The 72089-nt window shown below is 38.8% G+C and overlaps 1 protein-coding gene, 2 long non-coding RNA genes and 1 pseudogene across 9 annotated transcripts; 3 read left to right on the top strand and 1 right to left on the bottom strand.

Annotated features, from left to right (window-relative positions):
• Positions 1-7735: 7735 nt before the first annotated feature.
• LOC110907982 (protein MLO) lies at positions 7736-54650 on the bottom strand. Of its 4 annotated transcripts, XM_035982730.1 has the most exons (13): positions 54255-54301; positions 54056-54113; positions 36601-36646; positions 27000-27060; positions 10659-10744; positions 10431-10505; positions 9756-9844; positions 9609-9658; positions 9490-9530; positions 8715-8888; positions 8596-8631; positions 8356-8484; positions 7736-8268 (listed from the first exon to the last, which is right to left on the bottom strand). In XM_035982730.1, the coding sequence occupies exons 4-13, from the start codon at positions 27058-27060 to the stop codon at positions 7906-7908; spliced, it is 1104 nt and encodes a 367-aa protein (XP_035838623.1). In that variant the 5' UTR covers positions 36601-36646; positions 54056-54113; positions 54255-54301; the 3' UTR covers positions 7736-7905. The 4 variants fall into 4 exon arrangements, 3 of the variants coding, with proteins under 3 accessions (XP_035838623.1, XP_035838622.1, XP_022008584.1); XM_035982729.1 differs by lacking the exon at positions 36601-36646 and having other exon boundaries at positions 54255-54329; XM_022152892.2 differs by lacking the exons at positions 27000-27060; positions 36601-36646 and having other exon boundaries at positions 7737-8268; positions 54255-54646.
• LOC110907984 lies at positions 31396-39403 on the top strand. Its single transcript, XR_002574078.2, has 3 exons — positions 31396-31520; positions 38310-38377; positions 39165-39403. It is a non-coding gene; the product is annotated as an uncharacterized LOC110907984 (long non-coding RNA).
• LOC118479388 lies at positions 47547-49499 on the top strand (annotated as a pseudogene).
• Positions 49899-53136, top strand: LOC110907983. Of its 4 annotated transcripts, none has more exons than XR_004878607.1 (6): positions 49899-50787; positions 51038-51345; positions 51428-51729; positions 51825-51923; positions 52164-52272; positions 52521-53136. It is a non-coding gene; the product is annotated as an uncharacterized LOC110907983 (long non-coding RNA). The 4 variants fall into 4 exon arrangements; XR_004878608.1 differs by having other exon boundaries at positions 51072-51345; XR_004878606.1 differs by having other exon boundaries at positions 49899-50751.
• Positions 54651-72089: the final 17439 nt, after the last annotated feature.

Raw genomic sequence — 72089 nt, forward strand, 5'->3', positions numbered from 1 at the left:
TCGAAGGATTCTCTAAGATCGCTGTGCCGCTTACCTCTCTTACTCATAAGGACAAGCCTTTCGTGTGGGGAACCGCACAAGAGACTGCCTTCCAAACCCTCAAACACATGCTGTGCCATGCACCGATTCTTGCACTGCCCGACGGAAGCAATGACTTCGTTGTCTATTGTGATGCTTCGAACCTTGGTCTTGGCTGTGTACTCATGCAACGAGACAAGGTTATAGCCTACGCTTCTCGACAGCTCAAGATCCACGAGAAGAACTATACAACCCATGACCTCGAGCTAGGCGCAGTTGTCTTTGCGTTAAAGATTTGGCGACACTACCTGTACGGTACAAAGTGTACGATCTTCACCGATCACAAGAGCTTACAACATATCTTTAATCAGAGAGAACTCAATATGCGTCAACGCCGATGGGTGGAACTCCTCAACGATTACGACTGCGAGATTCGTTATCACCCAGGCAAAGCGAATGTAGTTGCTGACGCACTCAGCAGGAAGAATTATGTGATAGGTGTTCGAAACATCCAAACGCAGTATAACCTCGAAGCTCTCATCCGTGAAGCACAACATGCTTGCTTCAACGAGCGTACGTTGAAGAGAGAAAGAATCTATCACGATGGAGCTCATCTCATAAGCAAAGCCAATGGGATATTCTACTATCTGGACCGAATCTGGGTTCCGAGGAGGACAGATTTGCGAAAGATTATCATGAATGAAGCCCACAAATCCCGATACTCCATTCATCCCGGTGCAGACAAGATGTACCAGGACCTACGCTACAAGTACTGGTGGCCTGGGATGAAACGAGATACCGCTCTATATGTTGGTAGCTGCTTAACTTGTGCAAGAGTTAAGGCTGAACACCAAAGACCTTCCGGGTTACTCGAACAACCGCCGATACCCGTATGGAAGTGGGAGAGCATAGCTATGGATTTCATAACTAAGCTTCCAACCACGCCATCAGGTCACGACAACATTTGGGTTATAGTCGACCGTCTAACCAAATCAGCCCACTTTCTGCCAATACGAGAAGACTACAAGGTGGCCAAACTAGCCCAAATCTACACCGACTAGATCATTAAAAACCATGGTACGCCTCGAGACATCATCTCTGACCGTGACGCTCGGTTTACTTCGAGATTGTGGGAAACATTTCAAGCGGCTCTTGGTACGACGCTGAATTTGAGTACCGCATTCCACCCACAAACCGACGGACAGACTGAAAGAACGATCCGTACTCTTGAAGACATGCTCCGTGCGTGTGTTATAGATTTTGGTGGTAGTTGGAGCAAACACCTGCCATTGGTCGAATTCTCGTACAATAATAGCTACCATTCCAGCATCCAAATGGCACCTTTCGAAGCCTTGTATGGTAGAAGATGTCGTTCGCCTATTGTGTGGCACGAGATCGGTCATTCCCAATTAACCGGTCCCGAGATTCTGCAAGAAACGACCGACAAAATCCACCAGATCAGGGAAAACTTGGTGAAAGCTCGGGATAGACAAAAGAGTTACGCCGATAAACGACGCAGGCCCCGCGAATTTGAAGTTGGTGACTACGTACTTTTGAAGGTATCCCCTTGGAAGGGTGTAGTCCGTTCGGCAAAAGAGGGAAACTTGCGCCTCGATTTGTTGGACCTTTTAAGATTCTGGAAAGAATCGGAAAAGTCGCCTACAGACTCGAATTACCGGAGGAACTCAGCAATGTTCACCCGACTTTCCATGTGTCAAACCTTCGGAAGTGTGTAGCCGATCCCGATACAGTCATACCACTTGACGATCTTCAGGTCAACGACACGCTACACTTCGTGGAAAAGCCTGTCGAAATCATGGACCGACAGACCAAGCAACTCAGACGCTCTCGCATTCCGATTGTGAAAGTCCGATGGGAAGGCAAACGAGGCGCGGAGTTCACTTGGGAACTCGAAAGCGACATGAAGGCCAAGTACCCGCAGTTGTTCAGTTAGATCTGAAGCATCAAATTGGTAAAATCACAGGCGATGTACGACTCTCAGCCTAATTTCGGGACGAAATTCCCTAAAGGAGGGGAGGCTGTAACACCCCGTGTTTTCCCAAAAGTCAAAGTCAAAGTCAAGTGTTGACTGTTATTGGAATTAAAGATGATTTAAAATTATTTTATTTAGTTTCATTTTGATTTTCATATTATGTGGAGTAAGTGTTGTATAATCTAAACAAATTGATCGATAATCTAACCATGAATCGACGAACGACTGTGAATAATAGGAAGTAACAATGCAATAAAGTTAATCAATCAATAATCAAACTAATCAAATCAAACATCGAGTTCAAGTGTGGGAATTTTAGTGCTTTTATACGTGTGTGTGTGCCTTACGTGTTACTTGTGCATGTTTATTTACGTTGTACTGTGTGGTGAATCAATCAAATCAAATCAAGACTCGAAGGATAATCAAACTCAATCGAAATCGAACTTGAATTAGGTTGTAAGGATGCTTGTATGTTAGATATAGTAGTTGGGACTAAAAGTAATTTGAATAGAAACTCTATTCTACTCAATTCCTCATCCATCGAAATCGGAATATCAAAAATCGTCGCGAAACACTCAAAAAGGGACATTCTGATCGAACAGGACATCCTGATCGAACAGGACTAGCCGATCGAACAGGCTGTTCGATCGAGCAGCCCATTCGACCAGGAATGCTGTTCGAACGAATGGGCCTTTCCTCTTTTGGAAGCCTATAAATAGGGCTGTCATTGTCATTCTTTCCACTTTTGGAAAAGCTCTGACCGACCAGCCTCTTCTCTTTACTATTTCTCAGATTTCTCTCAATCCGGTAAGTGTTTCACTCTAATTCTTGTACGTTTTGTTCATCTATCGATTCTACACCTTTCTATCTTTCAAAACTTGGATTTCAACCGTGAAATCACCAAGATCTAAGTGTTCTTGGGTGATGTCATCATGGTGTTCTTCAAGAACATCAAGTTTTGGCATCATTCCAATATGATTAGCTTAGATCTAACCGATCTCTACATAAACAACCTAAAATTTACCAAAGATCTTAACATTTCACGGTGGAAAAGGATTGGAAGATGGATTTTCACCTATCTTTCAACTCTTTTACACTCAAACCGGTGAAAACGAAACTTGAACCGACTTATAAATCATTCTAAACAAACACATGGTTCAAGATTCGGATTCTACCGCGAGATTTACCGATTTCGGGTTAAACGTTAAACTTAGGTTCTGAAACGCTCACTGACCGGACTTGGGGTGATTCCTGCCCGAGTCAGTGAACCAAGTAAAGACTTAGGTTTTGTGGTTCAACTCGTAATCAAACTATCTCCAAAATCACACCAAACAATCAAAATAACCAAGTGTTAGAAGATAGGCTAACCAGGTCAGAAACGCTGGCCGAACGGTTAGGCTGTCCGATCGGACAGCCCAACCGAACGGACTACACCAGCCAATCGACCGGGCCACCCGATCGACTAGCACCTGGGCCCACAAACTCACAAAGTGTAGTATTGACGAGGTAATGATTCGATCGACTACGTCACTCGATTGTAACATTGCTACTCGAATCATGAGATACTATGCTTCAACACTTAACCTTTTCGAAACATTGGAATGTCACCCGATCGAGTGACACGTTGCCAATTGATTACACTAAGATGTCTAACCGGTCGGTTGGGCTAACCGATCGGTTGGGCTAACCGATCGAACGACCCGTTCGATCGACCGACTTGAAAGGTAGGAACACTTTGATGTTCTCAAATGCTGCAACTAAACTTCAAAAGTTCAAACCATCATACACAAACACATCCTTTTCATTAAAGGAAGAAACAACCCACTCGAAAGGACCAGCCGATCGAGCCTGCCGGTCGATCGAGTGGGAATGTTCAAACGGACTTTCAAACCAGACGAACAGCCCGCCCGATCGAACCAGCTGTCCGATCGAACGGCCCAATCGATCCATTATCACTTGTTGCATTTTTCCGCGTTACTCATCGTTATGCTATCGAACTATTCAGGCTAACTCATTCTCAGTGCTCCCTTCAATCCATACCAAACCACTGTGAGTATACTCGACCCCTTTTTGCTTTTAGCACTTTTGGGTGTTACATACGTAAACTATCAAAATCACATACAACACAAACTATTTGAACGCTAACCTATCCGCATGTGCTACTTGACTAAATGATTGCTGTTTATTATGTTTACACGTGGAGTGCTATCTACCTGCTTTAGCAACATAGTACTATAGTTTGGACTCAGCACCCGTTCACACGGGGGTTGCTAAGGACAATTACTTGCATGGATTACGGTGGTAATCATGTATTGCGAACTGTCTCGGACAGTCAACCCGCAGTCGTTGGTACCGATGGTCCCATGTTGATAATTTACATGCATCGTTTTCCTCTGTGTACGTGCCTGGTTATGCGTAAACTATTCGAACTCTATATGCTATATCAAACTTGTGTACTCACCTTTACATTATATGTATTGACTTTATTTTAACGTATGTGACAGGTGTATAAGGTGTTAGCTTGCTAGGAAAGCGAGGCAATAATAAGCTTCTAGGAGCCCACAACCCATGGCCTCTGTCCACGAACCTGATCCGGGGCCATAGTTGTCTGTAGATCTTGCCACTGGCATTTGTAGCCAGAGGGGTCCACAAATAGGGGTCTTTGAAACATCAAACAATATTTTATTTGGTTTGTAATAATTAGAATCTGAGTTGTCGGAACAGTGTTTAGTTGCTTTCTATGATAACTTGTTATTTATTTGGGATACGGTATGGGACTTATCATTTAAACTGAATTTGTATGATAGTTGTTGTGGAAACTTCTGGACAATCTGTTTCGCTCAGTGCCGCGCCCCGATGATTCCGCCATCGGTTGGGGTGTGACATGACACGGTGACGGATGGTGGAGATGAGTTTTGGTTTTGGTGGGATTCCAATGAGGTCCGTATCGATCGGAACTCCTTGAAAAGGGTTTGCAACTGAGACTCGAGTTTCACAGAACTCGATTTCGGATAGAGTTTAAGCAGCCGTTGGTCCAGGGGGATCAAGGCAGCTCTGATACCAGTGATGTGGTTCCAACAATCAGTTGTTGGCCAAAGAAATTAAGAAGGAAGCCAGGTAGCAATTTAGAGAGAAACCAGAGAATTTAATTCATAATCTTCATGCATGTAACATTGGCACATATCAATTTAATACCCGGTTCTGAATATGAATCGAATTCGGGTATGACCAGGTGTTGAAAAATTGAATATTGAGAGAAACCGGATAGGGTTTATGTACATGTATAGAGGAGAAAAACATACCCTATGTAGCCGGGTAAGGTATGATCAAGTTCAGGTATAACCGGGTATTGGAACCAGATATGGGTCTGGATAACAATACCTGATTTAAAAAAAAATACTATTTACACAAAGTAAATTCGTTTAAGATTTGAATTTGGTATGTAATTTGTAAAAATAATTAAAAGAAATTACAATAACATATATTCACTCAAGTACAAATTATTTGCTTTATAATATGCATTTTTGGAAAACTTAAATATTAAATTTGTAAAGTAAACATAAAAATTACTTTAAAAATTCGGGTATTCTATCGAGTGTAAAAAAAAAACGGGTATCAAGTATAGGCTATAACCGATTCCGGGTATAGGGTATAACCGGTTCCGGATGTTTTTGGTTATAAGTTGTGTACGGTTTCGGATACGGATATTGAGCTATAAACGTATACCATATCCATACCCTATGGGTAGGGTCGGGTTTGGTTAGGTGTACACGATACACGAGTACAAAAATGACCGGTTTAGGTTTTTTTTCCTGGGTACCGGTTTTTTTCCCGAGTATGGTTTTTTTTTTGCACCTCTATTTCCAACTCTCACGAGTTAACGACCACTAAGTATAGTAACGGAACGACGTATTTGTATTCAAAGTTTCGTACCCGATTAAAATATCTCGTCTTATACCTGTTATCATACTTGCTACAATATTATAATAATTATAAGTTTTTAACATACTAGTTATCGTTTTCTTTAAAATTATACAATGTATTAATATAATTAGGTAAAAGGGTTTGGATAACTAGACAAATATCACCCAATCTAAGTTGGTAGAGACAACCTCACCACTTGTGGTTGTTAAAGAAACGAGACTGTCAATGTTTGAAGGTCTGATACTTGATTCAACCAACTCAATATCTGGGCCATACGTATAGAGGTAATCTTCAATGTACATGGTGTGTGTGATTTGATCGATCCACGACACAAAAAATAATAATGTTGCAACGACCTTGTTATTCTAATCAACTCCCAAAGAACAAATCCTTCAAATCGGACATCTAGACACGACTTAAGACATGTGGATGGTGATTAAAACCCGTCATCTAGGTGTTGATCGTGTGAAAGAGGCAAGGTTACAAACCTTGATGACTGAGTTCAATAGCTTGAAGATGATTGAAACCAACACCATAGATGAGTTCACTACAAAGTTGACAGGAATCTCATCCAAAGCCGCCTTCGTTAGTAAGACCTTTGAAGAAACAAAGACGGTCAAGAAGTTTCTTACGAGCCTCCCAGAAGGTTTATCACATCATAGCCTCAATAGAATATATCTTCAATCTTAAAAGTTTTGGGTTCGATGATGTTGTTGGACGGTTGAAGGCTTATGAGGAAAGAGTCAAGGAGGACAATCATCAATTAGAAACCCAAGGCAACTTATTGTTTTCTAATACAGAATCATCTTCTAATCGAAATCGTGAATCTAGCAGGGGGAACGTACGTGTTTCGAATTCCTCACAGGGTAATGGTTGTGGTTGTGGTGGAGATAACACTTAAGACCATGGTTACCTGGATTCCTCTAAAAAACGTGATGACCATGGTTACCCAACTCGATTCCCAAGAAATACTATAGACATAACCTGAAACCTCTAAAGGGCATCATAGATGTGCATGAGGGAAAACTGTTCTAAGAAGCAATGGTCCTTAAAGGGGGACTTCCAAAGAAGAAGAGGTGTTGGCTCGTGCTTGAATCGACATATCGCTTGAATCAATAAAATGTGAAGGGTTTTGGGAGAAGGTCACGAGAGCTGTATCACATTGTTGATACGTATAGCTTGGAATACCACGAAATGAAGACAAAAGTTGGTTGGTTTAGTAGTATTAAGAACAACAAATGGAATAACCGTAAAAGTGAAAAATGATACCAATATCCTGGCCATGATTAGTGTGAGACTTGCCTGGGGTGTTACAATGGTCCATGTTAATCCTATCGGTATGAGTATCGTAACAATCATCCCCTTGGGGACTCATTGTCCTCGTCCTCGATAAGGTTTGCCTCACCATCCCGAACAGCTCAGGAGTGGCTCTGAAACCATTTGTAGCATCCGACCCCTCTCACCACCAATATTGTCTGCTTTGCCCCCGATGGATTGCTATCCAGAAACTCACTCATGGATTTATTTTAGGTTGCTATGATGGAGACTTCCCAAGAGGCCACCCATCATAGTACTACTCCCACCTGAGCACGCTTTGGAGTTTTCATGTGCTCCATAACCAATTAAGCCCAAAACACGTTGGTGATCTAAGAGGTAGGGCATTCCTTATAAACCAAGATCTCTCCTGGTCATGACCGATGTAAGATGTGCCTAGGGTGTTACAATGGTCCATGTTAATCTTCTCGATACTGGTACCAGTATCAGCATCGCTACAAGTTAATAATGAGAAAAGGTACAAAACTTGTGTTATCCCTTTTATATAAACAATTAATGTAAGGCATTTATTAAAATACATATAAGGGAACACACATTCTTATCCTTCAACGTTGGGCGCTCTACTACTAAAATCAAGAAATGTAAGGACGTACTATTTATCGAAAATGCTACATGACGTTGTACGTAATAAAACCTTAGGGTCTAGAAAAGGAGAACTCATGATGTAGATTCTTCGGATGATTATCGTGGACATGATGTGAACCTTCGGTATCAGAGACTTCGGTTTCTGAAAGATATGCTCTTGGAGATGGTGGAATGTCAATTTCGCTCTCCAACATGGATGATCGGTGTTTATTGTTGTGGAGGAGATGCATCGGAGACGAACCACGACTTGGCGTATTTTCAGGGCTCCTTATGCCCGAATTTGATATATCCACCACTCGTCCGCCACCACCATGTTCTCGCAACCACTTTCTATCCTTTGCATTCTTTTGCCATTTCTTTAGAGCTTTAGAGGTTTTCTCATCAAATATGGACCTTTTCTTTTGAGAGCCCATCTTGAAATTAGAAACAGATGGTCCGAATGTTAGGTATCATTAAGTAAATAATAAGAATATGCATGTTTTGATAAGAGGGGAACTTACTTGTGTAACCAATGCATAAAGAGGGAATGTGATGTAGCTACACATGATATGAACAATCACTCCTAATCCAACTCTAAAACCAATTTCCACCATTCTCTCATGGTAACACGAATCTATCCCGAATTCATACTACAAACAAAAACCCAACCAACACATATGTTGTCAATTAAAATTGAACCATTTAGTAACATGTGCATTGCATATATAACATAGCTAAACTCTATACAAAGAACGCCTTACCACGGCCCACAAGAAGAACGCCATTTGAAAGGCATTCTGCAATTAATCAATATATAGAATAAAGTAACTATTTGAGTACCAACTTTGGATTGAATTGCAGATAGTGTTTAGTAAATTACCTGAAACAAAATGAAATGGATCAAGAAAAGTACCAACTGAGGGGTGTTGAACCAAAAGAACTTATTGGTGGGCTCTACCAATGGAGCCCCTCTAACAACTGTTGTCTTATCTTGAATTTGTTGAGCCATTTCCATGATCACTAGTTCAAGTTTTGTACCCACCAATAAAAGAATCTACAAAAACTTCACTTAATTTAAAACTAGGGGAATTGGCCTGTAATAATCCCACCTAGACCTTATTGGCTATTAATAATCCCACCTCAGAATATTCCCCCCACTAGTCCTACCTTTCACTTATTTTTCCTACAATGGTCCCCTGTTAAAAAAACTTAACGGAGTTAAGCTTTTTTCCAAATTACAAACAGATTTTTAGGGCTTTTGATCAGAATGATGATACGAGTCCATTGATGTAAAACTTACTTCGAAATGGTGCTCCAAGTGACTTGATTTTGGTTAACTGGAAATTTAAACACCCGAATTGAAGCGTTGTTTTCATCGTTTGGAGCACCGTTTCGAGGCAAGTTTACACCAATGGACTCGTATCGTCGTTCTAATCAAAAGCCCTAAAAAATTTGTTTGTAATTTGGAAAAAAGCTTAACTCCGTTAAGTTTTTTTAACGGGGGACCATTGTAGGAAAAATAGGTGAAAGGTGGGACTGGTGGGGGGAATATTCTGAGGTGGGATTATTAATGGCCAATAAGGTCTAGGTGGGATTATTACAGGCCAATTTCCCTTAAAACTAAAGTTAAATGCGTGAAGGCATGCATAATTTACCACAAGAGGAAGAAACGATAGATATGTAAGGACATGCCATCCTGCATATGATCAAAACGGGTTTTGTCACTTTCATAATATGTACATATATAGAGAGAGTGCAGAGGTAGAGAGTTAACCTTGAACATTTAGAAGTAGAAAAATGATGGAGAATATCCAAAGCGGGATACTATACGTTAAAACATATCAATCAAAATGACAATCTACATGAATGACACGACACAATATATATGACGAAAGAAAAGATTAGACAGGGAGAGTGTGACCTTATACCCAACACTTCCTTGAAGTCATCTTCCATGGATCTCTTAATATACTTATGGAAATCAAATTGGCTACTTGAACCACAATGTTTCTGTTTTTCCAAGAAACAACTTAAAATGAATTATGGTTCAAGCTAAATAAAAACATATGTTTTACGAAATCATTTTAAGTAAGTACACTAATACGAGAATAACATGAACAAACACTTGTGGATAGTTTAGTTCACATATAATGAAAGAGAGAAACAAAGGTGATTTTATAACAATCACATTGTTTATCATAGTTGCAACAATATGTCTACGTGTTTATGCGCTTTCATAAAGTTCTTTACTTAAATCAACTATGTATTAATTAAAATGGTTAAACAAAATAAGTACTTTTGTCACCTTTTCTTTTTGCTACAAAAATGAAATGCTTAAACGCATAATGTCATAAATTTTTGTTGAACAACAATATTTCACATCTAAATAACATCTAACATTTCACTTGCAAGAATTTAAACCCGCACCAGTTTATGAGGGGCAAACATCATACCACTAAACAACTAGGCTATGTGTGCATAATGCCATATATAATCGATGTTGTTAATCTGTCTTAACTGAAAACATTTAAAGATGCATCCTTCAGTTTCTAATAAAATAGAAAAATAGGGTTATGAGTTATGACTGTTGACTTACATTTATAAATCCATGGCGAATTGTCAAATAATCAATCTTTGATATCGATCCGAAGAACTGCCTGAAGAATGCCACCTATTTTGATATTTAATCTAATTAATCAAACCTTGACATAAATCACGAATATGAATGAAAGTACAATAAAAACATATATTGTATTATCTTAGGATTATAGTTAGACACTAGAGCTTTAGCCAAATTTATTTAATAGCTTATTTTTATACTTACCAACCATCTAATTCCGGGTTTAGTAGAAAGACCAGTGTGACGTTTGACGAAGGAGGTTTCATGAGCTAACCTAAATCTCGTAGGATCTGTATACAAAAAAAGAAAGAAAACAAAATTAATATATGTGATAGCACCCATAGTAGTAAGTCTAAAACAAACTGGAAACAGTGTAACCATCTTTCCATCGTGCTTGAGCTTTGCCACTCTTATAGCCACAACCGGCTCCAAAATAACTAACAATGCAACCTCTATCTCTAGCCACTTTGCCCTTATTCTTTTCCTCTTTCCTCCACATCATCACTCTATCCTTATAATTGATGCCCAAGATCATTTACTTGGTTCGGATGATTTTGGATGAATAAATTAAGACTAGTATGCCCAGATTATGTGAAGGGACTCTCGAACATGGACAAAAACCAATCACTACACACACACACACACTCTGAAATTTCATATTTAAATGTTGGTATAACATGGGTATTTATACCCTTGCATATGGCGGTTAAATAATTGCTTCTAACTAACTAACTAACTAATTGTGGGTAGCATTTATAAATGCCGTGCTCTAAATCTGGATACTTGACAGCAATTTGATTTATTAGTTTACCTATTTTGACTTTCTAAATTTTACCTATTTGACTTTCTAAATTGACTCCTAAATTACACAAAATTTATTGATTACATATTTCAAACAATCACTCCCCTAATCAAGAAATTTCTTAAGCTTGTTTGAATTCCTTTTGTACGTCCATTGTGGTCCATCTTCTTGTTCCTTCTTCGTTTTGAGTTCTAATGGCAATTTAGACTTTGACTCTCCAAATGCTATTGATCAAGATTGAAACGGGTTAGCATTGTCCCCATCGAATTGAGACCGGGTCTAATCTGTCTTGAAGGTAATTTTGATTTGGGTTTGGACTATGCCAACCGGTACCGAAGTGAACTCGGTTCGGTTTTTCAGCCTTTGATCAACACTTCTGACTCCATTGTTTTCCGATTTATTCTATGATTCCCGTGATTCATCATTGATTATCTTTCTTTCGTCCGATTTGTAAACCTTAGCTTATGTTTTCTTTATACAATCGACATGCTTTGATTCTTCCTTTAACCATGGAAATTTTCTAGCCAGTGAAACAACCATTTCATTGATTGACACTACAGTTTTTCTTCATGTCCTTTTATACTCCTTCTTGTCTTCGTACTCTCTTTCTTTGATGATCACTAGATGATACACAAGCCTTTTCTTTTCCTTTTGTTATAGATTTTAAATCACATTGACATCATCTGTTTTGTTCTATTCTTTGGTTTGATGGAGATTGCAATTTAATTGATCATCTTAGGATGAACAAAGATGAGTATGCACAAATTTTGTGCTGCGACTCTGGAACATGGATAAAAACCAATAAAAGACACGTTGATATTTCACATTTATATGTTGGTATAACATGGGAATTTATACCCTTGCCTATGACGGTTAAATAACCATTTCTAACTAACTCACTATCATCTCGGTACTAATATTAAACGTTGAGTCCTAAATCTGGATACTTTACAACAATTTAGATTTTTATTTTAGCAATTTTGACTTTCGACTAAATCTGGATACATTACAACAATTTTGATTTTACCTGTTTTCACTTTCTAAATTGAATCCTAAAATACGCTGAGGTGGTGTTTGTTTTTCTCAAAAAGGTCTGCGCAGGCTCTTCTATCTGCACCGCGCAGACCATGCACAGACATTGCCATCTACAGACTCTTTGTTTTTCCGAAGACGTTTCATTAAAAAAAATGTCTAAGCGAGCTCTTGTTGGTACATACTTGGCCTAGCCACTTTTAAGACATTCTAAGGTCTGCAGAGGGTTAAACACCACCACCCACCACCAGCGTCCACCACCCACCACCGTCTACCACCACCCACCATCCACGTCCACGTTCACCACCTACCACCACTGTCCTCCACCATCTATGTAACACCCTGTGTTACGAAATTCAAAGTCAAAGTCAAGATTGAAGTCAAAGGAAAAAAAAGATTGCTAATTGCGATCTGTCACTCCTTGCTCAACTCCTGTTTTGACTTCTTTGACTTGTAGTTAATCTATTTATTTTATCGCATTAGTTGTATTATGTGGAGTACTTGTCATTAATCGAGATTTAATCGCTAGTTATCGCATGTTTTACCGCTTTATCGCTTATCGCATCGCAATCGTATTCGCGCCTTGATTGATAGATTATGAATATTGTTTTACGTATGTGTGTTACTTATGTGTTACTTGTGCATGTTTACTTTATGTTTGTGGTGATTAATCGAAACGCAATCGCAACTCTATCGTATCGCAACGTAATCGCAAACGCTAAACACAAGTTATTTATAGTGATTGTATGTTAGATATAGTAGTTAGGTTATTTGTGTAACTAATGGGTAATTCTATTGCATCGCTCGCTCGAAACGCATCGCAACACTCAACACGCGAATCGAAACGGCAAAACTCAACACGTCGGACACCTGGATCGAGTGGCCAATGTGACAACCCTCACAATTCCAGGTATCCGTACAAATTAATTAATATTTAATTTGTGCTCAATTACTGTGCTTGATTTCAATTATGAATAAACTGCTTTCTGTTTTCTGATACATACATACTCATGCATCATACTTTATTACTGTCACTCCACTTATTATACACAAACAATAGTGACAAACTTGATGCACAAAGCATAGTTAGCCCAGTGAGCGTTATGGATTTAGGTGGAAGTTGGGATACTCACCTACCATTGGTCGAATTTTCATACAATAACAGCTATCACGCAAGTATTCAAGCCGCACCGTTCGAAGCTCTTTATGGACGCAAGTATCGATCACCGATTTGTTGGTCTGATGCAGGTGATAGACAGTTAGTTGGTCCGGAAGTGGTCCAGGAAACCACGGACAAGATTGCACAGATCCGAGATCGCATCAAGGCGGCTCGCGATCGACAAAAGTGTTATGCGGACCGAAGAAGAAAACCTCTGGAATTCGAGGTAGGAGACATGGTTTTGTTGAAGGTATCACCCTAGAAGGGTGTGGCACGCTTCGAAAAGCATGGAAAGTTGAATCCGCGCTATATTGGTCGATTCAATGAAATATTTTTGTGAATCTTGACTAGAAGTTGTGTAACTTCAAGTTCTTTAAAAATAAAGTTTACAAGAAACTAATCATGTTTTTGTGAATCTTGACTAGAAGTTGTGTAACTTCAAGTTCTTTAAAAATAAAGTTTACAAGAAACTAATCATGTTTTTAAAGTTAACAAGACCCACTAAATATGATGGTAATTTACTACATATTTTTACAAAACCTTCAAGTTCATGAGTTTATGATTTATCCTTATTTTGTCAAGACAGTGATTAAATATTGTTGATTGATGATTGTATATTGGTTTTTGAAAAGAAAATGATATGCTAAAAGCATGGACACCTCCATTTACAGAGGAAACTCTGGCGAAATTTTTCCAGAAATATTTTTCTAACAAATATTTACAAATATAATTTTTAACTTGTTTTCAAAAATAAACTTCGCCATAATTTTTATTACAAAACACCAAGTACCGGAGGTGGATTTTCGTAAATAAAACTTGTTAATTGTATATTCAGAATATATATTTTATAATAAGACGCTTGTGTGATTATGTGATTATTTTGTGAACTAGATATATATTATTTTTAGGGTAAAAATAATATAACTTGGAAATACCATGAAAATACTACTCCAAAATAATATCAACGCTCTCACAAAAAAATATTTAAGTTATATAAGTATCGTATACAACGCGAACTTTAAAAATGTAACTTATGTATTTTTCAGAAAAATACTCCTATTTGTATAATGTTGGTGAAATATTATTTTGGAAAAACTTATGGAATAAAATATAATATTTTTTGGAAAAATATATATATTTTGGGATTAAAAGCATTTTAGACAAAGTAATTAAACTATATTTTTGAAGTGAGACTTAAAAATATATTTTCGGAATTTTAAAACACACATGTGTTATTACCCCCATTCTTGGGAAGGAAAATACGAATATAAAATAATTTAGAAGTGCAAATATGAAATAGTTGTCTAACTATTTCCCAAAAACATTAAACCTTAAGCCAAGGCACGACCGTCCGTCTAATAGAAATTAGTACGTGTAGGTCATCACGCTGCAGATTGAGTTGGAGTTTGACGTTTCATGAGATTCACTTCTGTGAGTTCATGTTCCCCCTTTCTCTTAACTGTTTTCAGTTTTATAACTTCGGGGGTGAAATACGTGTTACAATTATTTAGAACATTTTTATATATGGTATAGTTAGCTTAAGGAGGGTTAGGACGTTCAGATCATGTGAGTGGTGGGTACAACACTTAAAGCCATTAATCCTCGTTGTTAGGACCGAGGGACACAAGAGTGATAGATCTATTTGGGTGTAGCGAGCCCACACCCGTGAGGCCGGGGAGGCCTATAGAGGTAACTGTGTTTTACACCCGAGGCCCGGTACAAATTTGCTAGGTTTGAGTTTTCCTGCATCACTTCACACATACCAGTGGCTTTGCAACCCAGTGGTGATCTCTTTTCCTTAATTGCTACATACCAGGAAAATTTATACTTTGGGACGTACTTTAACGATTTATAAACCTACTCACTTTTACATGAACTCGCTCAACTTTTGTTGATTTTTCAAATTACATGTATTTCAGGAAATTAGGGATCTGGCAAGGTATGTTATGTCATCAAGCTGCGTAGGAGAAATGATGTCATCCGAGTTTAGGGATTGTGACTTTTGCCTGGACGAGTCACAAGTCTTAAACTGTGTTTTTAATTCACGTCTTATGGTTGTGTCGTATGAACAAGATTTTTATTATGTCATGTTGTAATCCGTTGCATGTGTCGACTTTTGAAAACAATGTTGTCGTGTTTTATTTTTAAAACTTGAATTAATGGATGAACATCATGGTTTTATTTTCATATAGCATTGTTGTGATTATGCTATGGTATTAAGAAGTCACACCAAATAAACCCACGCTTTCGCAAAGCCAGGGTGTGACAGCTTGGTATCAGAGCATTGATCATAGCGAACTAGGATTCCTTCTCGAGTCTAGATTATGATCATTAGGGCTCTCATGAAAACATTTTTACATTGCATGCATTACGTCCAGATCCAGGATACAAAACATTTTTACAAACAAAAAAGTATGAGCACTTTTCCAAATTTATGGTTCAGTCTAGGAGACTGAGGGAGTTCAGCCCTAAAGGCTGGGGTGGTTCAGTCATGTAGACTGAGGGGCCAATCTTTGAGATTGGGGAGGTTTTGGTCTGTGAGGCCAGGGAGTTAGTCTGAGAGACTAGGAGGTTCAGTCTAAGAGGCTGGGAGGGTAGTCTAGTGAGACTAGGAGGATTACTTGTTGCTTTATGATGACTAACATGTTAATTTGATTATATGTTGATTGTTTGTGCATATGTGTGGTTGTGTTACAGACATCATGCATTCTTCATTAGACACTGGAGTTTCAGACACTTTAGACCCTTTGGCGATCTTATCAGATGACGAGATTCCATCCGAGCGAGAGGTCTATACTTCTGATACCACCAGTACCGATGACGACGATTTCCAGCCCTTTGCGCTGCCTGACGTCGGAGCCGAGCCTGCTGATGGCCATCCCGCCGGGGATTTACCTCTTGCGGTGATCCCTGCTCCTATACCTCTTGCTGCTTATCCAGCATTCGATTTGCCACTCGATGTTGTTTCTGTCGACGGTATCGATCTGTTGAGGAGGACCCACTTGAGGCTGACTATGAGGGCGGGGCCCCTATTGCTGCTGATGTTATCCTACCCATCGCTGGGGCCCCTGCAGAGGAGCTTCCAGCTGATTCACCTGTCCCAGATTCCTTCGAGTCTGTGGCATCTGCGTCCGTACACACTCAGGGAGTGCAGCATCACTCTGCAGACGCCGACCCAGACATGGCGTTATCAGCTGCACCTGCTCCCTCACCTTAGTTCGAGTTTGATCACGATGTTGATGATGATTTTGATCCTGTCTTTCCCCCTGGTTTTGATCCTGACCAGGATCGAGTTCATTCACTTAGACCAGCCCCTAGAGGAGCCTGTAGCCCTTATCGATCCTTTGTTTGATGATCCAGCTGATTTTGATATGGATTTTGTTGACCCGGAGCTTGCTGTGGCCCTAGAGCCTTTAGCTGCTCCTGACCCTGCATTAGCGCATGACCCTGTTCATGACGATGCACCAGCCATTGCACCCTTTGTTGATGATGTACCCGCTACTGACGCGCCTGCTGACGCTCCACTCTTGATAGAGGATCCTGTTGTTGCACCATTTCCTGATCCTGTGCCGGTGTTGTTCGACCGTGCACCTTTTGCTACTCATGTAGATCCACGTTACGCCGACACCCGTAACGGGTGGATCGATGACAATGACGATTACCCACCTTTTGTGCGACCTGTTACACCTCCAGTAGCCCCCGTTTCAGTACTCGTTTCAGCACCCATTTCTGCACCCATTGATATTCCGTTGTTCCCCCACACATCACAGATGCTCATCGCACAGATCGTCCTGTTCACGTTTCTTCAGGACATACCGCCACCACGTCCTGGAGAGGGGTCATCTAGGCAGCCGCCTGTTCCTGCTCCATCCATGCTGTCATCACCTTTTCCCTTCACATCACAGATTCCGTCTGTTACACCACCTACTGCACCGTCCTTCACTCCGTCGAGCGAGCCATTTCTATGGACTACACCCCCTATCATGCCACTTTCCGATCCGTATCACCCATACCATGTTGGGTATTCTACGGAGGATATACTCACATCGTTGATGATATATCTGGAGGCGTTGACACGTCGTATTCAGGAGCTGGAGAGAGCTCAGCGACCACCTTGCCATTGTCAGACCCCGTTTGCAGCATCACACCCTCCGCGTCCACTTTCACCCGACTCAGATGTTCGCTTCATGACTTCTAAGCAGCAGATAGCATATTTGTTGCGTGTCTGTCGTGCTTTAGAGCAGGACTGGTTACATATGCGTCGCCTGTATTACTCTCGTTTTCCTCCTCCTCCTCCACCATCAGCATAGGCGTTTTGATTCGACGCAGGTAGACTTTTGGTGAGAGGACCGCGATTGTGCAGACTATACAGCTTTTTGAAGACTGCATTTTGATGACATTACTTTTGATGTTTAGTTGTTGATGGTTGTTGTAGATGATTAGACAGTTCAGACGAGGACGATGTGGTCCTTAGTCAGTTTTGATGTATGATACAGTCACAAAACTTGTAAACATTATTGTGGTCTTGATTTATGATAGTGCAATCACAATATTCTCATTATATGTGATGTTGGATTGATTGTTTATATTCTATAACGTGTGATGTTATGTGCTTGATTAATTTGTAACATGAGATGTTATGTGCTTGATGATGTTGTTGTTACGTACGTATACCATTTACTTACTATGACCTGACCAACGTGAAACATCTTTTAGAAGATGCCACCGAGACGTGATCCACGCATGCCCATTAATGAGGCAGGACTTCAAGGAATCATTGCCGCTGCTATCGCGCAATACGCTGCTTCTCATGCAGAAACGAGTGGAAATATCTCGCATAACCACGGCAATATCAATCTACCTAATGGTAATGTTAAGTCGTTTGAGATATACTAAGATACATTTGGATATTTTTAGCACGTTCGCTAATACCATTTGTAAATTCAAACGTATGTACAGGGTGCACCTACAAGCAATTTCTCGATTGCAAGCCCGTGAATTTCGACGGCACAAGAGGTGCTGTTGCATTTGTAAGATGGGCTGAGAAGACTGAGTCTGTTCTTAGAATGAGCAAGTGTGCCTCCGAGCAACAAGTGACCTACATCTCAGGGCTATTTCTGGATGGAGCCCTATCTTGGTAGAACCTGCAAGTGCAAACTCTTGGTGAAGCTGCTGCTTATGCGATGTCATGGAATGAGCTGAAGGAGCTCATGAGAAGGAAGTACTGCTCACATGCTGAAATTCAGAAGCTGGAGACTGAGTTCTGGCACCTAAAAATGGATGGTCCCAAGATCGCATAGTATGTTCAGAGATTTCACGATTTGTCCCATGTAGTGCCGTACATGGTCACACCGGAGTTCAGACGAATTGAGCGCTTTATCTGGGGATTGGCACCTCAGATCATGAGTATGGTTGCTACTTCCAAGCCTGCGACAATCACAGAAGCCATTGATCTCAGTGTGGATCTTACTGAGGAAGCTATTCGATTGAACAAGTTTTCCGTTACTGAGCAGAAGAAGAAAGAGACTCACGTGGAGTCGTCTAGTGAAAATAAAAGGAAATTCTCAAACTTTAAGCAGGGTACAAGCAACGTGAACAAGGAAGGTGAAACAAGCACACCGGCCAGAGCTGCAACCGGTGTTGAGAATAAAGGAAAGGGTTACATGGGCACTCTGCCCAAGTGTGGATTATGCCAATATCATCATGCTGGTCAGTGCAGAAATAGAAAATGTGAAACTTGTGGAAGAATTGGCCACTTGAAGGATACTTGCTGGGTTGGTTCAGGCCAGGGTGGCCGAAGGGGTTTTGGTAACAACAACGGCGGTGGTAATGGAAACCAGCCACAAGGGAATAATGGAGGAAATGGAAACCGTGGTTGCAATGCGAATCAAGCTGGGAATGGGAATCGCAACCAGAACAACACTCAAGCTGGAAACAGAGGTGGTAATGGTCACGGACCGGGCTGTTTTAACTGTGGAGAAGTTGGGCACTTTTAGAAGGAATGCCCAAAGCTGAATCAAGCCCGTGGTAGAGTGTTTAACATTGGAGCAAGGGAAGCGCGCCAGGATCCCAACGTTGTCACTGGTACGTTCCCTATAAATCAACGCTTTGCATCTGTTCTGTTTGATACTGGTGCCGACTATAGCTTTGTATCGTTAGAATTTAAGAATATGCTTGGGTTAACTGCTAGTAAGTTAGATGTTCCGTACTCAATTGAACTGGCTAATGGAAAGCTAGTTGAAGCGAATGAAGTTGTCAGAGGTTGTGTAATTGAGCTGGGAGAACGCGAGTTCACTTTGGATCTACTACCAGTCGAGCTGGGAAGTTTTGACGTGGTAGTAGGGATGGATTGGTTGTCAAGCAACAAGGCCGAGATTGTTTGTCACGAAAAGACCATACGCATCCCAATAGAAGATGGAGAAACGATCGTGGTTCACGGAGAGAAGCGCGATACGCCCCTAAGAATCATCAGCTGTCTGAAAGCTCGAAAGTGTTTACAGAAGGGATGTGTTGCCTTTTTGGCACACATCGTGGATAAGGAAGCTGCTGAGCCGAAGATTGAAGACATCCCAGTAGTAAAGGAATATCCTGAAGTCTTTCCAGAAGACTTGCCACTATTGCCACCTCAAAGGCAAGTTGAGTTCCACATAGACTTAGTTCCAGGCGCCGCGCCTGTGGCTAAGGCACCCTACCGACTTGCGCCTTCGGAGATTCAGGAGTTGTCGACGCAACTCCAGGAGCTGTTAGACAAAGGATTCATCAGACCAAGCTTCTCACCTTGGGGAGCTCCAGTTTTGTTTGTTAAGAAGAAGGATGGTAGTTTTCGTATGTGTATTGACTATTGGGAGTTGAACAACTTGACAATCAAGAATAGATATCCTCTGCCAAGAATTGATGACCTATTCGATTAGCTTCAAGGTTCAAGTTACTACTCAAAGATCGATCTGCGATCAGGTTATCATCAGCTGAGAATTCAAGAGGAAAGTATTCCCAAGACCGCTTTTAGAACTCGATATGGACATTACGAGTTACTGGTGATGCCGTTTGGGTTGACAAACGCGCCAGCTGTTTTTATGGATTTAATGAACAGAGTTTGTAAGCCGTACCTCGACAAGTTCATAATTGTGTTCATTGACGATATCTTTATCTATTCGAAGACGAGGGATGAGCACGGACAACATTTAAGAGCTATCTTGGAGCTACTTAAAAAGGAAAAGTTGTATGCCAAGTTCTTGAAGTGCGAGTTTTGGCTACGTGAAGTCCAATTCCTTGGACATGTGGTTAATGGAGATGGAATCCATGTGGATCCCACCAAGATTGAAGCGATAAAGAATTGGGAGACTCCAAAGACGCCAACCGAGATTCGACAATTCTTAGATTTGGCTGGTTACTATCGAAGGTTCATTGAGGATTTTTCAAAGATCGCTCAACCTTTGACTTCCCTCACGGAGAAGGATAAGAAGTTTGATTGGGGAATCAAACAAGAAGAAGCGTTTCAGTTATTAAAGGACAAGCTTTGTAATGCACCGATTTTATCATTACCGGAAGGAACAGATGATTTTGTGGTATATTGTGACGCCTCGTGTCAAGGTTTGGGTTGCGTGTTGATGCAACGCCAAAAAGTCATAGCTTACGCGTCACGCCAGTTGAAGGTCCATGAAAAGAATTATACCACGCACGATTTGGAGCTAGGCGCAGTGGTATTTGCATTGAAAATTTGGAGACATTATTTATATGGTACGAAGTGTACAATCTTCACAGATCATAAGAGTCTGCAACACATATTCAACCAAAAGGAGCTTAACATGAGACAAAGACGCTGGGTCGAGTTATTGAACGATTACGACTGTGAGATCAAGTATCATCCAGGGAAGGCGAATGTGGTCGCCGATGCCCTAAGTCGAAAGGAAAGGATCAAGCCCATAAGGGTTAGGGCTCTTGAGATGATTATCCAGACAGATCTTTCCCTGCGCATTCGTGCCGCGCAGAAAGAAGCTCTTAAAGAAAGGAACATTGAAGAGGAATATCTTCGTGGGATGGAGAAGCAGTTAATACCAAACGAGGAAGGAACTTTATGCTTCTTGAGACGGATTTGGGTTCCTCTGTTTGGTGGTTTGAGAAAGGTTATTTTCGATGAAGCTCACGAGTCACGGTACTCTATCCATCAAGGAGCGGATAAGATGTACCAAGATCTTAAGGACTTCTATTGGTGGCCTAGGATGAAAGGAGATGTTGCAGTTTATGTTAGCAAGTGTTTAACGTGCGCTAAGGTGAAAGCCGAAACCAGAAGCCTTCAGGACTTCTGCAACAACCTGAAATACCCAAATGAAATGGGAATAGATTTCAATGGATTTCATAACAAAGTTGCCAAGAACGCCAAAAGGTCACGATACTATTTGGGTAATAGTAGACCGGTTAACGAAATCTGCACATTTCTTGCCAATCAGAGAGAAAGACAACACGAGCAAATTAGCTGAGATATACATGAGAGAGATCGTTGCACGTCATGGAGTGCCTCTCTCAATCATCTCTGATAGAGACGGAAGGTTTGTGTCAAGGATTTGGCAGTCCTTTCAGGAAGCATTCGGATCTCAGTTGAACCCGAGTACTACTTTTCACCCACAGACATATGGACAGGGCGAACGAACGATTCAGACTCTGGAAGATATGCTGCGAGCATGCGTTATGGATTTAGGTGGAAGTTGGGATACTCACCTACCATTGGTCGAATTTTCATACAATAACAGCTATCACGCAAGTATTCAAGCCGCACCGTTCGAAGCTCTTTATGGACGCAAGTGTCGATCACCGATTTGTTGGTCTGATGCAGGTAATAGACAGTTAGTTGGTCCGGAAGTGGTCCAGGAAACCACGGACAAGATTGCACAAATCCAAGATCGCATCAAGGCGGCTCGCGATCGACAAAAGTGTTATGCGGACCGAAGAAGAAAACCTCTGGAATTCGAGGTAGGAGACATGGTTTTGTTGAAGGTATCACCCTGGAAGGGTGTGGCACGCTTCGGAAAGCATGGAAAGTTGAATCCGCGCTATATTGGTCCATTCAAGATTCTGAAGAGGGTTGGTTTAGTAGCATACAAGTTGGACTTACCTGCCGAACTTAATGGTGTTCACGATACATTCCATGTATCAAACTTGAAGAAGAGTCCAACACAAGAAACTGTTGTCATTCCCGCTTACGAAATTCATATTGACGACACGCTCCACTTTGTCGAAGAACCCGTTGAGATTACGGATTGGAAGATAAACAAAGCACGCAGGAGTAGTGTCAAGCTCGTCAAAGTTCGTTGGAATGCAAGACATGGTCCAGAATACACATGGGAACGTGAGGATCGCATGAAAGAAAAGTACCCCCATCTATTTCCTAAGACCCCTACAACTAGAAGCAGAGCCTAAAATTTCGGGACGAAATTTTCTTAACGGGGGGAGAATGTGACAACCCTCACAATTCCAGGTATCCGTACAAATTAATTAATATTTAATTTGTGCTTAATTACTGTGCTTGATTTCAATTATGAATAAACTGCTTTCTGTTTTCTGATACATACATACTCATGCATCATACTTTATTACTGTCACTCCACTTATTATACACAAACAATAGTGACAAACTTGATGCACAAAGCACAGTGAGCGGATAACCCGGTAAACATGCTGACATTGCCAGCACTAGACAGACAATGTTTCTGAGGCCAGTATGAGCCGGGAATAGATTACTACACTAGTAGGGAGTATAGGGAGGTGAGGATCATAAAACTGCATCACTAGGTGATAGTTATAGTGACCGTAAGTGCCTAACACATACTTTAAGTGCAGAATTCTGCACTAAACACCAAAATTCAGCTTTTAACAAAGCTAGTAAAATGCAAAAACTTGGCAAAATAATTCTAGACACTTTCCAAAGTGTTAGTAATTTATTGTATCACTAAAAACAATACAAACGACACTTTATAGCTTTACTTAACACTTTAACGGATCAACATCCAACCGAAAAACCGGACTTTACCCGGAACATAAAAATATTGCCAAACACATAGTTTTTACTTTTCTGAGCTAGTTAGTGTCCCCAAACACCCTAACACCCTTTATATTATAACACACACACACACACTAATATGCTAACTTTATCATTCAAATCCAACTAAATGGTAACTAGTTCCCTTACCACCCAACCCCATACCCCCCTATGTTGATGGTCCCAAGGATGGGACGCACCCTTGTTTTCTTGGATTATTTTATTGTTAATGTTGGTTATCTAGAAGACACATTACATGTTGGACATTAGGGAATTGGTTTATAAGTATGCATAAGGGTTAACCCATCCCTTTCATCTAAACACAACATCAACAACTTACTCTCTCTTCTCCTCTCCCCACCTACGACCGCCAACATCAACCAACATCTCACCATCATCCAACTTCCATACAACTATTTCTCACACACACAAAGGTGCAAGGAGCTCTACAAACAAGCCCGGTGCTCTCGAAAGTTCAAGAACCACTCTCATTTCCTTTTATCCACCACTTTTACGCCTTGTTTCTTCCCTAGCCTTGTGCTAGTAGTAAGTGCTTCTAATCATCATCTTGATCTTGTTTATGGTGGTTAATAGTTGATTTAATGGTTAAAAATTAAGAAACACTAAAAAACTTACATTAAAGTCTTGAACATAAGGTGAATAGGGTGGATAAAGAGAAGATATGTGTGTAAATCATGTAAATCTTGTGTAGTTACGATTATTTGATGTTGTTTGTTACTAAAAGTAGGATGGATCATCATCTAGACATACTAGATCATGTTCAAGAACATGAACTAGTAAGATGTTAGTGTTAGAAATATGAAAGATGATGAAACCATCCAGCATGAACTTGAAACTTGAAAAAACATAATTTTTCTTGTAAAATGAAGTTGTAAACTTGTAGATCTTAGATCTACAAGTGGTTTTTCGGAAAAACCAAGCGGAAGATACTAGTTTTGTTAAAACCCGGATATTTTATGAACTAGAATCGTTTATAGTAACTAAACAAGTGTGTAAACACTTGTGTAACAATGAAATTGCATAAAGAAATATTTTTGTGAATCTTGACTAGAAGTTGTGTAACTTCGAGTTCTTTAAAAATAAAGTTTACGAGAAACTAATCATGTTTTTTAAAGTTAACAAGACCTACTAAATATGATGGTAATTTGCTACATATTTTTACAAAACCTTCATGTTCATGAGTTTATGATTTATCCTTATTTTGTCAAGATAGTGATTAAATATTGTTGATTGATGATTGTTGATTGGTTTTTGAAAAGAAAATGATATGCTAAAAGCATGGACACCTCCATTTACATAGGAAACTCTGACGAAAATTTTCCAGAAATATAACACTTAGAAATATTTTTCTAACAATTATTTACAAATATAATTTTTAACTTGTTTTCAAAAATAAACTTCGCCATTATTTTTATTACAAAACACCAAGTACCGGAGGTGGATTTTCGTAAATAAAACTTGCTAAATATATATTTAGAATATATATTTTATAATAAGACGCTTGTGTGATTATGTGATTATTTTGTGAACTAGATATATATTATTTTTAGGGTAAAAATAATATAACTTGGAAATACCATGAAAATACTACTCCAAAATAATATCAACGCTCTCACAAAATAAATATTTAAGTTATATAAGTATCGTATACAACGTGAACTTTAAAAAAGTAACTTATGTATTTTTCAGAAAAATACTCCTATTTGTATAATGTTGGTGAAATATTATTTTGGAAAAACTTATGGAATAAAATATAATATTTTTGGGAAAAATATATATATTTTGGGATTAAAAGCATTTTAGACAAAGTAATTAAAATATATTTTTCAAGTGAGACTTAAAAATATATTTTCGGAATTATAAAACACACATGTATTATTACCCCCATCCTTGGGAAGGAAAATACGAATATAAAATAATTTAGAACTGCAAATACGAAATAGTTGTCTAACTATTTCCCAAAAACATTAAACCTTAAGCCAAGGCACGACCGTCCGTCTAATAGAAATTAGTACGTGTAGGTCGTCACGCTGTTGATTGAGTTGGAGTTTGACGTTTCACGAGACGCACTTCTGTGAGTTCATGTTCCCCCTTTTCTCTTAACTGTTTTCAGTTTTATAACTTCGGGGGTGAAATACATGTTACAATTATTTAGAAAATTTTGATATATGGTATGGTTAGCTTAAGGAGGGTTTGGACGTTCAGATCATGTGAGTGGTGGGTACAACACTTAAAGCCATTAATCCTCGTTCTTAGGACCGAGGGACACAAGAGTGATAGATCTATTTGGGTGTAGCGAGCCTACACCCGTGAGGCCGGGGAGGCCCATAGAGGTGACTGTGTCTTACAGCCGTGGCCCTGTACAAATTTGCTAGGTTTGAGTTTTCCTGCATCACTTCACACATACCAGTGGCTTTGCAACCCAGTGGTGATCTCTTTTCCTTAATTGCTACATACCAGGAACCTTAACAACGATGAATACTTGTATGTTATGTTAACACAGTGATTGTTTCCTGACACCTTAGCAACGATAATACTATAGTTTGGACTCAGCACCTGTGGTGGACAGGGGTTGTTAAGGGCTTTACTTCACGTGTCCCAGTGGGGATATGTGTTGCGCATTCTACAACTCGCAGTCACGTTTGTGCATATTTCTCCGTCGATAACCTACTTGCCTTCACTTTGTACATGTTACATGCTGGTTATGCGTAAACTATTTCGAACTCTATTATTATTATTATTATCAAACTTGTATGCTCACCTTTACACTACGTGTATTGACCTCTATTTTAACGTATGTGACATGTGTTTGAATGCTTAGGATGCTGTGCTTGCCTGCTTTGGTGAATCAAGCTAGGGGTCTAGTTATGTCACGCTTAAAATCTGAGTTGTCGGAGCAGTACTTGTTTTTTGAGACAATTATTTGTAATAACTGTTTTATTTGAATATGTTGTGGTATGGGACATGACATTTAATATTCGGTAATTAATAGTTGTTATGGATACTCATGGACAATTTGTTTCGCTCAGTGCCATGCCCTGATGTTTCCGCCATCGGTTGGGGTGTGACAACCTACTACCACCGTCCGTACGTACGCCACCACCACCCACCACCACCACCACCACCGTCCGTACACCACCACCAGTTTATTTTAGAAGTCTACATACGTTAAAAAAACGAACAACCTTTTTCTTGCAGACTATAGAGAAGAGGTTTCTTTTTCTATTAATGTCAACAAATATGGTCCGCAGTCTGCAGATATTTTACCTCTTAAAAAACAAACTGCACCTGAATTTCGTGATTATAGAATTCCAACAATAAATTCCTAAAATTATCGGCTATTGTGATGTGAGCTCCTTTTAGTTTGGAGACTATGTGTATGAAAGATACAAAAATGAGTAACAGCTGCTTTCGTAATCATGTCTTAACTTTATCTGAAATTTCTTTTAAAAATATACATTTTAAGAGAAGAAATACAAATGGAAACAAAATAATTACCATTTGTGAACTCGTATTGCAAAGAAGTAGTTTCTGCTTCCCAGGTCTTCCATTTCTTCATCTGTGGAGTCCGACCACATCAAGAAATATAACGACATATATTATATTATGATCTTAATATTATTTCTTCATAGTTGTTGATTGGACAAGTTGCTAATTACATACTGTCCAATTGTCCATTATGGCTTCACCATTTTATACATACTAACTTGGGCTCTTGGACATCTAAAAGCACAATACAATATTTCATTTCTTTTACAAAGTCCAAAAACAAGATATTAGCTTAAATTACTTCTTCAGTCACTTAGTTAAAGTCTCTTATCACTGACATATACTTTGTTCCCCGGGGACTCTGTGTTCATCTTATAATAACATTGGTACCACACACATGTCTTTAAGTATATTTATTTATTACACATTGTTACATGTTTTAGTATAAGTAATATCTAGAAGGGTCATTTTGTAAATGTTGTATAGTTCAGGGGTGTTTGTGTGTTTAGCTAGTTGATGTTTTTATAAGTAGTTATTAGTTGGTTGTAATAGTCTTTTACTGCGAAAATGAATTGCGTTCTCTTCTCTTATGATTCTGTTTAATTCTATTCATAATATTGGTGTCAGAGCCGTTCGATCCTCTGGTCGCTCTTGATTCAAATCCTAATGCGTAAAATTACACAATTAATTCGATTAATCAACTCTGTTCGTTTCAAATTCATCGAAATTAACCATTCTCTCAATTAATTTCACTTTAATACAGGAATTGATCATTCTTTCGATCAATTTCATTTCAGTTCATTTCAATTTAGGGATTAATCATTGTTTAGTTGATTCCGTTAAGATGACAACTAGTACTCGACATCAGGAGGTAGAAAGATTAGAAAAAAAAAATAGCTCAAGATAATGATAAATGCATTGAAATCCAACAGTTAATGCTTGAACAGAATTCGAATGTAATCAGATTACTTCAAAGTGGCTTAACAACACTGGTAACTCAAATGAATGAAATAGCAACAAGTTTGTTTGTTCGATTGATTAAGTGAGATAAATGGGGGTCATCATGAACAAAGATTGGTAAGCACTTATCATGTGGATTTTCAAAATTCAATGGAGAAGAGGTAGAAGGTTGGATCATACACTGCAATCATTTCTTCGTAGTGGATAAAACACCGGTACACTATACGGTTATCAATATGGAAGGAGCAGCTTTGGAATGGCATCATGGTTACTTTGATAGTCAAGATAGAGAGGTGTAAGATATTACATGGGAGGAGTATAGCAGATTAGTCATTAACAGATTCTCAGAAAGATTAACAAAAGATGCAATGGAAGAATTAAAGAATGTCAATCAAACAAGTTCACTTCAAGATTACACTAAAGAGTTCGATTCATTGTTGAATAGGGTAAAATTGACAGATGAATATGCTGCTAGTCTATTTGTGGGAGGGTTAAAACAAGAAATATGTTGTTTAGTTAAGATTTTTAAACCTAAATCTACGATTGATGCTATAGCAATGGAAAAAAAAGCAAAGTGTGGTTTATTCTACATTGTTTGGTGATAAAGAAGCTAAGTAAACAACTCATAGTATTAATGGTAGTAATAATGGTGTTCTACTACAAAATATGGGGCAAATATGAGAATAAAAATATATGAAATTTTGTTAATACACTATCTCTTTTACCCACTCCTCTGCTAATAAGTTGTCAAAGAATGTTAAGAAAGTTCCAGCCAAAGTGGCAGAAGAAAAAAGGACAAAGGGGGAATGCTTTTATTGTAATGAGAAGTATTCCCTGACTCATAAGTGTAAGATTAAACACTTATATGTACTAGAAATACATCAAGATGAGGATGTTATGGAGGAGGATGTAAATGATGATACATAAGGAGAACCAAGAGAAATGAGTGTAGATGCTCATATTTCCATTCATGGATTGTTAGGAGTATGTTCTTTTTCTACTATGAGAGTCATTGGTACAACAGGCACTAGACAAATACAAGTGTAGATGCTCATATTTCCATTCATGCATTGTTAGGAGTATGTTCTTTTTCTACTATGAGAGTCATTGGTACAATAGGCACTAGACAAATATAAATTCTGATTGACTCAAGTTCTACCCACAACTTTTTAGATTTAGTGTAACAGTCATGATGGTGAAGGTATCCAGCCCCTTATAAAGAAGCCTTTGTTCCCCTTCACAACCGATGTGGGATATCACAATCCACCCCCTTAAGGGGTCCAGCGTCCTCACGGGACCTGGCACCACCGGTCCGGCCCTGGCTTTGATACCATTTGTAATAGCCTAGTGTAACCGCACCATGACATTGTCCGCTTTGGTAGCCAACACGCCCCCAGCGCCTGCCCCTCAAGGTTTTTTAAAACACGTTATGATGGTGAAGGTATCCAGCCCCTTATAAGGAAGCATTTGTTCCCCTTCACAACCAATGTGGGATATCACATTTAAGACTGGCATCTAAGTTGCAATGTCCCACAAGGAACTTACCACTAATGAAGGTCATTGTGGCAAATGGAAAAGAGTTGGAATGTATTCAATTGTGCAAAGATTTCCAATGGTTAATGCTAGGGGATTGGTTCAAAACGGATGTATTGTTATTGCCTATAGACAGTTATGATTTGGTTCTTGTAGTTCAGTGGCTGCAGTCATTAAATAATATTGTTTGGAACTTTTAAAGACTTAACCATGGAGTTTAAGGGTGATTATAAGGTCATTGCATTTAAAGGTACTAATCACATTGAAGTTTCTCAATTTTTGTTGAGAAATTATCTTATATGATTTGTAAAGAAGGACCAATGGTACAAGTACAACTTCTAAGTATGCAGTTAGATAAAGAAGAGTCTTTCCAACATCAAGCTACTCTAACTAATATATAGCAGGATGATGATGTAGCGGCTTTATTACAAGAATATGATGATGTATTTCAGACTTCTATGACATTACCTCCTGACAGAAGTTGCAATCATAAGATCCAGTTAATTAATTGACGAATCTGTGACTATTAATCAGAGGGCATATAGAAATCCTACGGGTAAAAAGGATATCATAGAAAAGATGGTTCAAGAAATGTTAGATATGGGGATTATCCGGTACAGTGTATGCTCTTTTGCTTCACCTGTAGTTTTGGTAAAAAAAGAAAGATGGTTCTTGGAGGCTTGTGTAGATCTTCCTACGGGGGTCACAGTTGAATCCTATGTATTTTTGTTGAAAAAAGCTTATGGTCCTCCTACACAACAAATCCAGTTGCCTAATTATGATGATCCAGTGTTGCAGCCTTTAGCAATTTTGGTAGGAAGTTGGCAAGGGAGCCGTGGTCAAATTTTTGGTTAAGTGGAAAGATTTGCCTTTATATGATTCTACATGGGAAATTGCTACGGAGTTCATGACCAGATATCCTTCTTTTAGTGTTGATTCTTGAGGACAAGAACCTTAAAGGAGGGACGAGGGAGTATTGTTACATTTTGTTTTAGTATAAGTAATAAGTAGAAGGGTCATTTTTTAAATGTCGCTAAACTAGAGAAACCTTGTTTGGAGAATCAACATGTGTTTATACCATTTCTTTTTAATTCAGATTAAGAATTTTATAAAAGGTGTCATAGGGAACGGTAAGGAGATTTCGTTTTGGCTGGATACTTGGTTAATTAACGAACCGCTCAAGGTGAGGTTCCCGGATCTGTTTCGTCTTGAGGCTGTCAAGAAGTGCTATGTTGCTGATCGTTTGATTGGTTCGGAAGGGGGAGTCGTTTTAGCTTGGAACTGGAAAGAGGATGTGGCTGCAGCGGGTTTGTCTGAGTCTCTTCAGCAGCTTTGTGTGCTACTGGATTCGGTGCAAATCACTGAAAACGACGACAGATGGGTTTGGTCTCCGTGTAATGACGGTATGTTTTCGGTCAAGGCTGTCAAGTCTCTCATTAATTCGGACAGGAACCTGGGCAACAACTTTGTTTTTGAATGGTGTGACTGGGTTCCGGATAAGTGCAACATTCACCTGTGGAGAGCGGAAATGGAAAAAATTCCGACGAAGCTTGCTTTAAGAAACAGGAATGTGTTTAACGGAGATCCGAGCTGCCCCTTGTGCAGTTCTGCGGACGAGTCAGCTGAACATATTTTTACTTCTTGTTACGTGTCTTCAGTGGTGTAACACCCCAAAAACATAAACCCGTATATTATAAAGTTCAAAGAATAGATAAACAAGAGTTTACCAACTAGGAATTTAACCTAGTTAAATTCCAAGTCTTGAATTAATGCATGTTATGGTTAAATAATTAAAATTAAAGAAAAATCATAGTAAAGGGACTAAACTTGTCAAAACCCAAAGTTGTATTACTAATTGTGACAAAACTAAGCCAAACACACCAAATTGGTGGTCTGGTCGACAGAAGCAGAGAAAGGGGCGACCCCCATTGTTCCAAAACCCTAACATCACAATTTCTTGCAAATTGAGGGCTCAAATCCTAACCAAAACGAAATCCGAGCTTAGAATCGTGTTCCTCATCGCAAGAGGATTAAGAGGTAAGTAAAATTTTGTGAGAATTCACTACTTGAAATTCTCATGAATCTAGCAAATCCGAAATTTTGTTGATGCATGATAGTAATTAGTTAGATTAAAGATGATATAGTGTCTAGGATTAAAACCTAGACAACTATATGTGAAATCATGCCCTAATTCAGGAAAATTCCATGAATCCATAGATGTTAAGTTATGGGTTTTGTATATTGATGATGAATATTAGGATTTTGAGTGTAATCCTTGTTGGTGCATGTTTGTGACAACAGCTTAGATTTGGTCTTTGGATATCTTGTAATTAGTTAAACGATAAACAGTTAGCGGGTTTAGCTTTGTAATAGTTAGTTGTTATGTTTGGGCTAACTAAACCCAAGGAATTGGGTGATGGGGGCGAATTGGGCCTGTCCAATTCGCAGCCCAAGAGTGTAAACCTAGCCCACTTGTAAACCTTGTGTTATATAAACAAGGTTAGACATTAGGGTTAAGGTTAATCAGCAAAAACAGTTGTGTGAGAGCAAAATTCGTGAGAACATTAGGGTTTGGACGAATTTGAGAGAGTGTTAGGGTTTTGGATTGATTGTAATTCCTTGTGATTGATAATCAATAGAAAACCCGGTTTGATTGAATTGCTGTTTCTGTTTCCTACACGTTTTCTGCTACAATCTGATCTAGAGGATTCCGCACTCTAGGTTAGATAGACGATTCTGTGACGATCCATAGACTCAAGGGGACCTACAATTGGTATCAGAGCGTTAGGCTCTTGAAGAAGGCTCGGTTCAGAATTTGTTGCTGCAGAAAAGGGAGGATTTTCGGTTTGTTTTGAAAATTTTCGAAAATTTTGAGTTTTGTTCTTGGGATTTTCGAATTTTTTGGCCTGTTTGATCTGTTTGCATATTTAATTTTGCTGTTTAAGTGTTTCTGATTGCAGGTTTGGTTGACTTTTGAAGGATTTTGGCAAGAAAGTCTTGAAGATTCGAAGATTGTTCTTCGTGTTCTTCGTGTTCTTCGTGTTTTCTTCAAAAAAATTGGCTGATTTGGTGTTTAATTTTGCAGGAAACTGTTAGAAGAATCTGGAAAATCTTTAGAAATTTCGAACATATTGAGTTTCCAAAATTTTCTAGCAAATTTGCTGAATTCGGATATATACTCTGACAGACCAGCAAATTTAACCTCAGTGACCGGTGAAATTAAATTTCCCAATCATCTGATCCAGCGAATTTAACTTCGGTGACCGGCGAAATTAAATCCAAAGGCGACTTTGGTAACCGTATAATTTTCCTCAGCGAAATTGTTACGGTGATCGGTGAAATTAACCGTCGTGCCAGCGAAATTGACTTGCCAGCGAAGTTATCTAGAGAAATTAACCAGCAAAATTAATTTGATCAGCTAGCATATTTATTCCAGCGAATTTAAAAATCTAGCATATTTATAATTCCTCTACCAGCGAAATTAACTTGGTTTGCCAGCAAATTTAGCGTGACACGGTGAAATTAACTTGGTTTGCCAGCAAAATTAGCGTGACACGGTGAAATTAACTTGGTTTGCCAGCATAATTAGCGAGACACGGTGAAATTAAGTTGGTTTGCCAGCAAAATTAAAAGGTGGAGTGGAGTAACTAGATACGCATAGAGGAATTAACGTTTTCGTGAATAGAAAGTGATCCATAGCTCGTTTGACGAAACCGTCTACACCGTTGGACTCGGTTGATTTTTAGGACCAAAAAAAAAAAAAAAACTCTGGAAAATCCCGAAATCGGTTTTTGACATTATATATCATTGGACTCGTCTTTTCGAGACGATTCTAAAGGTGTAATTTGGTAACCACTGTTTTCGGAAATATTTTGTACGGTTTTCTCAGTCTGCAACGTTTAAAATGTCGAACATGACCAACTTGAATGCTCCAAAGATGATGAAGGTGGAGAATTATCTTACATGGAAGGACAACTTCAAATCCTTCATTAAATCTCAGGATGCACGAATATGGATATGTATTGAAGATGGATACATAAACCCAGTACATGATTTTGAGGGCAGACGACGTAGAACAGACTACGTGAACATGAATGAGGCTGATAAGAAAGTGTATGAAGCTGAAAAGAGAGCTTTAGCTGCAATAAAGTCATCCTTACCTGATAGCATCAAGCATACCTTCACAAAGTACAGAAATTCAAAGGATATGTGGGATGCATTACAAAAGCGATATCAGGGAAATGAATGCGCCACTCAGGCCTTCATGGCAGAGATAGTGCCAGTTGATGAGGCTGAAACTAGTGTGAGTGATGCTGAATCTCAAGTGGAGAATGCTGAAGCAAAAGTGGATGCTGAAGTAGAGAAAGAGAGTGAAGCTGAACAGGTTGTTGCTGATCAAACCACAGAAGTTCATGAGAAAGAGGTACAATCTAATTCTGTGTGTTTGAGGTGTCGTGAACTACAGGGTGAGGTTGACAGGTTGTCAACTCAAAATCAAAGTCTGGTGAGTGAGATGTCTAGTATAAAAGAGTCAAACTTTTTTGCTAAAAGAAATGAATCTCTATACTTGAAGAAGACAAAAGGTTATGAAAGTGAAATCGAAGCCTTAACATGCAAATTAAACGAAAAACTTCAAGTAATAGACTTAGCTCACGAAATGATGGCTGAGAAAACAAAAGAGATTTCTGAAAAATGCAAAGAGTTGTCAGATGCACAACTCAAAATCATTGAACTTGAACAGAAATTAAGTCAATTCAGAGATTCGTCTTTTGTTATGAAACACATGATGGGTGGGTTAAAGAAGAGTAATGACAAGACTAGTGTGGGATATAATGAAGTCCCACCTCCTCTTAGTCATGACTATTCTTTCCTCCCGGATGAAAATGAGCTAGCAGCCTGTATGTCAACTGCACCAAGTAGTTTCGCATCTACATCAAGTCAAGGTGAAGGGTCTGAGAGTGGTGATGCTAAGAAGAACAATAACAGGGAATCTTTGAAAAAGAAAAATTCACCTCCAAAGGGCAAAAATCACACTTTTGTTAAAAAGATTAATTTTGTTCAAGGTAGTGATATGAAAAATGAAACTGTTGTTATTGAAAAAGAATCAAATGTAGAGTTTGCAAAAAATAAGAACATAGAAAAATCTGAAATTAAGCAAACTGAACAAAATTCTTCCAAGGCATCATCACCATCTGATAAGGGAACTACCTCAGAGACTCCAGCTAATAAGTCTTTGAAAAGGAGATCGTGCTTCAGGTGTCATATAAAGGGACATGTAGCTAGCTGCTGTCCTAACAAAAATAGTGAAGCACAACTTAGTGACAAACAAAGAGGGAAACTACCAGAGAAGAGTGGTGATAGTGAGGAGAAAGGTTCAAATTTTCCAAAGAAATCTGTTCCTAAGCAACCACAAAATGTTGCTATTGGTGTAGATAAGGCTGGAACAGGAACTCCACAAGTTCCACGTTTTCAAAGAAATCAACAAAGATTTCAGCCTAGATCTCCACCAGGCAGATATCAGAGACCTAGAAGCAGTTCACCTAGAATGAACAACTTTAAGTCTAATAATTTCAGAAGTCAATGTCAATATCAAAATCGATACCAAAATAATGGTGGTCGAACTTTTTATAACAATGGCTTTAGAAATTATAACAATCAAGCTTCTTGGAATCAAAACTCAAGGTTTCGAAATCAAAATTTCCAAAGGTCAAATAGTCCAAATGTATATAGGAACCTTCAGGACCAAAGACCTTATGGAAATCAAAATCAAGTTCCAACAGGTCTAAGATCCAAGACTCCAGTTAGGAGTAATGGATATTGGATGGATGTTCCGGTGGTTGGTGAATTTGGACGACCCAAGTCCATTAAGGCTTGGGTCCCCCAATCTAACTAATTTTTAAGTTAGTGTGTGCAGGAGCTGCTAAGGAGGATTATCAACTTATGTTGATAGTGGCTGCTTCAGGCACAGGACGGGGGGTGTGAGATTGTTGATATGTATATATATTATTTGATTTAGACTGAAGTTCAAAGTGTTGAGTCGACACAGAAGATAACCTGGCAGATCTTTATACTAAAGCATTTGACAGGGCTCGCTTTGAACATTTAGTCGAACTCAACGGGATGAGGAATCCTGAATAACTGGTTTTTCATAAGAATTTTTGTAAATAGTTTACTGCTTTTCATAAAAATCAAAAACATAAAAAAAATAAAAAATCAAAAATGAGATTTCACTGTGTGAAAAAGAAGAAATGATAGTACATCAGCAAGTTAGACTGTCACACTGAAGTTGAACCATAAATTGCTTAAGTGTGATAGCAGCTTCATTATATGATGTACCAGTAGGCAAAAGCATGAAATAATCAACTTACCAACGTGATATAAACTTAAATGAACTGAATATGAGTGGGGAACACATCAGTGGTGTATGGTTTAATGACCTTAATTCTTGCGTTGATAGATTGCCAAAATCTGAAGTTTTGGGTCTTTATACTGTTATTTCAACTAGGGATATCTTGGCTGTCTGTCTGTTAGAACTAAAATTGTACATGACCCCAGGACAGATAGTCACTTGGAATTAGCTCATTTCTATTTGAATGTCTGTATATTTCCCGATACACACAATTTTGATCTGATTCTGAAATCTTCTCTGAACAAAGTCGTGTACCTCCTCTGCTGCATCCAGATATATGCTGACCTGGAGGTGCTAGGCAACGACAGCTTCTGCTGCATCCAGATACATGCTGACCTAGCTGTTCGTTGTCGCGCTATAGATCTAATACACCCGAAAGAGGCCCTCAAGTGCCCGAAAGAAACCCAAGAAACCTATATCAAATTGAGAAAATCTCATTTGATTTGTATATTATACCATCTCTACTAAAGATCTCTTCTGTTCTCTCCTCAACCTATTCCCAGTTAAGATTTCAGAAATCTGGATTGGACTTGTGAAATATGTGGTAGGGAAGATACTTGCATGATAGAGTGTGCTGTTTATATTTCCAGGATTTGATTTGTATTTATTTGGGTGTTCATAGTTAAGAAATCAAAACATGATAACACATATTATATGCAGATCTAGACACAGTCATGATATCTTAAAGTATGAATTCAGTATACTCACCTACTACGATGAATCTTTGTGCATACCTTGATCGCGGGGGTATATCCTGAAGTGGGACACACTAGTATTTCAGAAAATAAAATTACCTTAACGTATCATATGGTAATGGTACTTGAAATGTTCATGCATTTTGTTTAAGTGGACAAACATACTGGTAATCGTCTTGAACTGCTTTTCACGAAAAATAAAATAAAGAATTATATGATTGTGTGAAACAGTTTGCTTATGCTGATATGATCTTCTTACCAGTGATTCTCACAAAAATAGAGTGTTTATTGTTTTTGTTATTTACTTGCTTTCAGAAAAATATAAAAATCCAAAAATAGTGTCTTTTTCTGTTTAAAATTCTTAACGTACGGAAAACTGTTATTCTTGGAGGAATTGTTACTGATAGGGGGAGACGGTGTTAGTAAGTGAGTTCAAAATTTTCAATCAGACAGGTTCTTCTGTGTTGGACGAAAAGTTTTGCGTGTTGGTGATAAGTTGAAAAAGCTTAATCTGTGATACAGTTTAACTATCTCTTGAAAAATAAAAATTTATTTAACCTTGTTGAAAAATTCTTATGGTTTCTCGAGATGTTTGTTTTATAGTATACAGATTGAAGCGGTTTGTTGCTGAGAAGTTGTAGTGAAGTGTGAAGATGAGAGTTTGCTTGGATGCATGGTAGAACCTCCTTTCTATATTGCAGACAAGATTGAAGAGTTTGAAGATTGCTGTGCAAATGCTGAACTGGAGTTTACTCAAACGCTAACGTGTTGAAGATTTGGTGATTGGATGCATCAGCTTAGGGGGAGTCTGTTGCTGACAGAAGCTGTTGAAGCTGAAGCTATCCAAAGACCAAAGACAGTGCAAGATTACTTGACGATTGCACGAAGATCGAAGACAAAGTTTTGACTCAAGACAAAGTTTTTATGAAGCTATTGTCAAGGGGGAGTTTGTTGGTGCATGTTTGTGACAACAGCTTAGATTTGGTCTTTGGATATCTTGTAATTAGTTAAACGATAAACAGTTAGCGGGTTTAGCTTTGTAATAGTTAGTTGTTATGTTTGGGCTAACTAAACCCAAGGAATTGGGTGATGGGGGCGAATTGGGCCTGTCCAATTCGCAGCCCAAGAGTGTAAACCTAGCCCACTTGTAAACCTTGTGTTATATAAACAAGGTTAGACATTAGGGTTAAGGTTAATCAGCAAAAACAGTTGTGTGAGAGCAAAATTCGTGAGAACATTAGGGTTTGGACGAATTTGAGAGAGTGTTAGGGTTTTGGATTGATTGTAATTCCTTGTGATTGATAATCAATAGAAAACCCGGTTTGATTGAATTGCTGTTTCTGTTTCCTACACGTTTTCTGCTACAATCTGATCTAGAGGATTCCGCACTCTAGGTTAGATAGACGATTCTGTGACGATCCATAGACTCAAGGGGACTTACAATCCTAGTATAAATTTCATTATAAGAAGTAATTCCAGTGATATTGATACTAAATGTATGCAAAATATGCTATTATAGTGAAATTTGATGGCAAATCATAAAGTCATGAACTTGTTTATGAAGGTGGAAAAATTCGACCCGCTAGGTGTTTGTAGAAATGCCTAAGTGGGGATTCAAATGTGAATTTTGGATAAAAACGCAGATTTGATAATGGCCCATAATTATGTGATTATGGTCATAAAAAGGAGTTCTAAACATGTTATAAAAATTGAATTTTCTAGGCAAGGAGTCCGGTTCATCTAGCGGACAAGCCGGGGGGAGTTCACGAGGAAAAGACGTGCTCTAAAAGGTATGAAATTTTACCGTTTCATCACATTATAATTATTATTAGCCTTATGCGTTGCTTGAAAGAAAGGAAAGCATGAGTATCAAGAATTTCCATTATATCATGAAATCGGCTATTGCCTTAAACAAGTTATAAACATGAAAATTGAGCATCCGTAAGGTGTCTAATTTCAGCACCTAAACGGGTCAAATAAGTTCTGGAAATAAACACGAAGCATGAATTAATGTATTGTGCGAATATCATTTGAAGCGTAGGCCGTGTAGCGAATACCATAGATAAACTTTTAAACCTTGTTCTTATTATAGATGCTACGCTTTGGTTAGAATGCATGATTGTAGTACGAAAGATTTAATAGAAATCTTGCAATCTAGAGTGAATGTTAACTCTCGTTACATGCCCAATTAAGTTATAATTGAGTATTGTGATGACCGAAATACAAACATGAAGAACTAGCCCAGCCGTCTAATGAATTATGTGTAAGTATGCTGTCTTGTATCATAAAGAACCAGCAAAATCCTGCATTTTTATCAAGGGAGTTATGTGCAGCGTCTACCGTAAATTACGGTGGTACCGTAATTTACGGTGACCTGCAACTCTGTTACGGTGGATCTCTACTGTGTTACGGTAGACCCCCAAATGTTCAGGAGCCACCGTAATTACGGTGGCGCCGTAAATTACGGTGAAGCCCTGTTTGATGAAATTTGTTTCTTATTTTGAATAAGTTTTTGAATCTAATGAAATTTCGTGAATTACCATGGTTAATACTACTAATGCTTGTTAAACATGATAGCTTTCAGGTACCCAAGTGAAGGATGAAGATCAAGCTTGTCAACTCGAACCGAACACTCTAGCAAACGCTTCCGCATATAACTTTCTGTTTTTAAAACCATGTAAACAATTGTAGTTAATGACTTGGTTATGATTTTTGTAAAAAATTGTACATGTTTGTGGTGCCTAGATGGATTAAAATGATGAAAGTTTTTGTTATGTCAATATTTTGACATCTAATGCAAGGTTTTTATGTATATAAATCTGGTTTTATATGCTGGGTCTTACAAGTTGGTAATCAGAGCTTAAGGTTGCCAATAAGTGTTCGGTTCAAGCTTGATCAACATCCGGTAAGAGTTATTGCTTAAGTAAAATTTAGAAGTATAGAAATAATTCACGAACGAATATACATGGAAAAGAGTGTGTAAGCACACTCAAACACAAGAAAAGCATGAAACAAGAATAATAGAATCAAGAGTGTGTAAGCACACTCAAACACGAGAAAAGCATGAGACAAGAATGATTGAGTCAAGTTGCGAACTTGATCAAATCAAAACAAGTAAAACATGTATTACAAATGAAATGTTTAACAATATATGTAAACATTTCAGTATCAAAGATGGCAAGCGGAGGTGACGGAGATGCGGTGCCAAGAGTCACCGAACAGATGAGAATAGTGATTGCCGAAGAAGTTGGAAAGGCGATCGAAAACAGCTTGTCGAACTTCATTGATAAAATCCAAAATACGGTTTTATCAGTGGTAGAAGAAAGAATCAAGAAGCTAGAAGATAATTCAAATCTAGCAAAGGAAAAACCCGGGGAACGAAAACCTTGTTCATACAAGGAATTCATAGCTTGTAAACCGCCTATCTATAATGGGGAAGTTGATCCAATCGTGTGTCAGCGATGGATAGGCGATATCGAGGGAGTGTTCGAGAGAACACATTGTGATGAAAATGACTACGTAGCTTATGGTACGGGTCAGTTAAGAGGTCAAGCGAAGGATTGGTGGGATAATAAGAAGAAAGAGATTGGAAACGAAGCGGCTAAGGCCATGACGTGGGAGGAGTTTAAGACGCCGTTTCTTAAACACCATAGCCCCAAAGCGGTTATAAACAAGATAAAGGAAGAGTTCATGCAACTCAGACACAAGGGTGAATCCATAGACAAGATCACGGGGGTGTTTATGGACAAAATGAAGTTCTGTGACGATCTGATCACGAACGAAGAACAAAAAGTTTATTACTACCATAACATGCTGAGCGCTGAATATAGGGAGTTCATAACCCCTTCAAAGTATGAGACCCTTACCGAGATTGTCAACGCTGCTCGGGAAAGGGAGATTGAGTTGAAGAAGAGCATAGAGCGGGGTGAACGAAGGGCACAGGATATAAATCCAAGCCCTACTAAGAAAGCAAGAACGAATGAAACGTCAAAGAAATCAGACGCAAAGAGCGGTACGCCAAGTTGCAAAATCTGTGGCAAGAATCACAAAGGTGAATGTCGCTTCAAGGATAAGCCATGTCCTATATGTCGAAAAACGAGACATATGGCTATATCATGCCCGGAAAAAGTGACCGTTTGTTATAACTGTTACCGAACGGGTCACAAAAGATCAGAGTGCCCAGAATTGGCGGGAAAGAAAGAAGGGCAAGACTCAAAAGGTGAAGCCGCAAAAGCCAAAGCAAGATCCTTTCAATTGACCGCTGCTGAAGCAAAGGTCGAACCTGACGTGGTCTCAGGTATATTCACTATAAATTCAATTCCCGCACGTGTGTTATTTGATACTGGTGCGAATAAATCATTTGTTTCATATGGGTTTATTCGACACCCTTCATTTGTTCTAACAAAATTACCTATGCCTTTAGAGGTAGAGATAGGCAATAATAAAAGCTTTATTGTCTGTGATGTATGTAAAAATTGCACGATGAATATTGATGACGAGGAATATGCAATAGACTTGATCCCGATGTCGATGGGAGAATTTCAAGTGGTAGTGGGAATGGATTGGCTATCCCGTTACCACGCAAAGGTGGTTTGTTTCCGAAAGGAAATAAAACTAACGTCTCCTAGCGGAAAGCAAGTTACAATATATGGAGAAAAGGGAGGTAACCCGGTGATATGCTCAATGCTAGAAGCTCGCAAACTCATGAAACATGGATGCAAGGCCTTTATGGTATATGCGAGCGAAACGGAAAAGGAACTCCTCAAAATTGGGGATGTACCAGTCGTGCGAGATTATGAAGACGTGTTTCTGGAAGAACTACCGGGGATACCGCCAGAACGGGAGGTAGAGTTCGGAATCGAGTTGATTCCGGGCGCGAAACCCGTGGCCAAGGCGCCATACCGACTTGCACCGTCGGAGTTACAAGAATTGATGTCCCAAATTCAGGAATTTCTTGACAAGGGATTTATCCGACCGAGTGTGTCTCCGTGGGGCGCACCAGTCTTATTCGTGAAAAAGAAAGATGGCAGTATGCGCATGTGTATCGATTACCGGGAGCAAGGAGGAGGACGTACTGCAAGGAGCAAGTTGGTTTTCCAAAATTGATCTCCGATCCGGTTATCACCAATTGAAAGTCAAGGAGGAGGACGTACCCAAAACGGCTTTCCGTACGAGGTACGAGCATTATGAATTCCTCGTAATGCCTTTCGGATTGACCAATGCGCCCGCGGCTTTCATGGACCTCATGAACCGGGTTTGCAAACCCATGCTAGATAAGTCGGTAATTGTATTTATCGACGACATTCTGGTATATTCAAAGAGTGAAGCCGAGCACGTGTGTCATTTGCGGGAAATATTAGACACACTTAGACGAGAGAAGCTAGGCCTGTAAACAAACCGAACGTTCATGAACTGTTCATGAACTTGTTCGGCGGGAAGTTCGTTTATGTTCGTTTATTTAATAAACAAACGAACATGAACAAAAAAATTTGTTCGTTTAATTAAATGAACGAACATGAACACACCTTGTGTTCGTTCATTTATGTTCGTGAACATTTTTTTATGTTCGTGAACGTTCGTTTATTTATGTTCGTTTAAATTTTAGTATATATACTTGAATAGTTATATTTATATAAATATTAGGTTTTCTAACTACTTATATAAATATAACTAATTAGTATATCTATGAACCCTTATTTAGATGTGTTTTCAGATGAAATGTAATATATTAGACTTGTTTCTTCAATCATGTCAATTTATGTTTATTCAAATACGTTCAGTTAATTTTTTTTATGTTCGTTTGTGTTCATTTATGTTCGTGAACTGTTCGTTTAGGCTATAAACGAACAAACACAAACGAACACGAACATGCCCGATTTCTTAATGAACGAACACGAACAAATAAAATGTGTTCGATTATATGTTCGTGTTCGTGTTTGGTTAAAGTTAAATGAACGAACATGAACATGCCTATGTTCGTGTTCGTTCGGTTCGTTTACAGGCCTAAGAGAAGCTGTATGCAAAATTCACGAAGTGTGCTTTCTGGTTACGGGAAGTACAGTTTCTTGGGCATCTTATTAGTGCTGATGGAGTACTAGTAGATCCGTCAAAGATAGAAGCTGTGACAAAATGGAGCCCTCCAAGAAATCCCTCGGAAATCCGAAGCTTTTTAGGGCTTGCGGGATATTATCGGAGATTCATACAGGATTTCTCCAAAATTGCCTTACCCTTGACCAAATTAACTCGTAAGGAGGAAAAGTTTGTGTGGGGCATTAAGCAAGAGGAAGCTTTCCAAACACTCAAGGAAAAGTTGACCCACGCTCCGGTACTGACCTTACCGGAAGGGACTGAAGACATGGTGGTTTACTCGGACGCTTCTCAATTGGGGCTCGGATGCGTGTTAATGCAACGAGGCAAGGTTATCGCCTACGCCTCGAGACAATTGAAGATTCATGAAAATAAATATCCGGTTCACGACTTAGAATTGGCGGCAGTGGTGTTTGCCTTAAAGATATGGAGACATTACTTGTACGGAGTAAAGTTTACAATCTTTACCGACCATAAAAGCTTGAAATATTTCTTCGACCAGAAGGAATTAAACATGCGGCAAAGGCGGTGGTTAGAAACCGTCAAGGACTATGACTGCGAAATACATTACCACCCCGGTAAGGCCAATGTAGTTGCCGATGCGCTGAGTCGCAAAACGGATTATGCCCCGATACGGGTACGATCAATGCAACTGGTTGTGACTTCAAGTTTACTAGAACGAATTCGAGAAGCACAAGATGAAGCTGTAAAGGCGGAAAACTGGAAAAAGGAAAGAATTATTGGTCAAGTTAAAGACCTTGAAGTGGGCAGTCACGGCCTAAGAACTCGTTTTAATAGAATCTGGGTTCCCAACACATGTGGTGTTAAGAAGCTTCTACTTGATGAAGCTCATAAATCCCGTTATTCCATTCACCCGGGGGCGACCAAAATGTATCATGACTTGAAGCAGAACTATTGGTGGCCCGGAATGAAGCGAGACACTGTGAAATACGTGGAAAAATGCTTGACATGCCTACAAGTCAAGGCGGAACACCAAAAGCCGTATGGTAAACTCCAACCGTTAGAAATTCCGGTTTGGAAATGGGAGCAAATCACGATGGACCTATTGACTAAACTACCTAAAACAAGTCGTGGTTTTGACGCTATTTGGGTGGTCGTGGATAGGTTAACTAAAAGCGCCCACTTTATTCCGATTCGTGAAACCTATACATCTGAGAAAATGTCGGAGGTATACACCAATGAAATCATAGCAAGGCATGGGGTACCGATATCCATTGTATCAGACAGAGATACTCGGTTTACCTCGAAATTCTGGCGTGAATTCCAAGAACAGATGGGAACCAAATTGTTCCTTAGCACTGCTTATCATCCACAAACGGATGGGCAGAGCGAAAGAACAATACAAACATTGGGTGATATGCTACGGGCTTGCATTATTGACTTTGGGGGTAGTTGGGATGTCCATTTACCCTTGGTCGAATTCGCATATAATAATAGCTATCACGCGAGCATTAAAATGGCCCCGTATGAGCTATTATATGGCAGAAAGTGTCGGACTCCGGTATGTTGGGGAGAGGTGGGCCCGCGAGGGCTAGCACCAACTGATGTAATCCGAGCTACAAATGCGAAAATTGACATAGTTCGGACACATTTGAAAGCGGCTCAAGACCGACAAAAGGCATACGCAGACAAAAGAAATAGGCCAATCGAGTTTCAGGTTGGCGATATGGTCATGCTAAAGGTTTCCCCATGGAAGGGTATTATTAGATTCAGAAAAAGGGGAAAGTTAAGCCCGAGATTCATTGGGCCATTTAGAATCATTGAACGAGTTGGTAAGGTAGCTTATCGACTTGAATTACCCGAAGAATTGAGTGGGATTCATAACACATTTCACGTATCACATCTCCGGAAATGTTTGGCCGACGAGACCGCTCATGTCCACTACGATGATATAGAGGTGGATAACAGTCTCAACTATGCAGTGAAACCGATTGCGGTTTTAGATCGTAAAGAGAAAAGCTTGAGGAACAAAGTGATAAATCAAGTCAAGGTTAAGTGGGACCACAGAAAGGGGTCAGACACTACTTGGGAACCCGAAGATGAGATGCGGCGTCTCTACCCTACATTATTTGGTACGTAATTCGGTTTCGGGGACGAAACCCTTTTTAAGGGGGGTGGACTTGTAACACCCCAAAAACATAAACCCGTATATTATAAAGTTCAAAGAATAGATAAACAAGAGTTTACCAACTAGGAATTTAACCTAGTTAAATTCCAAGTCTTGAATTAATGCATGTTATGGTTAAATAATTAAAATTAAAGAAAAATCATAGTAAAGGGACTAAACTTGTCAAAACCCAAAGTTGTATTACTAATTGTGACAAAACTAAGCCAAACACACCAAATTGGTGGTCTGGTCAACAGAAGCAGAGAAAGGGGCGACCCCCATTGTTCCAAAACCCTAACATCACAATTTCTTGCAAATTGAGGGCTCAAATCCTAACCAAAACGAAATCCGAGCTTAGAATCGTGTTCCTCATCGCAAGAGGATTAAGAGGTAAGTAAAATTTTGTGAGAATTCACTACTTGAAATTCTCATGAATCTAGCAAATCCGAAATTTTGTTGATGCATGATAGTAATTAGTTAGATTAAAGATGATATAGTGTCTAGGATTAAAACCTAGACAACTATATGTGAAATCATGCCCTAATTCAGGAAAATTCCATGAATCCATAGATGTTAAGTTATGGGTTTTGTATGTTGATGATGAATATTAGGATTTTGAGTGTAATCCTAGTATAAATTTCATTATAAGAAGTAATTCCAGTGATATTGATACTAAATGTATGCAAAATATGCTATTATAGTGAAATTTGATGGCAAATCATAAAGTCATGAACTTGTTTATGAAGGTGGAAAAATTCGACCCGCTAGGTGTTTGTAGAAATGCCTAAGTGGGGATTCAAATGTGAATTTTGGATAAAAACGCAGATTTGATAATGGCCCATAATTATGTGATTATGGTCATAAAAAGGAGTTCTAAACATGTTATAAAAATTGAATTTTCTAGGCAAGGAGTCGGGTTCATCTAGCGGACAAGCCGGGGGGAGTTCACGAGGAAAAGACGTGCTCTAAAAGGTATGAAATTTTACCGTTTCATCACATTATAATTATTATTAGCCTTATGCGTTGCTTGAAAGAAAGGAAAGCATGAGTATCAAGAATTTCCATTATATTATGAAATCGGCTATTGCCTTAAACAAGTTATAAACATGAAAATTGAGCATCCGTAAGGTGTCTAATTTCAGCACCTAAACGGGTCAAATAAGTTCTGGAAATAAACACGAAGCATGACTTAATGTATTGTGCGAATATCATTTGAAGCGTAGGCCGTGTAGCGAATACCATAGATAAACTTTTAAACCTTGTTCTTATTATAGATGCTACGCTTTGGTTAGAATGCATGATTGTAGTACGAAAGATTTAATAGAAATCTTGCAATCTAGAGTGAATGTTAACTCCCGTTACATGCCCAATTAAGTTATAATTGAGTATTGTGATGACCGAAATACAAACATGAAGAACTAGCCCAGCCGTCTAATGAATTATGTGTAAGTATGCTGTCTTGTATCATAAAGAACCAGCAAAATCCTGCATTTTTATCAAGGGAGTTATGTGCAGCGTCTACCGTAAATTACGGTGGTACCGTAATTTACGGTGACCTGCAACTCTGTTACGGTGGATCTCTACTGTGTTACGGTAGACCCCCAAATGTTCAGGAGCCACCGTAATTTACGGTGGCGCCGTAAATTACGGTGAAGCTCTGTTTGATGAAATTTGTTTCTTATTTTGAATAAGTTTTTGAATCTAATGAAATTTCGTGAATTACCATGGTTAATACTACTAATGCTTGTTAAACATGATAGCTTTCAGGTACCCAAGTGAAGGATGAAGATCAAGCTTGTCAACTCGAACCGAACACTCTAGCAAACGCTTCCGCATATAACTTTCTGTTTTTAAAACCATGTAAACAATTGTAGTTAATGACTTGGTTATGATTTTTGTAAAAAATTGTACATGTTTGTGGTGCCTAGATGGATTAAAATGATGAAAGTTTTTGTTATGTCAATATTTTGACATCTAATGCAAGGTTTTTATGTATATAAATCTGGTTTTATAAGCTGGGTCTTACAAGTGGTTTGGAACGACATTAGTTCGTGGTGTAGGATTCCGTTCATTTATGCTTTCTCGATCATCGACCTCCTCGGTATACATAAATCCATCCCATTTTCAGCGAAGAAGAAGGAGGCGGTGTACGGTATAGTCATCGTTGCGTGTTGGAGCCTTTGGCGTGCTAGGAATAATTTGGTTTTCTCAAATAGCCCGGTAAGGATAGATAGGATTTTGAGCGAGATTAAAGTGCTTAGTTTCCTTTGGTTTTCTAACAGATCCAAGTTTAAAGGGGTTAGTTGGGAAGAGTGGATCTCGTTTGTAAATATGTAATTTGTTTGTAGTGTTTTGGGTCGGCCCGGTTTGGGTCGGCTTGTTGTGAATGAAGTTTACGTTTCAAAAAAAAAAAAAAAAAAAAACTAAACCCAGTTTGTAATACTCCTATATGTTTTCCCATGACACCATGTGGGAGTGGGAAAAAACCTACTAGTTAAATCATATTTTTAACAGGATGGTTATTTGTGTCGAAAATATATTTTAATATAATAGTTTTACCAAACATTTTAGAAATAAATAAAAAATGTGTTTAAAGGAAATTTGAATATCTATATCTATACTATATATAATATACATATCCAAAGGACTTCTTAAGGTCATTGAAATTTCTTTAAAACACCCCTAAAGCATTATTTACAAGTCTTTTAAGCACCATTGAACTTCAGTTTCCAATTATACCCTTTCCCCAAACTAAACACGCGTACACAACTAGGGTTTCTCTCATCCTCTCATTTTGTCCGCCGCTCATCCTCTGCTCTCTCTCTGTGGCGATTTAGGGTTTCTGCATATCATTCACATCCGCCTCCATTGTTCTCTCTCTACGTTCATGGCGATTTCACCTGTCTCTCCGGCGATTTCTCTCGGTACCTTCTTTTTAACCCTATCGGCATTTTGTTCTTGTTATTTGACACGGATATGTGAAATTGTAGGGTTTTCTTTCACCGGACGGCGATGTATTTTCCAGCATAGTGACACAAGATCGACTCGACTTCTCGGTACCGTCTTTTTAACCTTATCGGCAATTTTTGTTTGTTATTTGACTTAGATCTGTGAAATTTTGGGGTTTGTTAATAATTGTTTAGAAGGGGTTTGTTAATAATTGATTTTATACTTGGGGTTTGTTAATAATCGAAAACATACAGCAAAAATAGTGGTTGGGAACCACAAATCCGCGACTGTGGTGACTTGCGGTGGAAGACACCATGTGCAAATCCACGACGAGGTAAGATTAGGTATCTGTAATATTCATTCCGATTTATAGTTGGTAGTTTTGGTCAGATCTAAAGTTTAACCATGGCGATGTTGGTTTTTTAGACGAATGGAAGCAGTGGTGGTGACTACCGACGGCGGAGATGAAGGCCTTTTTTGTTCTAGGGTTTATGCCCATGAATTGGTCATGGGTTTTATTTTTTTTCTTTTAGAAGGCCTTTTTTGTTCTAGGGTTTATGAATGTATCTAAGTCCTCACAACTCACAAGAGTTACAATGCTCATAAATTATATATATTTTTTTTGACAAATTTAGAAGTTTCTGGATAATGAATGCATATAAGATATCTTGTTACTAATAATTATAGCAAATAGATTTGAATAAAAATATAGCAAATTCTTGGCAATGGGGTAAGTATAGATTAATCTGAATGAATCAAAGGTTCTGTTTGAACTGCTGTTCTGAATGCAAAATTACTGTTCGATAAGTTATCTGAATGGGTATAAAATGACCATTTTAACCTTCAGTATGATCTAACATTGAAAGAAATATATGCAGATCGATAAGGAGCGTGCCGGTGTGCTTGTTGGAACAGGAATAGGAGGTCTTACTATGTTTTCCGACGGAGTTCAGAATCTAATCGAAAAGGGGTACAAAAAAATCACACATTTTCATTCCTTGCGCCATAACAAACATGGGTTCGGCTCTGCTCGCTATTGATCTTGGATTCATGGGTCCAAATTACTTGATTTCAACCGTGTGTGCTACTTAAATTATTGCTTTTATGCTGCTGCAAATCATATTCGAAGACGGGAAGCTGACATGATGATTGCTGGTGGCACTGAAGCTGCCATTATTCCTATTGGTTTGGGTGGTTTTGTGGCGTGCAGGGCCCTTTCTCAGAGAAATGATGACCCACAAACGGCTTCTAGACCATGGGATATAGACAGAGATGGTTTTGTCATGGGTGAAGGTGCCGGTTTTCAAAACATTGCTTAAAAACCACAAATCCAAATACCCCTTGATCGTGAGATGGCACGAGATCACCAAACTTTTTTAAGAAAAAAAATTATTGAACATAAAGAATATATATTATTTGAAGGTGATGGAGAGTTTAGAACATGCAATGAAAAGGGGTGCACCAATAATCGCCGAATACTTGTGACGGTTAATTGTGACGCTTATCATATGACTGATCCACGATCCGAACGTTCTTGGTGTTTCTTCTTGTATTCAAAGCAGCCTTGAAGATGCTGGTGTGTCACCAGAGGAGGTAATATTTTCAATATAATATATAAAAATAATTTTGTTGAAACATAAAATATAATTATGTTACATTATGTAAACATAGGTTAACTACATAAATGCACACGCAACGTCAACATTGGTTGGTGATCTGGCGGAGGTAAATGCTTTAGAGAAGGTGTTCAAAAGCACTGATGGGATCAAAATGAATTCAACCAAGGTGAGATATCTTTTCTGTCATTTGTATTCTTCACATGTTAATATTGACAACATCGGTTAATGATAAAACTTGTTTTTGTTTTAGTCTATGATTGGACACTGCCTAGGTGCAGCCGGAGGTCTAGAAGCCATTGCTACGGTCAAAGCCATTCAAACAGGATGGTTGCATCCCACTTTAAATCAATTTGTATGTTTTATACATGTGCTATATCATAGTTGTTAAAAGCCATCGCCTCTTGCGCCTAGGCCCATTTTTCAGTCGAGGCGAGACAGTTGCGCTTTAAGTCGAGGAAATTGCGCTTTAATTATCCAGGTGATGGTTCAGGCGCACATTCCGGCGAGATTCTTAGATTCCGGAGAGTTTCCGGCTAAATTCTCTAAATTCCGACAAGATTCTAGCCAGATTTCTACTTTTATTCAAGGAAAAACTACTTTTCTACACTAATACACTAATATTTTGGTACTAATTAGATGAGATAAGTGTTACATGATAGACTTTGTTTATTTTATTTGAATAATAGTATTTTTTTTTCTAATACATAATATATTTTTAAATTTTTTTTCATTATGCGCTTTATTTTTCTAAGGCCCTTGTTTTTTTTTGCGTTTTACGCCTAGGCCCCAGGCGAGGCCTATGCGCCTTGAGTGCGCTTAGCGCCTTTAATAACTATGTGCTATATAAATTGAATTCTCCTTAAGTTGGTAAATTGGACAAATATTGTGAATGGGTCGATTCAGGTTATTTTTCGGGTCAAAGAGTCAAACGGGTTGAAATTGGTTGCTGTAAAATATCCTATGGATGTCTTAAAAGCTTTTTTTTCTTTTACAATCATAGAGGCACTGATCACTTTTTCTCCAAAACAAGTTTATTTCATGTATAATTGATGATAAACAAAGCTACCTGGTTTTCCTTTTTTGTTTTTTTTTTCTGGAACTGATCATGCATGCCCTTTTGGATCACATTGTGGTGTTTTATGTCCATTTTTTGATCCCATTTGTAGCCACGTTTTAAGTTGTTGTTTATCACGTTTACACTTCTAAATCTGCAATATGTTTTGTAAATGGAATTGGAATGATTACTGGAACCATAAGTTTTATGCCGCTCTTTATCGTGTTTACACTTCCCAACCCATCCATTTTGTTGTGCAGGTATGGTACAGAGCTTGAAAACAAGAGAAGAATATAAGAAAACCATGTTGAAGACATAGAGATAATTGTTAGAGATTTTTTTATTATATATTTCCTTATTAGGGTAGGATTAAATGTGATCTTTTAAGTGATTTGTATAAACGAGTTAATCGCGATTAAGTCAAAAGGGAAAACGAGTTCAGATGTAATCGGTTTTTTGGCCGTTTCGCCTCAGACTCGTTTTTTAGCCGTTTCGTCTCAAGGCGCGCCTTGAGGCGCACGCCTCAAGCGTTTTTTAAAATCATGAAGAAAGCATATAGTCACACCCAAATTTATGTTTCATACCTTTTGTCTTATTAATAGCGTTTACGCAGGACTTGATGTTGATGACTGGCCCTGTACTTTCAGTTTGTGGTGCATGAACCCAGCCCTCGTGTTCAAGAACATGTCTGATGGTGTTCTTTCAGAAATTTTAACATCCGGGTAGGTGAAATTGAGTTATCGGAAGTTAAACATGTTGACTCAGATGCGAAAGTCAGCGTTGCCAAGATTGTCGATGGTTACCTTGCTGAAATCGCAAAGGAGCCGAATACTTCGTTGCTAAAGTTTGCGGATCTTGGGGATATGGTGTCAGGTTTACCAAGACGATGGGATTTATCACACAATCGACATGTATCTTAAGGTCAGTTTAAGTCCCATTTTTTCATTTCTTTTGTCGGGTTTGCCTAATCAAACAACTGATTTTATATTCAAAATATTTACAGGAACACCCCTGGATGGGAAAGAGCATAAAGAAACGAGTATGCAGACTAATGGATTGCAGAAAATTGTCACCGGATGCTTGCAAGCACACGGTTCAAAACGAGCGGCTCCCTTTACGGGTGGTGGTGCAAGTCCTCTTTTTTGAGCAGCTATGAGTCACATCAAGTGGTGGGATGGCGGCGGAAGCCGCCATGGGCCTGCTTCTGGGGTGATGCTCGACCCAGAAGTTCAGGCAATTAAAATAGCTACAGATGCAGACCCAGAAGTTCCTCATTCAAGTGGCATCCCTGCAAGGTATTAGAAGGTAAATAACTTTCATGTTTGTTTGCTTTTAGTCTTTTTTTGGGGTCAAAATAAACTTGTGATCTCATTGCATCTTTGTTTGCTTTCATCACACAGACCTGTTCTCTTCGCTTACCTGCTTTTTCTCTAAAGACGGGAAACACATATGCGACTGTCAGCTTGTATAACAATGTCATAATATCTACGGTGATGCTGGTAAGTTGTTAATAGAAATATTATAATAGGGGTTGTGATGACGCACAAATATTAATTTAAGTATTTTCTGGCATTTCCACAAAGTTATGATTTTAATAAAACGATATTCAATAGTTAGATGTCTTATTGTCCCATTATTTTACAATCTATCAAACTGACATATGCATAAATGAGGAAAGCACACAGTCACACCTAAATTTATGTTTCATAACTTTTGTCTTAGTAATAGCGTTTATGCAGGACTTGATGTTGATGACTGGCCCTGTACTTTCAGTTTGTGGTGCATGAACCCAGCTCTCGTGTTCAAGAACATGTCCGATGGTGTTCTTTCAGTAATTTTAACATCCGGGTAGGTGCATGCATATTACATTGAATTGTTTTGGTAATACATATTATTTTCTTGTTTTAGTATCCTGTTATGTTTTTTTTGTTAGTCAGACCGTAAAATCTTCAATACAGTCTCCCTGCTTAAATCTTCAGCCTTTACAGTTTATACATGTTATAAGTGCACATTGCATCCTTGTGAGCCTGTGAGGCTAAGCAATTACCATGTTTAATAGTGTCATCTTTTTAAATCAGTTAATAATCTGATGGCAGGACTCTCTCACCAATGAGCTCCTTCCAGTCGGAACTTGGGATTCAGTTCGGAACCTCTCTTGTGGCTCCACATGTAAACTTAATTCGCATTTTGATCTTTTTATATGAAAGCTATGGGCTGGTGTGATCCACTTGTCTTAATGTTAAGTATGTTGCCAATGTTGTTTCTTCTACTTTATTGCAAGTCCTTGTTACGTTACGTGAAGGTAGTGTTGTGAGCCCACCTGACAAGTGTTGTGAGCCCAATGTTAAGTAGGTGGCCCATGTTGAGAAAAAATGTGTTTTAATTTGAAGATGGTGACTGATGGTCACTCGGTTCAACAAAAGGCCCACGTATTGTTTTTTTTTTTTTGTGCCACAAGTTAATTGCATGGTGTTTCATTGCTATTGGATTGAAGGCCCAAGTCGGGTTTTTTTTTAAAAGCTTGAAGCTACGGTTTTGAAAGCCTGAGGTTGGGTTCGAGATTCTTTGGTTAAAGATCCAATATTAGGGTAATTAGCAGCTGCACCCTTTTTTAATATTGTTTTATGGGTATTTTGTATAAACCATCCGTTTGATGAGGTTTGGTTTGTTGTCAGTTTGTGAAACCACTTTATTAGTAGTTTTCCTAAATCCTGTTTTGGGTGACTCTTTTACGAATAAGATTTAATCATTTTCTTAACCATACATATGATATGAGAGTGTTTTTACAAACACAGAAACTAATAGAAGTACCATACAGAAGGCCACAAGATGATTGATAAACTAAACAAATGACTATCGGGTTGCAAATTGAAATAACCTAAATCTGTTTAGTAATTTGACATAACCTACCCTTTTAAATCCTTTTTATTAAAGTTAGCAGATAAACATGTATATGTGTCCCTTTTTTATCTAAGACTGACCCATTTAGCTAAATATATAACATACCCAAACTTAAACTAAATCCAAATTCAATTGAATTTAAAAAAGTAAAAAAAAGTAATTGTAATAAGATACGGTTTTATTTCATATTAAACTACAATGTATGTTGAAATATGAACATCAACTATATCAATCAATCCTAATATATGACAAAAAATAAAAAACCGCCCCGACTAATGGTTTGGTTAAGTCATAACAAATTCATCGAAATTATGATTTGTTTTAGTTTTGGTGTGTGGCATGCTTGAATTGAGGTTTGTAAGGCTATAGCATAGATAATCCACACTCATACTAGACATGCTATACGATGTATCACAAAAGGATTAATAAACTAACACAAAACGACTATGGCGTTGTAAGTTATCGTCGCTGCCGCATCGCGCGGGTTATCCACTAGAAAAATGAGTGCCAACATATCACGAATAAGAAAACTAACTTAAGTACTATACAATATATCACGAGACAACTCATAAACTAATGGTAAATGAGTATCCTATTGTAAATCGCCACTCCCGCTGCATCGCGCGGGTAAATGGCTAGTATAGATATATATATTGCTATTTTTTTATTTACACATTAATATAGTACTTATTATCTTCTAGTTAATTTGATAGACTAAAGTTAACGTTACCTGATTTGATTTTCTCCAAGGCTTCAAGCATTGCTTTCTTCTGCTTTGACTGGAAAAACTGCAAGCATGAAACATGATCAAACCGTCTTTCATCCACCATTTTTAACAAAGGTATAACTTTTGTAACCTTAATCACAGTTTTTGGAATATAATATTTTGTATAACATATTTCAACAAGTATGTGTAATGGTTAATTTACCTTGCCAAGTGAATGAATCCCACGCTCAATGAGGACTGAGATGATTATGAAAACGGCACAAACCGATGCCACCGCCCACGTTGGTGTTTCCTCCAGCGACCTTTCCAACAATGACATTCCTCCGGCAACTAAGAGAACTGCAATTTAGAGAATTGTATGGTTGTCTTCCGCGCTTGCAGGCTGGACCATATGATGTTTTTAGAACATGATAGTATCCGATAAGACTATATTTATGCTGCACTTGAATTGCAATTGGCAACCATGGTCAATCTTACAACGTACTGCACGGAGTATTTAATTTGTGTCGTATAGTAAATAAGTTTGTGTGTCAAGTTGCTCATCAAGCTGCCTGTTGACCCCAAGTCGTCCTCACATGGCAAATTTATTACTCAACTAGCTAGCCAGCCCCTCTTATAAATATAATTTCTTTTACGTACCAAAGCTATATATAATGTTTTATGTTTTTGCTTAAAAATAATTCATATGGATAAGAACAAGGGTTGATACTTGATATGCTCTAGAATAACACTTTCATTTGGTGTGTGTGTGTTTTTAAATTTGTTTAATCTTAGAAAAATCTTATGGGCTCTCGTCGAGTTATATTAAGCTACGTAAGATAGCATGAAAGTCTATAGAAACCCGAAAATTGCGGTTTTATGGACAAAGAACTGCACATCAAAGGTGAAGAGTTTTTTTTTTTTTTTTTTTTCTTTTTTTTTTCTTTTTTTGAGAATCTCCAACGAAAAATTATCTAAATGAGTGAAGAGTTGATCTTGATGAAAGTCGGATATCTCATGATTTATGAGTGGATAATATAAAACGGGCATCACGTACCAGAGGCGCAGCTTTCAAGGGGCTGGAGGGCGCGCCCGACCCCCGAACTTTTCACTCAGTAGTGTTATGTATGTACGTTTCGTATAGAATTCTTTAGGTATATACGTTTTCGACCCCCGGTTTTATAAAAAAATTACTTATATAGAATTTTTGGTCCGGTGACTTCTGACCCTCTGGTGGAAATTTTGAAGCTTCACCACTAGGCATCACAACTTAGTTTTGACTCAACGATATCTTTAGCCTCTCTAGGGCGGTCTTAGGCTCAAAAAATTATGGAAAGTTTAAAACCCAATAGCAAAATAACATTTTAAATCCTATTAATCTTTTTTTAACAAACTAACTTAAGTATACCATCTCGATTACTGTTTTTCATTTTGACCCATATATCTCATTCATCTAAGCTCTATTTGGACAAAGTTTGAACACAAACCATAAATAATTATTTATACAACACATATATAAATATTATTGATGTCCAAAATATTTAGTGAAAAACTCATTTTCACTAAAATTTCCAACATTTGTAATTTGTAAACCGGCCTGAATCATCAATGAGTGAGCCAAGCTTCCATAGGTCAGTTTCATTCCAGCAACCTGATGATTTGGGGTCCTAAGCATGTCTATTATCACAACTGGATATATTGAAAACTACCTTTATACAATGGTCTCTATTGAAAAATAGTTGTCGAATGTCAATTTGCAGTTGAAAATTTTGAAATAAATTCTAACTTGCAACACCAATTGGGACTGTCCACCATGCAAGAGAGTGGGAATATATGCTTATTGATCCACTATATACATGCGTGTAATGATGGTTTAAAATAGACTCGCATAAGATACAAAAATTATATTGGTTGAATATATCAATGAGCCTTAAATTCTCTCTTTAACTTTTACTTTGTAACACCGACGTGTCACAGTATTCAAAACATAAAACATAATTGCATAACCAAAAGAACTAACAATAGCCCTAGGGTAAGTGTTCGTTACATATTAGAGAAAGGTCAAAATGTCACACCCGTTTATAGGCGGAAGCGCACAGTATGAACACTACTAAAAAACTGTCTTGTTTCCGACCAAGGTTTTTGTCGGAAAACGGCGTTTCCAACCAATTTCCGACAGAAATATGTTTGTCGGAAAAAGCCTTGTAGGAAAATATTTCCGACAAGTATCCGACTAAATTGGCGACAAATTTCCGACCAAAAAAAAGTTACTTAACTAGTTTATTAGACTAGTGGTTTAGGTATTTGGATGATAAAAATATCACTAGTTTGTTAGTCGACTCATTACTGGACAATATGCAAAAGATGCATTATAATACCGGGAGCGATGTCCTTGATATCCCATTGATATTCTCGGCTTTGTTTAAGATTGTAACGCCCGGCTCTTTTGTACTTTCCATTTATAGAAAGTTTTGTTCGTATGTCTATTTTCGGAAACTTTGTATTCTTGTAATCATTACCTTTCCTTGAAATCTTAATCAAATCGAGACTTGGATCATTAATGAAGCTTGTATTTTGTTACGTTTATGTTATACACGCTCTATGTATGCTCGTATGTTCGATTTGGTGAATCAATCAATGTTTAATCGTTATTCTTGGAAACTATGTGCGAAACTTGTAATTTAACTAAACTTATACCTTGAACGTGTTTTGAACAAGAACGACACTTGATTTGATACTATTACGCTTTATTATTTTTGGTTTATACTCCTCATACTTAATCATAACCTAATCTATGCTTTTGTAACAAGAATGGCCCTTAAAACCCCTTAAATGCATCAATTACACAACTCTAGGGGCCAAATTGTAAAAAAATGAAACTTATTCAGAACCACAAGAGGCTCACGCCCCGCGTGAACTTACCTGGATATCCCAGGCGGGCCGCGTGAGGTCCATGTTCAGCAAACTCTTGAAAGGTCGCGACCAGCTTCGTTTTTGGGCGGGATTCTTGAGTTTAAACCGAGTTTTGGCTCTTGTAATCACCTCTAATCAACCCTAATCACTCCCCTATAAGTACCCAAGCTCCCCCAAGCACTTGGACACTTTCACCACTCTCAAACTTCACCAAAACACTCCCAAATTCAAGCACAAAGCTGCATTTTCGGGCAGATTGATACACCTACACTAAAAGTGGTATAACTTGCTCATTTCTTAACGAAATTGCTTGATTCTTTTTCCTACTTGCTTGGTTAATCATGTAGTTTGATTCCTTGACTTCTCCTTGGAGAAATCAGACCTGGAATTGCTCCGAAATTGACCAAAAACTTTTTGTTTTGTTTCAAACTTATGCAAACTTCATCTAACTTGTGTGAAACACATCTCAAACCAATGTCCTAATGCTTACAACCCCTCTTATGGTTGGTTAAGCTTAAAAACATGGTTGAGACATCTAAATCAGAGGTTAAAACCTCATAAACTTTCTGTTTTAATTAGGGTTTTACCCACAAGTAATGTTCAAGTGTGAAACTTGTTGAATGTGTGATGGTTGGATTAGCTTGGGCTATCCTTCATAAGAATCCACTCATTACTTGATGTTTTACTATAGATTAGTTGTTGTTAATACCTTGATACTTGTATGTTCATGACCCTCCTTGTTGTTTATAACAACAAGTGTAGTGGTGAACAATAGAGGTGCCTAAATGGAAGCTTGTTCTTCCTACCTCATGTATGTATTCTATGACACAAAGAGGTACCTAAATGGAGACATTAATCTCCTACCTCATGCTTGAATCTTAAGACTTGTAAAACTATATAATATCTAAGTTATTCTATATGTATACATCTAAGTAACCAAGACTTGATGATGACTTAATAGTTATTTGTTAAGTGGACGTTACATCATCTATGACCATGGCCTTGTTACGACTCTAATGGATCTTAGAATCCATGAAATCATACCAACTCTTTTGAGTTTCAATAGTGTCAAGAACAAGAGTCATGTGTACAAGATGATTATTTTCACCTATGTTACTTTCTATATATTTAAAAAAAAAAACTCCGAATCTATAATCTTCCGTTATACGCCAAACTCACACACCTACGTTTCCTTGTGTAGAAGGACAAGGTGCTCCGAACTAATTCATCCACCAACTTGCTCTCGGAACTTCAAGTCACGACTTGTAAACCGTGAGTATACTCGTATTTCCCCCTTTTTACTTTTATCACTTTGGGGTGTAACATGTTTACCTATTGAACTTACACATGAACTTTTGTCTAAACACATGAACATTCCTATAACATGCTTGTATATGTGATGGCTTGATACTTTAAATTTGGGTGATTCTTATGTGTAGAACTTATCATTAACTTCGTACGAGCCAAACCTTGACATATGTAGCGCTATAGGATTAACGACCCGCCTCTACTGAAACTTTGGTTATGTCATGAGCAAGTTGCGTTTTCTTGGTTTGATATGTTAGACACATGCCATATTTAATGTTTATCTTGAATCGCATGCTTGCTATGAGGGATTTTTCACACTTTTATCTTATGCTATGTATGTACCAAACTTGTATACTCGCCTTTGCTTTTGCATTGAATTGTATTTTAAACATGTTACAGGTTGATGATGATGAAATGAAAGAGGTAGCACGATGCCTAGATACACACTTTAGACGTTAGGTTTAATATGTTGTATCGAATTTTGGTTATGTTGGTTAGTTATTTTGATTAAACTTGTTGTTATTTGGATCTTGTATTGATGACTACTTGAAGTTTGGAAATGAAATTTGGATTATTAAATTATTGTCACAAATAGCGTTATGATGTCTCGAGCAATCTTCACACTTCGTCTCATCCCGATGTTTCCGCCATTGGTTGGGGTGTGACAGATTGGTATCAGAGCCATAACTATAGGGAATTAGGAAAATTGCTATGCTTTTGCCCTAGTCTATAGTTTTAGGAACTTTGTCTCTTATTTGTTGTTTAAAACTTTTGTACTCTACCATGCATGCTTCCTAGCTACACTTCTTGTTATTAAACTTACGCGCCTTTCCTAAGGCTAACACGAATACACTTATGCTATTTTATACTCTTGTAACATCAACGAGACAACTTTACCAAAATAGGCGTGAAACCCACAATTTGGTAAACGACTCTCACTCTACCTTTAATCTATTTTTGCACGAAATTTCACCATTAAGCTAGGAGTGACATCCACAACTTAATGGTAATTTCCATTTCAACTCTAGTGGACCCTTGTCAAAGTGTCAAAATTTTATTTTGGCCGACAAGTACCAACCACATTTAGGGTACGAAATCGTCAAGTTAGGGGTGAAACCCGCATCTTGTCGATTAAGTCCCATTCCTTGATTTTTATTCTCGCCAAAGTCCCGAATGTTCCAATCATTTAGAGATGTGTAGTAACCGGAAGGGTAAGATACCGTTAATCGCTTCTCGACGAGAGTATCTTACTTATAGGCCAAAGCACAATATCTCTAGATCGAAAGGACTTTCGACCCACTTTGGAATTGTCGACGTTTCTCTACCCGAAATATTCCTATGTTTTATTGAGCCTCTCTTTTATGTATCTCAATTTATATGTGATTTTATACTTGAACGTTCATTCGTTTCGAAATGTCATTTTAATCATTTCGCACGTTATCGCAATCACAAACAATAATAATCCTCGTGAACAAACTAAATTTATACCTCTTTACGCAACTTATGTGTTATACTTGTTGAATGTATGTTGGAAACTTATGCTCTATGAGAACTTTACTTGATACATGAACATTTACTTGCTTTTACATACACAAACCTTGTTTTCGATTAATGATCAAAGTCTCATTCTTTCCTTCTCTTTCGATCTTTTAGATGTCGTCTAGCTCCTCCAAGAGACTCAAGTCTAAGAAGGGTTCGACTTCCTCCGCCATGTCTCAAAAAGATTGCATGAAATTCATGGCCAAACAATTTGCTAAAGTCCTACCCGACATCGTTAGCAAGATTCAAACCGATTCACCACATGGCTCTGTTGACTCAAAGGCAGACAAACCCAAATCGACCTTCCAATTTAAGCACTTCATGGCTTGTAAACCCTTAGAATTTACTGGCAAGAATGGCGCTACCGCCATGATGAACTGGTTTGATGCCATCGAGCTTACCTTCTTGCAAAGTGGTTGCCCTGACGAACTAAGAACCTTGAATGCAACTGGGGTGTTTCGTGAAAAGGCACTCGAGTGGTGGACGACTGAACGCAACAAGAGGGGAAACGAGGTTGCACATGCTATGCCTTGGGACGATCTCAAACAGCTTATGAAAGACCACTTCTGTCCTCCTCATGAACTCCAAAAATTGGAGAACGAATTTTGGAACCTTACTCAGAAGGGGAGTGACATGGATGGCCTGATTACGCGCTTTAAACAACTCAGTGTTCTCTGCCCTGGACAAGTTGAAACCGTACCCAAAACTGTAGCCAAATTCGTCCGTTGTGTTGCCCCTTCCCTGACAAACCACCTTGCCTCTGCCAATCCCCAAACCATTGAAGATGCTTTTCGTATAGCCACCGAACTTAACAACAACTGCGTTCTTCATGGAACCTATGACAAGGTTTCAACAAAGAATGCACACCAAGCTACTGTTGACTCTTCTGATGAGCCCAAACCCTCCCAACAGTCTAAGAGGAACCAAGGCAAGAAGCGGAAGGCTTCAAGCCTGTGCGGTCGTCACTCCGCCAAACCCACAACCTCTACAAACTGTGCCTGCTTTTACCAACAATGAAACTCCACGCAAGGTGTATACTGGAACGCACCCAAAGTGTGACAAGTTCCGATATCATCACCCTCTAAACACTCAATGTCGGAAGTGCGACAGGTGTGGCCGAGGTGGGCATACCGCCCCATTCTGCCGCTACACCACTCATGTCAACCAAAACCAAGCTCTCTTAGCTCCAACCCAAGTCGCTCCTGTGCGAGCATGTTTCACGTGTGGTGATACCAACCATATGGCCAATGTGTGTCCTCAACGATATCAACCACAACAGCCTCGACAGCAACTACCACAGCCACAACCCCAGCAACAACAACAACAGGTTCAAGAACCCGCTAGGGGTCGAGCTTTCCTCCTCACCACAGCTCAGGCTCAGAACGCAAACGACGTCATCACTGGTACGTTTCTCATTAACCATGTCTATGCTTCATGCCTATTTGATACTGGTGCCGATAAAAGTTTTGTGTCGTTAGAATTCGAGTCTTTGCTCAAGTGTAAACGCTCTAAGTTGCCAAAATCTTTCGCTGTCGAAGTCGCTAATGGTAAAACCGTCACTGTCAATTCCGTTCTCTCCAATTGTTCCTTGATTCTCAACGATCATACGTTTTCGATCAACCTTATACCTATGCAAATGGGTAGCTTTGACATCATAGTAGGCATGGACTGGCTTAGGCAAGTTCGTGCTGAAGTTGTTTGTTCTGAAAAGTTTATCCGCCTTCCTCTTCCAAACGGTGATTCTCTACACGTCTATGGTGAAAAGCCTTCTCAAGGCCTTAAGCTTATGTCGTGTATCAAAGCAAACAAATGCTTACGCAAAGGTACCTTCGCCTTTCTCGCCCACATTGTGGAAAAGAAGGACAAAGGCCCAAGCATAAGCGACGTTCCTGTTGTACGCGACTTTCCGGATGTATTCCCCGACGATCTTCCTGGTCCGCCTCCTGCTCGTTCTGTCGATTTTCGCATCGATTTAGTGCCTGGTGCTACGCCTGTCGCTAAGTCCCCCTATCGTTTAGCACCCTCTGAGATGCAAGAGCTCTCGAGTCAACTTCAAGAGCTTCTTGACAAAGGCTTTATACGCCCTAGTACTTCTCCTTGGGGCGCTCCCATTCTGTTTGTCAAAAAGAAAGACGGATCATTTCGTATGTGTATTGACTATCGTGAGCTCAACAAGCTTACTATCAAAAACCGATACCCTCTCCCTCGCATTGATGACCTCTTCGACCAATTGCAAGGCGCGACCTGCTTTTCCAAGATCGATCTTCGTTCTGGGTATCATCAACTTCGAGTACTCGAAGAAGATGTACCTAAAACCGCTTTCCGTACACGTTATGGTCATTACGAGTTCGTGGTCATGCCCTTTGGGTTGACCAACGCACCTGCGGTCTTCATGGATTTAATGAACCGCGTGTGCAAATTGGACCGTTTTGTGATCGTCTTCATCGACGATATTCTCATCTATTCTAAGACGCAAGAAGAGCATAAGCGACACTTGCACCTTATCCTTGAACTCCTTCGTGCTGAACGTCTATACGCCAAATTCTCCAAGTGTGAATTTTGGCTAAAAGAGGTTCAATTCCTTGGTCATACTGTCAACGAACTTGGAATTCACGTTGACCCCGCAAAAATCGAAGCTGTGAAAAATTGGATCGCACCTAAATCTCCGTCTGAAGTTCGCTCGTTTCTTGGTCTTGCTGGTTACTATCGTCGTTTCATCTCCAACTTTTCAAAAATCGCTGTTCCTTTGACCTCCTTGACTCAAAAAGAGAGACCTTTTGTTTGGGGTCCCGAACAAGAAGAGTCTTTTCAAACTCTCAAGGACATGCTTTGCAATGGTCCTATCCTAACGCTTCCTGATGGTAACGATGATTTTGTCGTGTATTGCGACGCTTCAAACCTCGGCCTTGGTTGTGTCCTTATGCAACGTGACAAGGTTATCGCTTACGCATCGAGACAACTCAAAATTCATGAGAAAAACTATACTACCCACGACCTTGAACTTGGTGCAGTCGTTTTTGCATTGAAGATTTGGCGACACTACCTTTATGGTACCAAATGTGTGGTCTTCACCGACCATAAGAGCCTTCAACACATTTTCAACCAAAAGGAACTAAACATGCGTCAACGTCGTTGGGTGGAATTGTTAAACGACTACGATTGCGAAATCAAATACCACCCAGGTAAAGCGAATGTAGTAGCCGACGCTCTTAGTCGTAAAACTCATGTCAAAAGTATTCGTTGTTTCCAGCTCGTCCACGGCCTTCAAAATCGCATACGTAACGCTCAGTTCACATCCGTTAATGAGGGTAACCTCTACAACGAGATGCAATGTGGTGCTGAAAATAGTCTCGTGTCCAAATCTGATGGCATTTTATACTATCTCAATCGTATCTGGATTCCCGACCGTGATGATCTTCGCAAATTCCTGATGAAGGAGGCCCATAACACGAAGTATTCTATTCACCCTGGTGCCGACAAGATGTACCATGATATGCGTACATCCTATTGGTGGCCTGGAATGAAGAAGGATATAGCCACTTTCGTCTCAAAATGTCTCACATGCTCCAAAGTGAAAGCTGAACATCAACGTCCCTCTGGCTTACTCAAACAACCCAGGATTCCTATCTGGAAATGGGAGAGCATTGCCATGGATTTTATCACTAAGCTTCCTCGCACTACGGCTGGTCATGACAGCATTTGGGTAATCATTGATCGATTGACCAAGTCAACTCACTTCCTCCCTATTCGTGAAGATTTCAAAGTCGAGAAATTGGCTAAGGTCTACATGAAGGAGATAATTTGTCGTCATGGTATTCCCATCGACATCATTTCTGATCGTGATGCTCGCTTTACGTCTCGTCTCTGGCAAACTTTTCAATCTGCTATGGGTACTAAACTCAACCTTAGCACTGCCTTCCATCCTCAGACTGACGGTCAAACCGAGCGTACTATCCAAACCTTAGAGGATATGCTTCGTTCATGCGTAATAGATTTTGGTGGCAACTGGGATTCACACTTGCCCTTGGTCGAATTCTCGTACAATAACAGTTATCACGCGAGTATTCAAATGGCACCTTTCGAAGCATTGTATGGTCGTAAGTGCCGTTCGCCTATTTGTTGGCACGAGATTGGTCAAGCCCAACTCACCGGTCCCGAGCTTATACAAGAGACGACGGACAAGATTTTACAGGTTCGAGACAACTTATTGAAAGCCAGGAGCCGACAAAAGAGTTACGCTGACAAAGGACGTAAACCTATGGAATTCGAGACAGGTGACTTCGTGCTTCTCAAGGTATCCCCTTGGAAGGGCGTGATTCGATTTGGCAAGAAAGGGAAACTCGCACCTCGCTACGTCGGTCCTTTCAAAATCCTCGAGAGGATTGGCGAGGTCGCGTATAGACTAGACCTGCCCGAAGAACTCAGCAATGTACACCCTGTCTTCCACGTATCCAACTTAAAGAAATGTCTAGCTGACAAAGGACTTCACGTTCCCCTCGAAGACTTGCAAGTCAACGAAACGCTTCATTTTGTGGAAAAACCGGTCGAAATCATGGACCAAGGAACCAAGCAATTGAGGCACAGTCGAATTCCTATTGTCAAGGTTCGATGGGAAGGAAAGCGTGGCGCTGAATTTACTTGGGAACTTGAAAGTGAAATGAAATCGAAGTATCCTCATCTTTTCCCCGAGTCTTCCTAAATTTCGGGACGAAATTTCCTAAAGGAGGGGAGACTGTAACGCCCGGCTCTTTTGTACTTTCCATTTATAGAAAGTCTTGTTCGTATGTCTATTTTCGGAAACTTTGTATTCTTGTAATCATTACCTTTCCTTGAAATCTTAATCAAATCGAGACTTGGATCATTAATGAAGCTTGTATTTTGTTACGTTTATGTTATACACGCTCTATGTATGCTCGTATGTTCGATTTGGTGAATCAATCAATGTTTAATCGTTATTCTTGGAAACTATGTGCGAAACTTGTAATTTAACTAAACTTATACCTTGAACGTGTTTTGAACAAGAACGACACTTGATTTGATACTATTACGCTTTATTATTTTTGGTTTATACTCCTCATACTTAATCATAACCTAATCTATGCTTTTGTAACAAGAATGGCCCTTAAAACCCCTTAAATGCATCAATTACACAACTCTAGGGGCCAAATTGTAAAAAAATGAAACTTATTCAGAACCACAAGAGGCTCACGCCCCGCGTGAACTTACCTGGATATCCCAGGCGGGCCGCGTGAGGTCCATGTTCAGCAGACTCTTGAAAGGTCGCGACCAGCTTCGTTTTTGGGCGGGATTCTTGACTTTAAACCGAGTTTTGGCTCTTGTAATCACCTCTAATCAACCCTAATCACTCCCCTATAAGTACCCAAGCTCCCCCAAGCACTTGGACACTTTCACCACTCTCAAACTTCACCAAAACACTCCCAAATTCAAGCACAAAGCTGCATTTTCGGGCAGATTGATACACCTACACTAAAAGTGGTATAACTTGCTCATTTCTTAACGAAATTGCTTGATTCTTTTTCCTACTTGCTTGGTTAATCATGTAGTTTGATTCCTTGACTTCTCCTTGGAGAAATCAGACCTGGAATTGCTCCGAAATTGACCAAAAACTTTCTGTTTTGTTTCAAACTTATGCAAACTTCATCTAACTTGTGTGAAACACATCTCAAACCAATGTCCTAATGCTTACAACCCCTCTTATGGTTGGTTAAGCTTAAAAACATGGTTGAGACATCTAAATCAGAGGTTAAAACCTCATAAACTTTCTGTTTTAATTAGGGTTTTACCCACAAGTAATGTTCAAGTGTGAAACTTGTTGAATGTGTGATGGTTGGATTAGCTTGGGCTATCCTTCATAAGAATCCACTCATTACTTGATGTTTTACTATAGATTAGTTGTTGTTAATACCTTGATACTTGTATGTTCATGACCCTCCTTGTTGTTTATAACAACAAGTGTAGTGGTGAACAATAGAGGTGCCTAAATGGAAGCTTGTTCTTCCTACCTCATGTATGTATTCTATGACACAAAGAGGTACCTAAATGGAGACATTAATCTCCTACCTCATGCTTGAATCTTAAGACTTGTAAAACTATATAATATCTAAGTTATTCTATATGTATACATCTAAGTAACCAAGACTTGATGATGACTTAATAGTTATTTGTTAAGTGGACATTACATCATCTATGACCATGCCCTTGTTACGACTCTAATGGATCTTAGAATCCATGAAATCATACCAACTCTTTTGAGTTTCAATAGTGTCAAGAACAAGAGTCATGTGTACAAGATGATTATTTTCACCTATGTTACTTTCTATATATTTTAAAAAAAAACTCCGAATCTATAATCTTCCGTTATACGCCAAACTCACACACCTACGTTTCCTTGTGTAGAAGGACAAGGTGCTCCGAACTAATTCATCCACCAACTTGCTCTCGGAACTTCAAGTCACGACTTGTAAACCGTGAGTATACTCGTATTTCCCCCTTTTTACTTTTATCACTTTGGGGTGTAACATGTTTACCTATTGAACTTACACATGAACTTTTGTCTAAACACATGAACATTCCTATAACATGCTTGTATATGTGATGGCTTGATACTTTAAATTTGGGTGATTCTTATGTGTAAAACTTATCATTAACTTCGTACGAGCCAAACCTTGACATATGTAGCGCTATAGGATTAACGACCCGCCTCTACTGAAACTTTGGTTATGTCATGAGCAAGTTGCGTTTTCTTGGTTTGATATGTTAGACACATGCCATATTTAATGTTTATCTTGAATCGCATGCTTGCTATGAGGGATTGTTCATACTTTTATCTTATGCTATGTATGTACCAAACTTGTATACTCGCCTTTGCTTTTGCATTGAATTGTATTTTAAACATGTTACAGGTTGATGATGATGAAATGAAAGAGGTAGCACGATGCCTAGATACACACTTTAGACGTTAGGTTTAATATGTTGTATCGAATTTTGGTTATGTTGGTTTGTTATTTTGATTAAACTTGTTGTTATTTGGATCTTGTATTGATGACTACTTGAAGTTTGGAAATGAAATTTGGATTATTAAATTATTGTCACAAATAGCGTTATGATGTCTCGAGCAATCTTCACACTTCGTCTCATCCCGATGTTTCCGCCATTGGTTGGGGTGTGACAAAGATGATTATCTTTTTTTACAAGTCTTATTGACATTGCAAATGCTGATTTTTATGTTGCGGACAAGTATAGTTGTTATATTATGGTGCGGATCGGACAATTTATAAATGTAAGCATTTTCCAGAAAGATAAGGTATCATTGCATTTTGTGCCCCTAATTTAGGCTTTTTATTCATGTATTTATGATGATGCGCTTTCGTATCATCCGTTGGTGGTTTCGGACAGTTTTTCATAACTTGCTGGCATGAATAGTTTGTTCAGGTGAATAGTGTTTTCAGCATTTTTCGCCAACATATTAGGACATAGTTAATCGCTTTCTCGCGACGCGACGAATGTAACAATACCAATTGTCAAGCTTAGATCTGTCCTACAAATGCTAGACTTGTATGACCTAATCATGTACAAACTAAGCCACAAATGAACACAATTAAACGTATAAATAGTTGTTAAGTTGTACGGAATTACCATTAATTTTGCCGATTGTCACACAAAAGATAGGCTATCATAAGCCGCAAAATGACTAACTTTCTTTAATAAAAAAGTACTAGAGCTCAATTCTTCTCTCTTCACACCCTTACTCTAAGTATCCTGTGAACCTGTGGTGTACAAATGTTGGTGCACTGAATGTCTGCTGACTATGTCTTATCGAGTCTTATGTCTAGATAGGTTAAACGAGTGTAGAAAAGTGTTTGAATTAGGGTTTGAATAGGTTTTAGGGATCTAGTCCATTTGAAGCAAACCTGATCGTTTGAAATGGTCCTGTTCGTTTGAAACAGACTTGTCCGTTTGAAGGTGTTTGTCCGTTTGAGGCCTGACCGTTTGAACAAGACATGTCAAGTTCAAACGGAAGGGTCTTGGGTCTATAAATAGGATTGTGTTAGTTCATTTCAAACGGACACCATGACATGTGTGTGTATGTGAGCGAAGGTGCTGCCGAATTTTTGTTAGAAAACATTGTAAAAGCTCGCAATCAGTAATAGAAAGAAAGATTAAAGGATACAAGCTGTTTGGACGTTGTTTACTTTGATTCCGCCGCTGTAAACGATGTTGAACTACCTTAACTGACATTTAGGGTCACCGGATCGGCCCTACAAGTGGTATCAGAGCTCATGACAAGGAGTTCATACCAAATTCAGCTTGAAATCACCTGATTATCTCACTTCTACCTTTCTTTTCTGATTTGAACTAGTTGTCACGGTTAAAATGGCTTGAAACGTTCACATATCAAACGAAATACACTTTAACTAATCCTTTAAAATTTGAAATCAAAATTCTACTTAAAACTGATCGAAAATGTCCATACCGTTTGAAACTGTTCGCGAAATGCTGACGTAATCTCGTTTGAACTGAACTATTCCGTTTGATAACAAACATTTCGTTTGAACAATAGTTTGAAACTGATATTCCGTTTGAAATTGTCATTTGAAAATGGATTCCGTTTGAAACTGTTCGTTTGAAAGTGATTTCCATTTGAAAAGTGGGGATATCGTTTGAAAGGGGTTTCGTTTGAAACTTGACTATTGTTATCTCAAACGGAATAACTCATTTCGTTTGAAGAGAATCATTTCGTTTGAAAGACCATACCGTTTGAACCATTCCGCTTGAACAGATTCCGTTTGAATCTGTCATTTTTCAAAACCAAAAATATTTCTAAGTGTTTGTTAATTTTTCAGGTACGTTCAAGATGGATGACATTTTCATGAACCCGTTTAGCGACACGTATGCTTTTGCTGGAAATTCGGGAGATGATACATCTTCAAGCAACAACAATGAGAACCTGCCGAATGCAAAGAAGAAATTATCGGATGCTTTGGAGGTTGAAAGTGCTTTCGGAACTTACAACAAACCACCGAAGTTAATGGCTATTGAGGAGTATAGTCGATGGGCAAAGAAATTTGAAGATTGGTTGATGGCTTTTGCGTTTCCGAGTTGGAAAAGTCTCAAAAATGGATATGATAATGGAGGCAAAGAGGGTGAAACTTTATCAACATCTGATGAGATAGAGTCGTTTGTTGCTGAGCAGAAATGTGTGGCATTATTGTTTCAATCTGTTCGTGAAGATATTATCTCTCTGATCGAATATTCTAGTGCAAAAGATATATGGGAAAAGTTGAAAAACAAATGTTTAGGAAGTAAAGAAATTGTGAAAAATAAAAGGAAACTGCTTAAAAAGGAGTTTGATCTGTTTGGGTGTTTAAAGAATGAGTCAGTCTGTAAAATGATTGAGAGGTTTGGGCATCTAAAACTGGAACTAGCGAGACATGAAATTACTTATCCTCAAGATGAGCTAGTTGACAAGCTATTTGATTCATTACCGGATGAAATGGATTGGCAGTATTATGCAATGATGCTGAAAAATACGATCAAGCCTACTGATCTCACTATGGATTTGTTGATTGAGAGACTTGAAAGTCATGAGTTGGAATTGAAGAAGACACACAAAGTCAATCACTCATCTTACCAGCAGAACTTAGATTTGTATTATCCAAAGAGTATGATGCCGAAGAACAATTCTCCCAAAACTGCACTTTCTGCTGAGAATGTCTCCACAACGAACAAAGAAAGTCAAAGCAGTGAATATCACAGTGGTTATCACAGTGTATCTTCATCAAATTCAAACCAGTCTGGGGCAAAGAACTTGTTTCACTGTAATATCGCTGTAGACATGAAGGATGCTCAGAATTTTAGCGAGGAGTCGGCTAAGCAGCAGATGGTTTTTCTAGCGTCGGTTTTGGAATCGTATGAAAGCCTTGTAGCTGGGAAAATTGGCAACACTAACCTTACAAAAGAGGACTATGATCAAATAGATCCTGAAGAAATGGAACTAATTGACATAAGGTGGTGCATGGCCAGTGTTGTTCGTCGAGCACAACGTTTCATGGAAATAACCGGCAGGAAGTCAATTGGTGGACCATCTACCAAGTTGGGGTTTGACAAGTCCAAGGTGACATGCTTCAAGTGTAAGCAGAAAGGTCACATCAAACGTGAATGCAAAAACGCATATGCTGATGAGTCTGAAATCCCGTTCAGGGAAGATTACTACAAGAAGGCGATATATCATCAAAACAAATCGGAGCCGCCAAGAATGAAGCAGACTGAAGAGAACAAAGAGAAATCTAGAGCTCTTGCGGTGATTTATGATGATGAGGGTTATGACTGGAGTGAACTATTACCGGAGGAAGATGCGATTGGATACGCTTTCATGGCAAAGAATGAACCGGTTCCATGGAAAGACAACAGAAATGAAGAACAGAAGTATAATTACAGAAGGTTGTTGGCCACAAACAGAATGATCAGAATATCTGGTATCTTTTCGGAAGCAAAGAGAGCAAATAGATGGGATCCAGACAGGGAGTGTTATCTTGATCCATATGGAAACATTGCTATTGACCACAACACTCTTGATCTAGAGGCCATAATGTCACGGCCCCCGACCCGGTTTGACCTGTTTCCGGAGCCGCGAGACAGAAACCACGTGATATTTGTTTAATTGAGTTAGCAGCGGAAATTTTTAACATCAGGATCGTTGTAAAGCTAAAACTTTTCCCGATTATTTTATTTCACAATTCGGGATAAAACCCCGATAATTTACAATACATAAGTTTAGTGATAAATCCTTATTTTAAAACATCTTTCTTTATTTTATATTGAGCCACTATTTTAAGCTTGAAATGCTCCTTAGCACTTTTTCCTGATTTACAGCAGATCACCTGAAACATGTTTGAAAAAGGGTTTTGTCAGCGGGGAAATACTGAGTGAATCATTCATTTTACTGAAAACGACACATTTGATATAATTTACAGTATTAAGGGTTTTTACATATGTTTATTATCAACCAACATTCAAGAATAGGTATTTGTCACAGACCAGCTCTGTGACTGTGGTCATATCACCATTGGCTGTCCCAATGAGTGACGTATGTCACAATTAGGCTCGCCCACCTAATGTGAAGGAAACAATAATAACAATACTGTGCACAATACCCCACATACCAGCTGTAATTTGGTGATTACATAAACTTAATCACTGTAATTATAACTTTGAAAAATGATTTGGAGTATTGTAAAACAGTTGATAAAAAGAGAATGACTCACATTGCAGATTTAGTACTGACAGAATACGATTTTATCCCTGTTAACCTAATTTCACAATAATGCACACAAAAACAGGGTTAGTGATCAATACAGCAGTTACGATAACTCCCGAGATCAAATTCTCCCAATGAATGACCAAGTGCAATACTTCAACTCATTTATCAAAATGACAAACGACAAAGTATAATACTTCAACTCATTTATCGAGTTACCGACAAACGACAAAGTATAATGCTTCAACTCATTTATCGAATTATCGACAAACGACAAAGCATAACCCAATATGGGCGGCACTTAGACATTCTTTGGATATATTGATCCCGGAAACTGAATCGTAATAGCGATCGAGTAATTACCCTGTTCCGCGGCAGCACCTCGATATTAGTGTGTGATTAATTGTAGTATAATCGATCTAATTTGACGCACAGAAAGTTTTTGATCGAACTTGGAACATCATCAGTCGACTGCCAATGTTGGCTATTTATAGTGCAAAATTCGACTCGCATACGGACCGTATGGCTTGACCTTTACGGTCCGTAAGGGACCTGGTTAGCTTACGGTCCGTAAGTCATAACCCTTACGGTCCGTAAGGGGTGCGTTTAGGCTTGTAGACTAGCCTTCTCAGTGGCCTAGCTTGGGTGACTCAACACTTAAATCGAATTCAGTATATACAACGAAGTTTAAATGATAAATATCAAACAGGGTTTAGCCCCCCTGAGTTTTAGGGGCCCTGATCCTGATTCCGATTATTCCGGAAATTTCAGGGTTAGTGCCAAATCACTTGGGTGTCTCAATTAGGGTTTCCTTATTGACTAATTATCATTCTAATTATTAATTTTAATGAGAGTTGTTACATCCTCCCCACCTTAGGAAAAATCTCGTCCTCGAGATTTACTGAAACAGATGAGGATACTTGCGCTTCATTTCTGACTCCAGATCCCAAGTGTATTCTGGTCCTCTCTTGGAATTCCATTTGACTTTTACCAATACAAGTCGCTTGTGTTTGAGGAATT

This window comes from Helianthus annuus, chromosome 14 (genome assembly GCF_002127325.2).
Source record: "Helianthus annuus cultivar XRQ/B chromosome 14, HanXRQr2.0-SUNRISE, whole genome shotgun sequence".
NCBI classification, from domain to species: domain Eukaryota; kingdom Viridiplantae; phylum Streptophyta; class Magnoliopsida; order Asterales; family Asteraceae; genus Helianthus; species Helianthus annuus.

Coding starts and splice junctions, on each gene's coding strand:
- LOC110907982 (XM_022152892.2), bottom strand. CDS start 54,371: ATGTCATTGTTGGAAAGGTCGCTGGAGGAAACACCAACGTGGGCGGTG. Junction 9,845..10,430: donor TTCGCCATGGATTTATAAAT/GTAAGTCAACAG, acceptor TTGGAAAAACAG/AAACATTGTGGTTCAAGTAG. Junction 8,269..8,355: donor TTTATGCATTGGTTACACAA/GTAAGTTCCCCT, acceptor TCTAATTTCAAG/ATGGGCTCTCAAAAGAAAAG.